Here is a 62,993-nt window from a genome sequence, read left to right as displayed (position 1 = left end):
TTATAACTTTTGGCATAATTTTAGCTATTCAGTTTCATCCAGAGCATAAGGAGTACAGCAAAACCCAAACCTTGAACTTTTATTAGTGGCTGTGCCTTGGGGGTGAAGGGAAAGTTAGACCAGCCGACAACCCACAGCAAGCAAGTGTTGCTCTAAACAAGTCAAGAGGGAATAACTTGTAGAAATGGAGACTGTGAACAAAATTATTGCTAATGCTGATATGAGTAAGTAATCAGATATCAGTAACTACTGATATTAGCAAATTCTGACAGCAGTATTTGCTAATAGCAGCAGGGCCACTGCTCATTTCTCTTTTTGCTCTCCTCTCCTGACAAGTGCCGCTCCAAGCACCACAGGGTTTGTGTCCACACGTCCTGCTTGCCATCACCTTGAGATGCCCTTTCCCATGAAGCTAATAACAGTGCTGTATCTGAAGCTATCTAGAGGTTGTGATAGTGGGAGGGTGAAAACAAGAAAGGACTTGGACAGCATCTTGTGCATGACCAGGGACTTGTGAGTACCAGGATGTAACCAGAGCAGTGACCTCATGCAGCCCCAGATGGCTGGTGCCCTGTTCTCTAGTGTTCCACAAACCTGTCCAACATCTTCATATCTCCTTTTTTTTCAGCATTCTTCCTTTGCATCATTACAACATCATCTGTGATCTCCCTTAGTTTTCTCCTCTGTCTGTATGCCCAGCATCCTGAGTGGGTTGACTGGCCTTTATGTTTGCCAAACTATTATTTCTAATACTGGAAAAATTAGTTTCCCCTACATGTATCCTATTTTCCTGTGACAAGAGAGGTGTCTGCATTTCTTAAAATCATTTTTAGTACATTTACATTTTTCACTTATAAGTTAGCCAGAGGTTATAAGGGTAAAGCCTGTGGCCAAATTCTGCAGTTACATGAGAGCGAACTCAGAATAAAGCTGAATTCAGCTACAGGAGATACAGCAAATTCTGATGAATCCAAAAAGTAAATTTAGAGGAAAAGAGTTTTCTAACTTTTGTATGTTTAAAATATACACCGAGGGGTACAGTGATAGTTATTTGCATTTTACTGATATGCTTGTTTCAAATGAAGCTTGCAAGAAAAATATCCTGCTCTAATGGGATATTGAAAAAAAAAATAACAACACCCCCCATTTTTTTTAATTTATGTAGCTGTTGCTGTATTCCTGTGGGCAAACACCTCTTCAATAACTGCTGCTGGCAGGTGGGTTCTGTACCATTAGATATCCCAACTTTCTGATGAGATGCTGGAGGTGTCCTAGCCCGGCAATTCCCAGCCTTATTCCATTTGCACAGCCACACAGATTCTCTACAAGCTGTCCTCTGAGATACTGCAGCTTACTGCCCCCGCATCCAGCAGAAGAAATTTATCCTTCAGCATTTATAGAAGCATATTGTTTAATAGGATTACGGTTAGGTTTTTATAAAGGCTGTCAATCCAACGCTTATGACTCAGAATGGAAACTTCCTCTCAGAGAGGCTTCACTTAACCACTGACTCGTAGATGCAGAGTGTGAGCAGAACACTGTAAAGAGAGGCTAGAAACTTTTTTTTTGTTTTAAGCTAACCAGGCTTCGATTCTGGCTGCAACACTTTTGTTACTTTTTATGAAATGGGGTAGAGACTACCTGTTACTGGAAAGTGCTAAATAGACTGAAACAACTTTCCGACAGGACCTGTTAGACGTATTTTATCGTGTATTTTCTATTCAGAGCAATTTCTCCACTGCAGACTAAACAAGACTTAAATCAAGATTTGACAGACTTGTTTAGAAGCTCCTGCTCTCCACCAGACCCCAAATCATTATTTTTATACATTTTAAGACCGAGGATTCTGAATTCCTTCTGTAATAGTGACTGGTTTTATATTACTTTTTAGATGCATGAAAAAGAAATACAAACAGAAAACATAAAGGGAATTTCTGAATCATTGACTGCTGTCCTTTGGTGTTAAAAGCAACACTTTATAGAATCCCTTTAATAAATATATCAAGCTCCTGCTTAAAAGCAGTTTGATTTTTATTGCCCCTACTTAATCCTGCTGGAGAAATGTTACAGACTACCCTCATGATTAGGAGTTTGTGAATTTCTGTCTAAATGTGTTTATTATTAATTTTTAAACATTTTTCTTGAACCAATGCTGTCCTTTTCTTTAAAGAGTTTATATTGTATCATGTATAACATGATGTATTTCTCATAAATTCTATTATCATCTGATATACCAGGGTGCAGACATTGTGGATTGTTTAGAAATTACATGTAGCCCCAGAAATTATGTGTCTTCAACAGAAATTATATATATTCAATGATCAGGAAGTACGCTATGATTAAACAGCTCTATCTTTTCTCAGGCCTTTTGTTTTCTGTTTTGCCATGATACCTCATCTTCTCTTCCCTTTTCTCCCAAGCATCTTTCTTTTGAACTGGTTCCAATCCAAATTCACCTGCTTGAAAACAGGCAGGCAGAATCACACACATTATTTCCAATTTAATTATTAATTCCATACATAATATCTCCAGGTGCATTAGGCCATTATAATGACACCAACAGCTTCCTGGCTTTAGCAGGAATCTCTCTCCCTGAAGCCCCAGGACTTGCATTCAACTTCCCAAGCCTACATTGCCATGGCAGCTCCCCACCACGCTCAGTTGTTCTCAGCTGAGACACTTAACCACGGCACTTTTTCCTACTGAATTTCGTCTTGCTCCTGTGACTCATCCTCAAAGCCACCGTGTTCCTTCTGTCTGATGTTCTGATCCTCCTCATATTCAAAGACAATAAATAATGGATAAAGACAGCTCATGTTGCAAAATTAAGCAGGCTGCAGGTTATGGATTGCAGCACTTCTGAAGTAAAACACACATGATTATAGAGACTTCGGCAAACATTCTGTATATTCAAGAACAAGATTAAAAACAGAGTGGGTTATTATTCTGTCAAAAACACTTTACAGTGTAAATATGAATTGATTCTGTCTTTTGCTTTTAAAGTTTAGTGTTCATGCATTTATTCCAGTCAATCTGCTTTATACCATACCTTAGCCACGCTGCTAACAAGGGATTAGTTCAGCAGAAAGGAAGTCTCCATATGACAGAGATCTGTGTAATGCTCTCTTTCAGTCTTGACCTTGGACATGGAGTTGGCCGAAGAAAGAAATACGGACATAGTGCAGCAGCTGAATGCACCTACATCTGCTTCAGACGTTTGAAGTGCAGTTCAGTTACACCTGGTTAGACATTGTGGGTGACAGAGCACCATAAAACTGACCCATCTGAGTTATGCTGCAGTTGTAACCATGCACCTAGAAAATAAAATGTATTTATTTCTTATGATTACATGCTGGCAATCGAGATGGCATTTGCAAGCAGGAGAATGCAGTGACTAAAGGCGGTACCTTCTCACGCTAAGGGTAACATTTCTCACATTTTCTAGTTTTGAGACATTTTAGAAATGATCACTGTAGCTAATAGAAACCAAAACATTTCCCTAACCAAAATAATCGTCATAATGTATCATTATGGGAATGATCCCATACTGCCTATAAATATTGAAATATCCTACCTCATCCTACCGCAACATGATGTTATTAAAAGCCATACTGCTCCTTCTTTCATCTGATTTGAACAAATGACTTTCTGCCACAGCTTAAAACAACTTAGCTGCTAGGGACTTTAGTGAAAAATTAAACCCCTCTTAAGCAAACACCGTGCAGGCTATGCTTATGGAAAATTATTCTCACAGTAATCAGCTGTACATGCTGACAAACTTGTTCTTTTCCTGGTTGCCTAGCCGTCTACCAACCTCCCCTGGCTCCACGCCATGACCTCTGTGAAAGAGCTGCTCCAGCAGTAGCAAGTATTTTCCCAGAAAGCCTTAATAACTGTGCTGTAGGTTTTGAGTCTTCAAACAGCTACTTGTCTTATTGAAATTATTGTGAAAGTATTTTAAATGAAGATATTTGGTTTCATTTTTAAATAGATATGAGAAAATTCAAGGCCAAAAAAACCTAACTGGACAAAGCTGGCCAGCACTGCATGTATGCAGTTACAGCAAACGCTGAAAACCAAGTCTATAGTTATGAGTTCAAATAAACTCAATTCTAGCCCTCTTAAAATGCACAAAAAAAAATATCCTATCAGCTGAGAAAATAGTAGGTCTGAAGCTGAGACACATATTTTTCATCAAATTTCATGGTGGGCTTGCAGTACTCTGGTACCTTCCAAAAAAAGTGGTACACGCACATCCTCCAATATTTATTTGTTGCAAACAAGTATTGAAAGAAAATGGATCAAAGGAACTTAAATAAATGTCTCTACTTCAGGTTGTAATCTACAGAGTCAATATTTATGCAATGATGATTGGTTTTAAGAGGCAGGATGCGGATGTGCTGCTCCACGTTTAATGTCTCCTCCCTGGGCAGGAGCTGCTGGGTTCTTGTACATACTTACAAGGCACTGAGGCACCAAACGAGGGTAGGGCTTCAGGCACTACTGTGCTGGCAGAATTTTAACTAAATACTAACAAAAAGAAAAAAAAAAGATTAGTTCTCATAGAAGAAATTAGAAACTCCTGCTTCTTTGCGAGGAGCGTGACTTTGTTGACAAGCATGAATAAAGTGGTAGATATCCTCATGACGCGCTGATACCATTTATTTGTGCCACCTTAACATACCATGGGAAGAGTCCTTAATTGAATGTAATAATAGGGTAGCCAGGAAAATACCAATTAGAATAACTTGGCGGTCTGTGCTAAATTCTAGATATTCCTCAGGTCTTACAGAAATTTGATTATCTTTACTTACTAGGATGATTCAAAAATTAAGATTTATTTTTAGACTTGTCTCTGAGGTGAAACAACTAGACAGGCTGCAGGTTGTCTTGTTGATGCATCACCTACACAAGCAGTAGTCAATTGCATATGTAGTTTTGAAAAACAATCTGATGGTTTTCATCCGTCTTCTCACGACAGTTCGCCATGTGTTCCATTTCATTTTGCTTATCGGTTTGTTAGGGTTCTGTATTTGTTAAGCATATTCTCATTTTCCTGTAAAAACAATATAGGTCACCACGCCAGTGGCTCTAGTTGGCCTGAAGCAGATATAAATAATCCTGACGACAAAAATCAGGCCGATCAAGATACGCATGTTCTCAATCTTGCTTTATGAGGTGGAGCAACAAGCCTTCAGGAATGCTGATGCATGAAGACTACCCCCCTCCCCTTTTTTTTTTTAATATAAACTAGCAAAACCACACAGAAGCAAGACAATTAAAGAAGCACTAATGCCAGAGACAGTTTGAAGCAGCAGTGAAGCCCTGGGTCTGAAAACATCTGCCAGATGAAGGCTGACCTTTGATGGGATGTGGCTCTTTGACCCTACAGGAGGGCAGCAGCAGAGCAAGTGGCACGCCCCGGAGCTGCAGCAAGGATCTGGTCGAGCGAGTCCCAGCACAACCCCAACAGGAACCAAAGTGCAGTCGTGCCTATTCCTTCAGGCTGTTCAGTGCTGGATGGGAGGGCAGGGGAGACAGAGGAAGAGAGAAAGAAAAACTACAGGGAAGTTATTACGCCAGCCACCAGGATCCAAGCTGCAATTGTTGCTGAGCTGCATTACGTATCTGACAGTTGCTCACTGGGAGTTGCTCATCTCCTGCTATTGGGAGCAGATGACGGATCTCAGGCTAGCTCAGAGTGCAGACATGATCATCATCCTTAGCTCTGCCAGTAAAAAGGGTGGATTTCGCATGCACTTGCCTTGCACTACCCTCAGCTCAGCAAGGCCGCAAGCTCGCTGATCAGGGTGGGGGACAGTCGCTGCAAACAAGAGCTGATGTCTCAAAGCCAGAGACTTCTGTTAAGGAAAAGTGCTATAACAATGTATTAGCAGATCACAGTAAAGGATGCTTTTCTTTTTTTTTTTTAACCGGTGAAGTTCTTGAGCTTTATGGTGGCTGATTAATGGCTGGAGGGAGATTTCATTATACTGAATTTAAAAGCTGTCAGGAAACTTGGAGGAAGGAGTGAAAGTTCCTTTTAATACCTGCAGGTAAATCAAAATCAACTCATATACTCTGCTCATATTTATTGCTGGGTGTAAAACTCAGGAATCACACTAAGGTATGAGCCAAGCAAGAAGAATAAAATGAGTGTTTCAACAAACCCTGTGGTACACAATTTTGAAGATGAGCTATGATGACAGCTAGACTGGGGAAATATACCATTTTCTTCTAATTTGCAGGGCAGCTACAGAATTGTTCCACTGTTACTGCATACAATGATCACTATACTTGCATAATAAAGAAGTATTAAGAGGAGAGAGAAGATGCCTCACGTTCCAGTTTGGTCTGTTTTTTGCACAGTCCTGGAAAGGAGAGTAATACAGTCCAACGCTTCAGGCCTTTAAAGAATTGTAGAGGAGCCGTAAAGGGAGTCCTGTAACTGATTTCAAAATTAAAAACAAAACAAAAAACACATCAGTATCTTACATCAATATATTCAAAATGCATTTCTACATCCAAAGCAAAATCAATGTTATCCTCTGCTGAGCAAAACAGAAGGGCGCAAATTGCATTCCTTCATTCTCAAGTAAACAGTCTGAGGTTGAAAACAAGGGCTAGAGAAGATACAGCAAACAAAGACGAGTAACAGGCACTACAGGGAAAGAAAAAGTTCTAGCTGGCACCCAAGACAGCATTCGTGCAAGAAATGAAAGAACTTATTGTCCTGCTGCATTGGTTCTCAGGCTTCAGTCTGCTCACTGTAGCAGCGAGGACACGCTTCTGCCAGCCAGCCCACAAAGGGAGAGGATTCTTCCCACTGACACTACAGTTCCATATTCATAAGGAGTCAGCAGAGGCTTTACTAATTAATTGTCTACTTTGCAACATCTGTGCCTACTTCATGTCCTTCTGTGTCTGAAAATTATAGGATATAAATACAATATAGAGAAGAAAAAAAAAAACACGACAGATTCCAGATCCTCTTTATTCCAGCCTATTACCTGCCTGAAACAGATCATACAAAATCTCTGTGAGAAGGGAAATACAGCGACTGAACCTGAACTGAGCTCTAAGTTAACAGATGATTCAGTTACCTCCACAAAAGGCTGCAGTCCCTAGACTTTTAAAGGTTTGGTGCACGGGGCGTAGAAGTGAATGAACTTGTGAGTAAGATTGTTAATATGCTATTTGTCGTCGGTTCAGCAACGATTTATACCCAATTCTCTTAGATGAGGTCTATGCAGAGAAAAGCAATGCGGTTTACTTAAAAAAGAGAACTTGTATCTTCACAGCTCAAAAATCATTTCCAACCACAATGAGAGTTCCTCTTTTTTGGCTACCACAAGTGGTTTTGTAGTAAATGGACTGGTGTTTTCTACAGGCCCAACCAGAAAGAGTGTTGAGGGAAACGAGCCTTTCCTTTTTTTTGTCCATTCTTCTGCTACCCTGTTGACATACCCCTTCAGTGTGGTGACACTAATCATACGTTCACAACTTTGATCTCCCCCAGCCATGCTTTTGTGGTTGCTGTAGCAATGTTTGCATTTGTACCGTGCTGCTCCTCTTCCCATTGATTATGAGATCGAAGAGAGAAGGCTGGAGATGTTTTCTGTTGAAATCTACATTCACCTTTACGCCTGCTTGTTCTTTGGTGTAATGAGCTGTCTCTTGATGGGACAATAAGACAACTGCACTGTATGACTTAAATTCAGTACTGGGACAAAAATCAAGATTTGAGAAACGCAGTGTCACTATTTAATAAATAAATAAATAAATAAATAAAAACTCCTTGGAAAACTAACTTCTTGCACTGAGAAAATTTAGAACTTCAAAAAAACTTTGAAATATACTCTGATTCGTAGCTCTAGAAAAATCAACTTTAAGTAGAAAGTCTTGCTCAGCTTTTTATTCCACTTTCAATTGCAAAATGCTGTTTTTGAAATCCGGTGAATATTTAAACTCTGAATCTCACAGTGTGTAACTTCAGCCTAGTTATGGAATTCAATTTGCAGCTGGCAAAAAAATTACTGGGAAAAATAGAGGTCCCCATTTAAAGATGAACTTCAGAGACACATAATTTCTGTCAAAGGTAAGCCTGACAAGGAAAATAAAATCTGTTTATTAAATACATATTTATAATATAACACTTTAAAATCATTACAGGTGCTTATACTGACATAAGAATGTCACTTTTGATACACTCCAGTTCCTTGGCCTTATGAGCTGGTATCTTAAATAGAATAAATGCAAATGAAGAGCAGTTTCCCACAAAGTTTATTGGCATCAGGAGTGGGCAACACAGCTCGAAGCTTCTTACTGCAGTACATTCAGAGGAAAGCTTAGGATAAAAAATGACAGCACCTTCCCTAAGAGAGGTCAGAAAGAACACTGCAATTTCTTCAAAATATAGACAGGTAGTTCTGGTTGGTGGCTTTGCTTAGCAGAATTTTGTTGAAACTGGATGTTTTATGCAGGAATAGCAGCTCTTTGCTGATATTACTTCAATTGTAAATACCAAAGGCAAAAATCTATTTTTCTTTGGGTACCTTGTACTCATCAGCAGATACTGATATTTCCATTTCACTTCAGGACTCACTGCTTTGCCATGACACAAAAACAGAAACAGCTTTTGCATAATTAATGAAACACAAGATCTGAAAATAGCCCTTTTTTCTTCCCTTTCCTGTCTACCCCTATTAAAAAAGCATACAAAATCCTAACAATAGAGCCTGAAGGTTAAAAGGCCCTTAAGAATAGCTACCAGCCAGCTGGTCTGAGAGGAACAGTGTGAAGCAAAAAGTATCACCCAGAACTCTGAATGGAAGGATCTACACAGTAAGGAACAAACAGTAAAAGTTAACAGAAATGAGTGAGGAAAAAAAAGCAATGAACATAACATGTCAGAGAGGTGAGGAAAGTACCAGCATTTACCTGTGAAAGATGCATTATATTTTTAGCTATTTACACTATGACCACCAAGACACATACAAGGTTTCCTTGAAACAGGTTCTGGCTGTAAAATAATTGTGAAAAAAAGAAAAGAAAAAAAGAAGTGCCTTGCAAAGTGCTTCCATGTGTTTTATCTCTTTACATACGTTTTCAACAAACGGAATGCTGCCAATTCTTTAGCTAAAATATTTCCCCTTCCACTAAAATATGCACATACTTACACAAGAAAGGAATGAAAGCTGAAGTACCTATGACTGCTGAAAAATACTTTGAAAGAACTGGTTCCTACTGTTTGCTGTTCCTTTATAGCAAAGACCCAAGCCACTTCTGTGAGATCTGCACACTGAGGAGTCCTGCGTGCATGTATTTTAAACTCTTTTTATGCTAAAAGCTCAGGATTTTGCACTATGTCCTGTCTTCCTTATATTTTCGGACACAGCTACAGGCTCTTTTAAGCATGGTGAACAGGGCCTGTAAGCAGAGCAGAAGGGGTTGCCATCTGTTCCTGCCCAATCTTTTGGGAGGATAGGAAAAGAACTCAGCACAGCTTCACATAAGATTTGTGTTCACATGTTTTCTTCCTGTGCTCTTCTAGCTCCTTTCTTCCTGTGCTTCATCGGCTCTTCCCTTTAATACAAAGTCAAACATGACGGTGGAATTGCTTTAGCATCTTCCAGATGGGCAATTAATTGATCAGAGGAGGTGAAGCTGCCATACACACCACTCAAAAACACCGAGAAGACTAGGAAGGTGCTCACCTAGCCACCTCTTTTTCACTTTTGTCTTCACCTAGCCTTCACAAGCATTTCTTCTGGGCAGCTGGAAGCTGGACGGGGCACACGGCAGCTGTGCCAAGGATCCTGAAGCTTCCAAAGGCCTTCAGCCTCCATCTCCGCTACTGTCAAGAGGAGAGAAGTGGGGGGGATGAGAAAACCGTCTGACAACGCTGCCTGCATACAGTAGGTCTCCTCGGCAGCTGGCCCCTCAGGGAGCCCGAAATACCTGCTAACACCTTTAGTTATTTCAGCTCCAGCTGCAGAAGGCAGCGCCAGGCGGGGTTCAGGGCTCGGAGCCCCGCTGCTCCCTGCCTGTGTGACCGCGCAGAGGGACCCGCTGCCGCACCGCGCACACCGCCCACCCTGCGCCATCCACCCGGTAATGTGCACGGTGGAACTATTCACGGAAACCTGCTTCTTTCAAAGAGAAAAGGTCAATAAATAAATAAATAAATAAAATAAAAGGTTCTGGAGTTACTCGTTGAACGGCTTCTGACTTAAAAACCCTGACAGGAGCCCGGTGCCGGGCTCCAGCCGCGCTCCGCCTAGCCCCCATCCCGGCAGCGGCGTCGCTAAGCCCCGCTCCTTCCTCTTCCCCTCGCCCTTCCTCCTCCTCTCCTCCTCCTCCTCCCGGCAGGTATTTAGGGGGAGGCCGGCGGGGAGAGGCCCTGGGCGAGGCGAGGCCGCGACGGGGCGGGAGCGGAAGGGAAAGGGAGGGAAGGAAGAAGGGGAAAAGGCGGCGGCGCTCTCGCTCCGTCTCTCGCCGGCCTCCCCTCCGCCCGCCGTGGTCTCGCCCGCCCCCGCTGCCATGTTGGATCGTGCGGCCGCCGGAGCCGGGCCGAAGTTGGAAGTTTAGCCCGGCGCCCGGGGCGGGCGGCCAGCCAGCCATCGGCCGGGCTGCCCGCCGCCCTCCGTGTCCCCGGCCCCCAGCGGCAGGCTCCGCCATGCGGCTGCCGTGAGGCGGCGGCCGGACGAGGACGACGACGAGGAGGAGGAGGAGGAGGAAGAAGAGGAGGAAGAAGAAGGGGCCGAGAGCGCCAGCGGTTGCAGGGCGGCGAGGGAGGGCAGCGCCGCCGGGCCGGCCCCGGCCATGAGCGGCGCCCCGCAGCAGCAGCCCCCGCAGCCGCGGCGGGTCACCAACGTGGGCTCCCTGCTGCTCACCCCGCAGGAGAACGACAGCCTCTTCGGCTTCCTCGGCAAGAAATGCGTGGTGAGCCCCGCGCCCGGCTCAGGGGGCGTGGGGGGGGGCTGCGGCCGGCGGCTCCCCCTGCCCGCTGCCCACCGGAGCTCCGGGGAGGGAGGGACCGGGCCGGGGGGGCTCGGCCGGCGGCCCCGGGAGGGGAGCGGGCACAGCCGGCTGGGGAAGTTTGGCCGCCCCGCCAGGCCGGGAGGAGCCGCGGCAAGGCCCGGGCCGGTGCTAGGCCTGCCTCGGCCGGGCCGGGCTGCGCTGGGGGGGCCCCGGGGCGGCATCCTCGGGAGGCTGCTCGGGGAGGGCACGGCGCTGCCGGGGGACCAGCCGCGGAGCCAGCTCTGCGTCTCCAGAGAGCCTCCGTGTGCGCTACGGTGAGGCTGTACCCGCCTGTGTTCGTAACAGACAGCTTCCGAAGTCAGCTTTTGAGTTCTTCACCCGCAGAATATCTTCTCGCGTGTTGGTGTAAAGCTGCTCAGCTGTATTTAACAAACAGCCGCTTGACAGCTTCAAAAGTCAGTTTTTCAGTTCTTCATCTTCAGAATGCCTTCTTGTGTGCTAATGCAAAACTCTACTCATCCCTATTTTTAAAAAAACAACCACTGAACAGCTTCAGAAGTCAGTCTCCTTTTGAAAAAAATATAATTATTTCAGGAAACCAAATCACTGTATTTCTGAAAAAATGAAACGAAACCTGCTCCTCTTGTGGAAATGACCATTTGGGAGCCATTTCCGATGGGTACCCGGCGCCCTGGGATGCTCCGTGCCCAGCACGGAAGCGCTGCGGTGCCGTGGGGATGTTTTATGGGCTGGAAGTTGTGGCTCGGAGCAGGACGTCGGTGATCACGGTGCTCCCACATAGCTCTGGACTTTGAAATGGTGCTGTCGGTCAGGTCAGCCCCGTCTCCCTCAAGGGAAGCGAGAGGTGTAGTGCCCGAACAGGAAGCAGGTGATGTTTACGCTGGGGTGAGCTAAATCTGAGATGCTGTCACAGCAATTAGGTTAAAACTGGTCGGAAGGTGTGATCGCAAAGCACGCAAAGAGGAGACTTTTTTTTTGTGTGTGTATGAAGTAATGCATATGTAAGAAATTTTTCATTGAAATATTTTCAGGCACACATTTCACATGTTTAGCTCTTTAGCAAAAAAAAAAAAAAAAAAGTAAGACACCTCCAAATTAAAAAATAGTGGAGGAACTTGTGTGTTTAAATTTGTTTTCCTTCAATTCAGATTTTTCTTGCCAAGTGAACACTTTGTTACGCTCGGCTGTAACACTCACCTACTCAAGTTCTCAACTCTTCTGCATAAATAACGTTTAAGGCAGGCTTTGGAGGTAAATATCTCTGTAGTATCTGGGTGATGTGATCTGTGGCAGGTTGATAGCTTTGTAGACATGACTCGCTTCATGTTTTTTTGTAGTTAAGCATTCTTGTGGCTTATGCTGAATTTTGGATGACTTTCCAGTTGAGGCTTCCCCAGCTGTGGCCTGTTCCTTCCCCTGTTCCCCCTGCCCTACATGATTTCCAGGCTAGGTACAGGCTCATCTTACTGTAGTGGAGGGTCTCTGCCATATACCTGAGGGCTCAAGTCCAGAAGGCCATCAGAGTTCCAGAGACACTAAATCAGATGTTTTAGGCAGAGCCAAACACAGTGGCAGTTTGGAAACTGATTCCTGAACAGCTTAAACATCTCTGTCTCCGGGTTGGAGCGGGCACCTGGGGATGGATGGTAACTGCCTCAGCTGTCCGGTTTGAGTCCAAAATGCCCATCAGAGCCTGATGGTGTGCTCAATACTATTGACCTTTTGGCTTGACTGTAACTCAGTGGCAGCATGCTGTGCTGGTGAATGCCCTTTTTCTGTAATACTTGTGATATTTGATCTCTCAATATGCACATTTGAATTATTCATACTTCAGGCAAATAAATGATGCTTTTTAGGAAAGGAAAACCTTGCAAGTTTCACAGGATGCTGCGAGCTGGCTTTCCTACACGTTGAGCTGACTGCTACAGGTGGCTTTTCTGCCAGGCTAGGGCATGGGTTCGCTGCTTGATGTGATGCATGCCTGCCATGTCAACATCACTTCAGGTTAGGTTTTACCTAACCTTTTTATGTGACTAGGGAAGCGAATGCAACAGGAACAGATGAGATGTTCAACTGCAATCCTAGGTACTCTTTTTGCACTACTAACTTGTAGCCCTCTTGTGGAGGGCACAGTGCTCACATCAGTCCTGAGGGTCCTGGTTAAGAAGGCGCCTGGCACCGCAGGGCTGATTTATTTCAGCAGCCTTTCCTGTGACTGTGTTTGTTTACAAGGCAGCTACATTGAAATAACACTGAGGATTCCACCAGCCAATTTCTGTTCTATGGAAATTAAGTAGCTGAATATTGATCGAGCACTCGCAACCTCTGATCTTCAACATTGACATAATTTTGATGGCATCTTAAGTCATTATGACTGATAAACACAAATTACCTGGGAGTGATGGAAGTGGTGAAGAGCCATAATTGTGTTTGTGTTGCTGGGGTGATACCATTTTATGGAGGACTACTGATACTTTGGGGATCTCATTGCCTAGTAGACAACTGTACTGATTTTTGACTCCTGTTTTTTTAACTTGCTGAGCTGTAAAATGCTGGTTTGAGTCTATAAGCGATCAAAATATCTTTGAAAGTTTAATCTGTAAGGAGCAAAAACAAGTCATTGGCTCATAGCTAAAGCTTTAGCTACAGCTAATTGAGTTAAAACTTGGATCCAGATGTAGAACTACTTACAGTAGGTATCCAGCACGTAGCCCTTCAGGACTTTCCAAGTTACATAGATATATGTAAAGCACTTAACTAGCTTTCATTCAGATGTGACATTTGGTACCTGTCAGGTATAAAACCTACCATCCGTAGAAGTCTAACTTCTTTTTATTATAAATAAGTGTATTTAAACTTACCTTAACATGAGCTAGTAGATTACTTTTTTTTATATATTACTGAAATATTTTCATGGTTGTGTTGAACTTCGAAGTTTTTCCTTAAATCCCTGTATGTCATTCACTTCAATTTCATCATAAGGAACGAGTTTAAGAAAAAATGTGAGGTGTCCAATTAATCCATTCTAATAAAGATACTTCATTAATTTGCATGATTTATAGTGCTCAATAACGTCAGTGATAAAGAATGAGCTAATTTCTGTAGAAATAGCTTTATATATATGGGAGACCTCAGGAAAGCAAACATGAGAACTGTGTAACACTTGATAACATTGGAAGTAGGTAATGGAGCATGGATATTGTATACTGCTTAGAAGTGGGACTCGTCACTCGGACAAGGGAGTAAGGCAAGGATTAGCTTGTTTGTGAGATCTCTCTGTAGTGATGTGGTAAACAGGAACTGGTAAAGAATGCAAGAAGAGAAGTGACACAGCAGTAAACTAAGAAAACTATTTTGGCTGCTTTTAAAACTGCATGTGACCAGAGTAAAGTTGTCAGAGCCAAAGGAGAAGTTGCAGTAATAGTTGAGATAAAACAGAGTGAAAATCTAAGTGTGTGTGTGTGGGGGGGGGTTAGATGTTGATTGATAAGAATTAAAGATTTTGTCCATCTCATAAGATTACTTGTGCCTGTGAAAATAGCATCAACTAGGACTCGATGGCTGACCACAGGCCTGAGAAATGGGCAGCATCATGTGGCAGGGAGGTGTTGGGGCTCTGCCCCTTGGAGTTTGTGCTGCAGGCTGCGCATCCACAAAGGTATCAGAGAAGCTGAGATTGTCTCTTGAAAAGGAGTTATCCCTTGGAAAGATAGGAAGAACGTAGTCATCTGTTTAGACAGTGGTTGTGATTTCATCTTCCCTTATCATCTTAACTGAGATGTGGGGGAGAAGGCAAAGGGCACCGTGTAGCGCACTGAAGCGCAAGGATGTTGAGTTGTGCCTAGATGTCTTTTCTGTATGTCTGTCCTGTTTTCTCAAAAGCCATGTAACATCTTCAGATGCCTCATTAGGGAAACGACACCACTGGATACTAAATGACGTGTCAGCAGTAACCTTCCATTCTAGAGAGAATGCCACTGGTTTTTGACAGCTCCTCTGAACTAAATCTGTGCCTACAAATTGATTTTCACAGGAACAGGTCAGACTGGAGCCTTCAGAGCAAGCCATCGTCCCCACACTGCCTCCATGTGTTTCTTGTTCTTACTTTCCTTACAGCCTACTATTACACTAAGGTAGTGAACTATGCAGCAAACAAATAATTTACTCATGGATGAGAAATGTTGAGACTACACGTGAATACTCTAGGCTTTGTCTCATTACTGAAATGTGTTTGAGAGAAAGTCATAAAGTGGGATTTAGTTCCAGATTGAGACAAATTCAGATGTTGGAGTTCCACTGAAGTCAGTAGGTAACTCTGGCTCTTACCTAAATCTCCTATTCAATTTATCTTAAGATAGAAATTCAGCCTGTACTTGTAAATTTTTATATCTGCCTGAGTGACCGTAGAGGTCGCATGTCTCCTGACTATGTCAGCTCATGTGCTGCACACCTGGATGTGCAAGGTGAGTCCTGCTACCCAGCTCAGTCGCTGTGTATCTTTGTGAGGAAGCGTTATGTGCTTCTAAGCATAGAGGTGATCTAGTAATATCTGGCTGGAACGAGTGCCTCGGTTCATTAAGGCTTCAGAGCTCTTGCAGTCTCTTCTGAGCTACTTTGCAGACCTTTCCCCTGTTTTGCAGGTAGTTGAGTGCTGAAAGTCTCTGTGGTTAATGAGCCGGTCCTGAATACCACTCATGCTCCTGATAATGCGCTCTGGAATCTTGCAGCGCACAGGCCCAACAGGATGAAAGCAATTTGTAGTCACAAGCTGCTGTGTTGCAACTCGGCAGCTCTCCACAGCTAAGAACCAGGTGGAGGAATTCAGAGGAGCCCAAAGATGGAGCACACGTTTTAGTGTAGAATTCAGGTGAACGTTCATAAGATGCTTCGACTACGGGATTTCCACCAAGATGTCCAGGTACTGCGTGTTAAGGAGAACACATAAGGACGAGGTAGTTTCTTGTGAGAAGATGAAGACCTAGTTCGCTCTTTCATGTGAATATGTGAAGGGAAAAACTACTTTGTTGCTCCTTTGATATAGAATTTGTGATTTTCTCTGCTTTATCTGATCATAAATATTGACTTGGATCTTGTTGCTAGAATGTTTGCTCTGGGGCTATTTCTTCTGGAGTTTTCAAGGGTCTGGTATAAGCCTGATCTGTAGTAAGCAGAGCATGGAAGTGATGCTAACCACCACCTCTTCTACCACCTCCTTTCAGAGTAGAAAAGGTAATCCTGGAGATTACTGAGAGCTTAGATCTCAAATCTCCTTTAGTGGAGTTATGATGCGTCTGTCCAAAGAAACGTCACGGCCTTTTCTGTAGGGCTCCTGGCCTTTATTGCTCTGTTCTTGGTGTCTCTAGTAGGGCAGGAATTCAGAACTTGTTTACCACTGCCGTCGGGTAGTAGCAGCTGCAGGTACAGCAACAGCAGCATTATCCACCAGCAGCTCCTGTCTCAGCACTGGAACGTACTGAAGAGTTGAAGTGATCTGCATGCGATGATTGTCATGAAGAAACATCGTAGTAGTTCATTAACCAGCATGACAAAAGGCTTTTTTATTATTTTTTTTTCTCTTGACCTTCTATAGGCAGAGCTGTCTGCACTGGAGATGGTTTTGGTGAGCTTTTCCATGTCCTTTTAGGATGCTTGCTGTTCAGTTAAAGCACTGTGGTAAGATTCACGGTGTCCTCGCTTCCACTGAGCGTGTTTCGTAGGCTTGTCTCTTGAGCAATCCTAGTAGTACAGAAATAAAACTGAGTGTAGTGCAGAACACAAGGTTTCATGACCTAATACCTTGATACTAAAATACAGGAAGCAGCGAAACTGTGTCATGGGCACTAGGCAGAGTTGCTTCTTGGTAGGTTAGGGTATGATTTCCTCAAGAACAGTTGGCATTATGTGTTGCTTGGGCAGAGAGGCATTATTTTAATTGCCAGCTTTTCCTTGTAACAGTAAATCATGCAAAGTGGGTTTAGCAGAATTTGGAGTGCATCTTCATGGGTGGTTTTAAACAGCCCCCTCACGCTACCAGGACGTGACTTGGTCAGACGCTGTAGATGTAGTCTTGTTTCTCAACATATTTGCTTGGGTACACTGCCATACTAAATTCTGTGGCTCCCAGACATGTTGTTTATGCCTGGGTAACCACTAAAATGGGCAGAGTAGCTATGCAATTACATTCCTGGAGTTTTCCAGCTACACTCTAAAATTGTAGTGTGCTATGATCTTTGTGCAGCAGGAGCAGTGTGCTAGGAGGGCCAAACGGAAAGAGATGTAACACAAACAGTTACAGGGACACTCTGGCAGAAAACTGCTCACTTGCTAAATGCCTTACTGAATTTGAAGAATTTTCAACCACCCTTGGGTTAAGGGTAGATAATTCTCGTGACACCTCTTCGTGTTTATGCAGTGCAGGACATCTTAGGCATCTCAAATCAGTGTTCTGACATTGAAAACTTACAGTTCTGGTAGAAGTTCATTAAAGCATCTTACAAATTACTCAGTTCCTGTAGACTTAATGTTCTGAGGAAGAGCTCGTTGCTGGCAAGGGAAGTGTTGCAGCAGAGCTCCCCAGTACACTGGCAGATTGCATCTCACCTTCGTTAGGCACGTGCCTTCATACGTGCATCCACAGCGTGGTGAGGCCATTTCCCTATAACGTTTAATCAGCTGCCCTTAAAATCCTTACTCCAGGCAGCTTTTTTTTTTTTTTTTTTTTTTTTTTTTTTTAAGTTTTCTGAGGAACGGTGTTAATGGATTTTCCAGTTTTCCAGTGTGTCTAGCTTAGAGCTGAAAGATCACATTAAGGCTTGCTAATCAAGGTTGTAAGTGTTTCCATTTCTCTAAGATGATTTCGCACACTGTTTTGCCCGTCAGAACTTCATGTGCAATTCAGAATTCCCCCACGTTCATCTCATTTCCCTTCAAAGTGAATGTGTTGCCTTGCCTTTATCTCCCCTTGTTAATTAGCCACCGTGCAGCATAAGAGCAGTAGAGCTAGACAGGAACCTATTTGTGCTCTATAAGCATATTTTATATGCTGGGGTACTGAGTCTGCAGTATGAGTAACGCCAACCTACTGAAAGAAAATAGCGTTTTCTCCTGTTAAAAGCTAAGAAAACTGTATTCCATTACTTGAACTCTTAGCTATGGAAAGATAACTCTTTGCTTCTGAGTTTGCAAACACTTCAAAAACACATTTGCTCTTATTATCGTTGATGATTGCTTCCTCAAGGTTAGCCAAGACACTTGGGAATACCTTACAAGAAAGGTTAAGTTAGAATATGGATTCCTAAATGACATCTCTGAGCGCTAAGTAGCAAAACCTAATAGTTGCCTTGCTGTTCTGCAGGCTATAAAGAAAGATTTGAATATTGGAATTTGGCACTAAATAGTAAATGGTTTCTCCCTCCTTGAAGTGACAACCAAAGACTTATTTACACATACGTGACATGTCGATAAGGAAAGAAATGAATAGCAATTTTTGTGTTAATATCTTTCTAAGCTAGGGGTGAAGACAAGTATAAAACGTTCTACCACTTAAACTGCTTCTGTTGTAAAATATACCATTAATATTCTACATAGAAAATGTGTTCTTTTTAAGGAAACAGAACTCTTTTAAGATTGTTGTACAGCAGATTACTGTGAAGTTGGTAATGATATTTTAGGAATCAATTTAGCTTTTATTTCTTCTGTAAGTCCCATTCAGCTGGTGTAGTTCAAAGCCCTGCACTATGACCTCTGTCCCCTGAATTTTGCATCTCGGTTTCTATTAGGGCTTCTTCCACTCCCTCATTGCATTTTTTTTTTCTTTACAGAGGTTTCTGCCCTTCTGTACCAGCAAAATGATTTCTTCCCCTTATTTCCTCTTTTCCCTTTGTCCCTCAGCTGCCTCCAAAACTTCCTTTTTTCCTTCCAGCCCCTGCATCCACAATCTGGAGGTAGGAAAGTCTCTCTTCCTCACTGTTCTTCCCTCCGTTCCCTTATCTCCCTGTTTCTTGGTTCCCCAACATTGTTCTCGCTGATGAAGCTGGTGTTTCACCTGGCACATTGCTCTAACCAAGCACACTTTACGTTCTCTTAACTCATCAAAGCATCACAGGAGGAGAGGCAGTCTGTGCCAGCCAGCTGTTGGCTGCTGCTTTACCGTGTGCTTCAGCCTGAGGTATGCCCGTCAGACATCTCTCCCTAGTTCATCTTCGCTGGCCCAAGGTCACTGCCAGCGTTGCTATAGAAAAGAGAACTGGCTGAGAGAGGGGGAAGCACAACCCCAGTGGGATATTCCTCAGGCTTCTCGCGCTGCTCCACCCTCTGCTGCGCTTTCTCCAGGGAGGACCAGGCTCTCCAGTTTGGAAGCGGCTATATTAAGAAGCTGTATACGGGAAGATACAGCTTCAGCAAGTCCGCAGGCTGAGATTTGAAACCACAGAATTGCTTAGTGCTGCTTTGAGTGAACTGTAAGTTATTTCCTGCTCCCCTAGCCATGTGATGGCTCTCCCTGAGCACAGCTAAGATGTGGCCGTTCTCTGTAAGGAGACTTTTTTTTTTTTTTTTCTTACTCCCCCTCAGTCAGCCAAAGTAAATAGAAACATCACTTGGCTGGTGGCACTAAATATACACAAAGGCATCCAAATAGGCTCCTCTCTTTAAAACTGTACTTGATTTTTGTGGTTAACTGAAAAGAGGAAGAAAGCTATGAACATCCTGTAGTGGTATGTGTTCTGTGCAGTACCGCAGGCAAAAGCTTCCCCTTGGTTCGCAAACAAGGAAGCAGTAGTTTCTAATAAATAAAACACACGGCTGTTTTTTCTTTCTTTCTTTAGTCTGTACCTGATAGTATCTCAGGTGTGAAACTTGTTTTGTAACTGGGCACGCAGGATTATTAGCTCTAGACTTTGTTGAAACAGTTAACTGCCAGGTTACTGAGAAGTGTAGGTTTGGTGCTTAATTTTACACAGCTTTTTATCAACAAGTATTTTTTAGCCTTATAATACATATTATAACTTCTACCTTACTTAACCAGCAGTGCTGGCCTCTGTTTTCCTGATAGTACTGTTTTCAGCTTGTATAGCTGGAAATTTTCATTTAAATCTATGTAAGGTCTTATAGTGTCACTGCAACAGAAAATGCTGATTGCTCTTGATTTCTGGAGCTCAGTAGTGATTCAACAAACATTTATCTATTCTTGGAGGAAGTAAGTGTTCTGAGACATTGGTTACATTCAGGTGCCAATATCTGCCTTCTGGAGAGACTTAATACCTTTGTATCTCTGCACAGCTCCTGCCCTCCTTGCCTTAGTTCAAGGTCATAAAAGGTGCAGCACGCCTAGAGGTGTTTCAGTTTTGTTTGATAAGACGGATTGCAATGGATTTTAGTGCCAAATCCTTCTCTAAAATACGCCACTCTTCCATCATGGTTTTCATTTCGTCTTTATGTCATGTAGGAGGTATCACAGTGCTATGTTTCTTCATTTAGACTTTTCCTGTATGGTCTGTGGCAACATCTCTGGCCTTTGCTGCCTGTAAACAAGAAGTCTGGTCTGTTCCTCTGCCCTGTGTTTGCATTACTTAGCTGAGGGTTGCTTAGAGAGCAGGTAGGTGTTCCTGCTGCTGCTTCAGGCAGCCCTGGGTAACCAAGGGGTCTGTCCCTCACACTGACCACACCTTTCTGTCCCTGTAACCAGAATTGGTGTGTTCAGAACACAAGATACCCACGTAGGGTGCGTAGAAGCCTTGTGCCAGAGGGACATATCCTGTCTTTTCCCTTGCCTCTGGTACTACAGCTGTGCTACTTCTGCTGATGCTAACAAACTGAGGCAGGGCAGCAGCATGAGCTCAGGCACTGTCCTGTGGTTTTCCATGGTGTTAAGTTTGCTGGCATGCTTCCTGGCATGGGTTTGGGTAATGCTAGCTAGTAGTCACCTACTCATCCCAATTTAATGAGCATGGGTTTCAGACTAGAATGGTGTAAGCACCATTCCTAATGGGTGGTGTGGGCAGGGCTGACCTTACCCATTTGTGTTGTGTTGGAGAACAGTGAGATCCTCTGTGTTGATGCAAATTCTCCCATACCATTTGCCATCAGGTCCAGAAAGTGGGCAGAGTCCTAGTTTGTGCAACCTGTAAAATAAATAAATAAATACCAGCAGACAAAAGCAACTGTAGTAGTGGGGTTTGGTAGATCCAAGGGAGCCATTTGTTCCAAAATCTCTATTCACATGTGCATTGGAGAGCAAGGGGCAGCTCCACTGCTCTCTTAACTGTCCTCTTTGACATCAAGTCAGAGTCCTGCCAGCAGCAAAATTCAATCTTGTCTCTCTGCTCTCTGAAACGGCTTTTGGAAACCTGAGAAAATTCGGGCGACTGGAAGTTTCCAGCAGGGGAGAGCGTGCCTTTGCATGTAGCAACCTACTGCAGCAGGCAGGCTATCAGGTGCATCTGACATGCTGTGAACACAAGCTCATAAGGCTCCTGATAGTCTTCTCTGATTTCAGGGGGGGAAAAAAAAATAAATATTTTGCCTTGTGGTAAGGAGATCAGGGTAACTTGGAGCCATTCTGCAGACACTAGGTGCAGCAGGGATGACCTGAAGGGCTGCTGCATTTCACTTACTGCACTTCTTGATTACAGAGCACAGGCCTACCAAGCAAACGAACTCCTGGCCAAAGGACCAAAAACTACTCTTCTGGTGGGTAGTTTGTAAGTAATTCAAGAACAGTCCTGTGTGTCTTCAGAGACTCCAAAGGTCTGTGCTGAGGGCTCTTCAAGTCTCCACTGCAGCTGCATTTTGGAGAGGTCCAGCAGATTTCTGCCAGTTCAGACCCAATGTTTTCCCACTTGAGGTCCGGAGGTGGTGCTAGGGAGCGAGGTAGCATAATGAATGACAGTAGTTTAATCATCCTGTGCTCTGTCTGTTTTGGTGTTCCAACCTGATCGTTTGGTTCTGTCAGAGATGTAAATGTGTGTGGCTTTTGCATGCACTGGGTCTCAGATAATGGCTGCAGAGCTGAAGCATCTAAACGTTTGAAGCTTTCCACTTCTTTTCTACTGTCCTGTGATCTCTTCTTCCAAAACGCCTGCCTTGTACAACGCAGCACTGTCAGGACTGGCCTCCAGTGGATGCTTGATGCAGTACCAGCAGCTCTCCCAGAGCAGGCCATTTCTCTTTCAGAGTGGAAGGGAGGTAATAATCCAGCATGGATTTAGAAGCTGAGTGCTTTTAGCCTTAATCTTGGGGTGGTGGCTTGCACGGCAGCTCTGGCTGCAGTAATTCTAGAGATGAAGTGGTGCAATGCCAATGTCTGCGTGTTGATGTATTGCCTTGGAACCAACTTCTCCAAGGTCACCACATGCAGACAATCTCTGCGATGTGTCTCAGAAGTAGCAAGAGGCCTTATGTGGTTGGTTTGTGCTGCATACACAACCAGCTGTCAGCGAGGGTGCCTGCTCTGTGTCATCGAGGCTGTTGCTTATGCCAGATGCACTGGGCACTTTGTTGAAGTGCAACACGGAGGCCTGTTATGGTCGAGTAACCTGGTCCAAAAGTGGAGTAACCGGCATCACTTTGGAGTTCCTCAGAGGACCGTGGTGTCTTCTGCAGAGCTGAGGCTCGTACCAGGGGACCAGCAGAGGTGGTGATCCATGTCCCAGGTCAGCTCATGGAAAGCTCTGAAGTTCTGCACCATGCTGCATGTCTCATGAGGGGTGGCAGAGGCCTTCTGAAGGATGCTCCTTCGAGTAGCTATAGTACTCTGCAGGCTGCATTCATTGGTCAAGTTGGCTGGCTTTTCAGTTTACTCTTTAAATCTGTCTTCTTGCTAGCCTAGATTCCACTCTTGGACACATGGACTATTTATAGAAGTGTTTTTTCCTCCCACCTGGTCAAGCTTTAACTTGTGTCACTAATACAGTCCCATTGCCATCTTCCTGCAGGAAGATCACTGGTATCTGTACCACAGCATTGAAGTTTCTGGCAAATTAATTTCTGGGCCTTTTTTAGGACCCAGTTACACAGACTTCAATCTGATGTTCATAATGCTGAATATCCAGCAATTGATATTGCGTAGGTCCCACTCCTGTAATTACTTCTTCCAGCAGACTGGAAGAGAGATCCTTTTTCTATACCCATATTAAGTGTTTTGGGTAGGGTGTCATTTTTCTGGAGCTCTGTCTTAATCGGATAATCAACTTGTTTTCTCTAAACTGCATACACCTGGGACTGATATTATCTTTCATACACTCAACATCGAGAGCAGTCCATTGCTGTGCTAACAGACTGAGGCTGTGCAAGTGCTCAGAGCAGTGGGTGCAGTTAGCTGGACACGAGGAAAGGAATATTGCAAAAACTGGCAGCCTGGTGTCTGCTTTGGCACAGGGGAGCTTCCTTCAGTCACCACAGCTTAAGTTGCATAAGTGCGATTATGGAAGATTATCTCACTTCCAAATGTGTTACACTGCTGGAAAAATGCACCACTGTCATTAGTAACCTTTTTTTTTTCCGCTTGATAGTTACAATCACTATTAAATTAGCATTTTTATTGTTAGCAAGTGTGTCATTGCACTATGCTGTCTCTGCACCGTCACAAAACCACCGTAACCTAGTGCACAAATGGAGGCTTACAGAAAAGTGACAAAAAAAGTGTGTTCACCTTGCTGTCAGAAGTTCCAGTCCAGGTGAAAAGGCCTCTGGAAAGTAGTTCAGGAACTGAGGTACGTGTAACACTTCCAGTCTGCGGCCTGGTTAAGTTCATGGCACTGGCTGATGGGACTGCCAATTCGGTACGGACTGATTATCTTCACTATTTCATTTTCACTAGGATCAAAAGCAAAGCTTTGTAAAGATCTTTTTCATCAAAGATACTCGTTTGGTTCAACAGGTTATATTTCATTAATTCAGGCAATACTCACCAAAAGAGTATAGGTCAGATTCAGTCCTACTAATGATTCTTCTAAATGTTCTTCAAAGCAAATATTTTCTATCCTAAGTGTTTAAAATACCTTAGACTACTGTATTCATCTTAATTATATTGATGGCTATAGATTCTAAGCTCTTGCATTATCTAGCCTAATATTGATTTTCTTTGCCATAAGCTTTGCTTCTCACACGAGATGCAGTGTTGAAGGTAGAGTAAAAGCACTTGTGTATTATCTGTAAACTCAGACTGGTGCGTGCTTGCAGCACCTTGCACAGCATGTTTGTTATTGCTGCTGAACAGCGTTTACAAGTTATACTTGTGAATAGGGACACAGTGATACTGAAGGGAGAAGTAACTTCAGCTCTTGCAGGGATGCTGTTCTGGCCCATTCAAGCATAAATATTTAAGAATAAAAGGTTGAGAGAGAACAGTATTGCTGCCTCTGTTCTTAAGTTCTGTCTATGGTTGCACATTATAGCTGCTGTGTAAAGGTGTATGACCAGTGCTGTACTGAAGAGAAGTGTCCTGTGATTAAACTGGAAACTGGTAGGTTTTCTTCATGGACAGTATTTAAATACAGACACTGAAGTGCAGAGGAGAAATGCATCCTGCTGCCCTTTCTACAAAGCTCGTGCTGTATAAAGAAATGCTGCATCTCATTAATGGTAAATGAGCAGATTCTTTACAGTTTTTGCTGTTCTAGTTTTGCCTAGCAGAGCAGGCAGCCCCGTGATAAGTGAGTCTGGCACCCTAAGGAGTTGCAGAGGAAGAATTGAGGCTTCTGGGAAGGAGCTTTCCCGTTCAGCAATCCTCTGTGCATTTATTTTTGGGTAGCAGGCAGTAAGTTTAGAAAGGAAACTGTCAACTCCATTGTTAGCAAATTTTGACTTGCAACTGTTCTTGAAGTCCTGACTTGACATAGGGCTTTTATCCTGTTCTTTCCCGCCCCTGAAAATTGAGTATTGTAAACCCAGGGGTTTGTCTTCATTTTTTTTTTTCTTTTTTCCAATGAATAAACTACACCCAAATGTTACCTTTATACTGTTCATTTGGATGGTCCAAAGGGAGCATGTACCAAAAGCACAAATGGCACAGGGGAGCCTTTTTATGTGGTAGAAATTTACCATTTATAGTACTTGATGTGAGAATTGTAACAAAAATCTTTGAGCTACAGAGCCTGTGCCATAGCAGATGGCTGAGGGTAAGCTCTTAATGCAGTTTCTAAGAGGCATAAATAGTAATACCAAAATCCAGCCTAAAATATCCCTAGTATGTTTCATGCAGCTTTCTTTAGAGGAAGAACCTAGATGTAGGGAGGAAAATTTGTTTTATTGAATGGGTCTGTTGAAATTAGGCTGCAGTGCCTAGTTCTTGAAACTACTTCTGTCAGATGAGTGGTTCCTCTGGTACTGACATCACAATTTTTCTATGCGTGCTTGATCTCACGATTTTCTCAGTCTCTTTCATAAGACTTCAGGGGTTCTTGTTGCTCAGACACACATCTTCTTCCTGGAAGATACCCCTAAAAATGCTGAGAAGGTGAGAAATGACTTTTGCTTTATTTAATAAAAAATAATTCCTTTTACTATCAAGTTTTGGGACTCTTGCTTTGTGCTCTTTGTTTTTCCATCTTAAAAAGGAAGTGTTTAATATACTGAGTAAAAAGTGCTTACAAAAGCATCAGTATGTTTTGTTATTCACAAAGCTTAGGGCTGTGGTTCGTCTAAAATGGAAATAGGTGGCCTACATTCAGGCCAGGGTTTGTGTAGTGTTGGTCACATAAGACCACTATTCTGTGACACTGATTCCAAATTACTAAAATTTGTTTACAAATATTTAAGTTAATATTTCACTCCATGGTATGTTAGCAAATTCATTGCTTTGGACCTACAAAGAAGGAATGACCGGTGACATTTGTAAGTGTTAGCTGTAATAAATGTCACTTTAATCAAGGCTCATCCCTTGTGGTGAAAGGATATCTGTTTCCTTATCTTCATGGCTGTAGCAGATCTGAGACTGAAACAGTCAACAGGCTATGAAATAGTAATTGATGTTCACACATTGTGGAGAAAACACAAACTGCATGGAACTGCCTCAGCCCTTGCTGTTAGCAGATGAGGTAAGGTGGCCATCACTCCCCAGCCCCCAAACTCCAAGGAGTGGGTTCCTGCCTGTGGCAGCCTAATGCTGTTTTCTTCATCAGCAGTTCTTAAAGCACTGTACAGAGGTAGAGGTCACTCCTCTCTGTAGCACAGATAAGGAAAACAAGGCACGGGCGAGAGATGAAGACAAGAGTCATGCAACAGGCTGCTGGCAAGGCTGTATTTAAAATAGTGTTCTCCCAGACATTTATTTAATGCTTTCACTATTCGGTATGTCTTGTGCTCTCAAGGAGCTTTTAGCATTGGATCCCCTGACTGGGCTTTGAATTTGGCCAGGTATCAGGTAACTACTAAATCTTCGTGCTCTTTTTTTTTTTTTCTCTCCTAGTAGCATACCTACTTTTGAGGACTTATAATTGGGAATAACTTTTTTCATAGCGGACTCAGTTATTGGAGTAAAATATAATCTTATGCATAACTATGAGTTTCTTTATCTGACTTGAATTCTCATAATGTTTTTGTTTTTTTTTTTTTTCAACCAGGGGCTGCTGCAGGATGAATTAAAACATGTTTCTGTGGTGCAGGGAAAGTGGAAGGGGAGCTGCTTCTCTAAGTACCCTTACATAAGTGGATTGAGGCTGCTTTATAGGGCAGGCCCCCAGTTATATACACAATTGTGAGACCAATTGCTGGCTATTATTCAAAGAGGTTTTACTTCTAATAGCCTTTTCTCAAATTTGTTCATATTTTGAAGGGAGCTCTTTGTTTTGTGTTGGCATGAAGTTAATGTTTGCTTATAAAAGAGCCTTTCTTTTACATTAGTTTAAGCTGGTTTATTTCAGTGTTCTAGAAGTATTTGAAGTCAAATTCCTTACGTTATGCCCTCAGTTGGAAAGATCATACAAAAAGTTCACCTGAATCTTACCTCTTTAAAGCAAATATATTTATTTTAAATCTGGACAGGGGATTACAAGATGCTGCATAACACTTTCAAGGGCTCATTGATGATTATTCCAGAGCTAGAAAAATTCCTGAGGCTTATGGTTTGCATCCTTTCTTTAATCAATGTAACTGTTGGTTTGAAGACTTTCATTGTTAAAATGGTGATGCATATGCCACTGAGCAGGTTTCTAAAGAGTCTCTAAAGAACTCCAGTGGGTCCAGCACTTCTTTAAATTGTCTGTTTTCCTTTTATGAACAAGGGTCTAATTCTGACTCATTTTCTTGAAGGCATTCTCATATTTTCAAAGTAAATGTGAAGATCTGTTTATAAGAGTCTGCATTAAATACAGAACTAAGCACCTGCAAAAAGGTTGTGTAGGAAATGAAATGGCTGGTGAATGCTGGAGAAAGAGGACCTTGGTGCATGAAAGCAATGGGTAGATGGTAGAGGAGAAGGGAACATTGAGTCAGAAGAACAAGTTTCCCTTACAGCCGAGTTAGTGGTAGAAGGCAAAACAAGTTTGAGCTCCAATTGTATCCCGTAAGTCGCTTGAAACTCTTGATTCTTGCCTTGAATCTCTGTGGCTCAACGCCAATCAGGGATATCTGTGCAAGGCTATGAAATGTTGTTTTGGGAAGCAAGTAATGTACAGATCTGTACATTATTTTTTGTGTGTGTGTGTGAGTATCATCCTAGTCTTTAAAGTCCTGTTTAATTTACAGTGGCTCACAAGGTAGATTTAAAAATTTAATCTAAAAATTCCCTTAAGCTTTGAAAAAGAACAGTCCTATAAATAGCTTGTTTTTTGTAGGAAAAACTGCAAGATATTGTGTCCTCTGCAGTGAGACTTCTTGCCCTGAAGGCAGTAGGGCTGTGAGAAACTTGTGGCAGGTCTGCCCACAGCATGCTTGTTTTTTTTCTCAAAGTAACTAAATGTGTAACTTCAACAACAGCACAAATAATTGTATTTTGTCATGTGCCTGCTGCTTGCTGGCCAGCCAGGATTTCAGCAGAGCTAAGAGGTGTGACAAAGCTGAGTGAGCTGGTAACACTGCAGGAAAGCAGGAAGCATCCGTGTTTAGTTTCTTCATAGATGGAAGCTCCAGGTTGAATGTCATCTATGTTAGCTGCTAACCCAGGATGGGCCAGCTCGGGGTGCTGTAATGCTGTAATCGCCAGCCTGCTTGGGGCAGTGGCTACGTGACAGCTTTGGAGGGCTGAGGTCTTGAAATGAGGTTGTAGGCTTTAAGAGTATCTTCCATAAAAACATTTTTTTCCCTCTGTTAGATTAAGATCCTTGTGTGTCCAAAATAATAAGGAATGCCTGAAGTGGCTTTGTGCTGTTCCATAAACTTCCTCTCTTCCTTCTCCCTTCAAATAAGCAAAAAGCAGTGTCCTTTATGCTATGGCTTTATTTTTAATATGGCCCAACTTTGCGTGTAGGTGGGAAAAAGATATTTGCTTCTATGCATAATACACTTCTAAATCTGCAGGTGATTGTGGGAAATTAAGCAATGAAAAGAAAACTTTAAGCTTAAAACTGGACATAGTTGGTGATTGCAATAAATAATTCCACAGGCAGTGGAACTGATGAGGCCTCCATGTCTGGCAACTGAGGAACTTTCCAATTTGCACCAAATAAAGCTTTTCTCGTGTGCCTGGGTATTTACAAAAGGCTCTCATGTGAGTTCTGTCAAACAAGGTGAAATCTCTCTTCAGTTTTCTTGTCTGTGGAGCAATCGGTCTGTCTCCTGAAAATAATGTCCTGCAAATTGTATTAAAATTAGAAGATTGTTTCCAGCTGCTTAACTTGTTGAAATCTGCCAGCAATCTCCGCAAGTTCTCTGTTTCTTGTTTCTGTGGGAAATGGCTATACAACCATGTCTGTAGCATCTGAAGTTGACTTTTTGCAATAAACAATTGTTTTCAGAGATAAGTTTATAAGTAATTATTTCAATGTATCTTTAGTAGCTAAAATAGCTGGGAAAGTTGAAGTAATTGCCATTTACCCAAATCGCAAATAAAGAAGTATCCAAATCAACGCTCGTGTGAAGGACTCATCTGTGAAGGTTTAGGAGACAATCTAGTGCTAAGATGTAAGCCAGATTACACAACTCCCAGCCTGGCAATTTACCAAATTTCAATTGCATAGCCAAGGTATGGAATACCTCGAAAGGTATTTCTATCTACCCAAAAGTCTCCATGGGTGGACTATCAAGCCAAGGGCATCACATGCTGTACAAGAAGCAGGAACCTTAAATAATGTGACCCACATCTCTTAAGGGAAAAAGACTAAAATGGTGGCTGAACACATCTACTTTACCTATTGTGTTTCTTCTATCATCATTACTGAGTGGGGCCCCAGTCCTTGTGTTCTTCAGATAAAGGTGTCAACAGGAACCTGAACAAGTCTCTTCTCTCTCCTGTTCTGTTCCTTTGCGTCTCCATCCCTTCCCTTTCTAAAACTGCAAAAGCAGGTGGCACTTACTTGCTATGTAAGCACACCTGTGAATATTTGAGACCTCTAAAATTTGATGAAGGCTTTGATATTTCTTTATATTTCTTGCTATGGGCCCTAAAGTGGACCTAAACCTTCACAGCAGGCATATATGCTTGAGAGGTGGATCCCCTACTGCCCAGGGCTGAGAAACATTGTAGGCTCCTGAACTTAGCCAAGCTCAAGTTTTCCAAGTTTCTGTGAAAGCACTAGGAAAATTTTGTCTACTGTAGGAAATGCCTCTGCTACTTCCAATGTAAAAATTGCACACTTGCATGTTGTTTAAGTGGTCTAATTAGTGTAGGGCTCATCTGAACAGAGACAGGCTCATTTGGTTCCTTTAGAAGCACATTTGGAGGAGACTGCAGTGTGCCGTCTGTAGGATTGCTCAGAGCTGAGAACACCCAGCCCGGAGGTGGGTTATCAGCCCTTCTGAGCAGGATGGGAACGCACTGTTCCTGCATGGCAGGAGACAGCCTCAGCGCCAAGAAAACAGCAGCGTTTCTCTTCAAAATGGACCACTGTGCAGAAGGGAAATCAAACCACCAGGGCATGGAGCTGTGATGTGCGTGCCACCACCAACAGCCTTCCCATGAGAAGGGGAGGAGGTTCCAGCCTCTGGTCCATGCAGCAGCTTCTATTGATGCTCTCTGTGTTAAGAGTGATGAGTTGCAATGCACAGGCTGTGCTGAGCACTGCAGAAGTGTTTTTGGAAGCTCCATCTATTTACGACAGTAAAGATAAGCTGATCAGCACAAAGGTATTACCACTGTCTGACTCTGGTTTAGTTCACTTTGAATAACATGAGCTTATTAAGGTGTTGACATGTAAATGTGTAATTATTTCAAGAATAGGTTTTTTGAGGTAAACTAAGACTTCAAGCAATGCTTCTGCTCGATTGACCAGTGTGATTTTTTTTCTGTGAAATACTTGTATTCTAGAGAAAAATGTCAGCCACAGTTCTGTCTAATTGGCTAATTTTCTGTAGACTAATCTGATTTCTTACAGTTAGCTACCCAGCATTCTGGCTGCTGCTGCTGCTTTCCCTTTCATCACTCTTAGTGAGTTTCCATCTCCTTTTTCATGGCTTAAATAATGCTTGGCTAGTAGAGATTTCCTCCGTAGCAAAGCTTCCTGTCCTTGCCGTGGTCAGGATTAGAGTTATGCCTCAGTAAGTGTTTTCCACAGCGAAGTGGTGCTTGACTTCACACCTCTGTTCTGGAGCCCGGCCATCAGAGGCTGCCTGTGACTTCCCCCTGGTTTGATGACACTCAGTGGCAACAGCCCTTTATTCGTGAACCCTTGTAGAAGCAAACTGCAAGCTGTCCTCCTGGGCTTGTATCAAAGAAGAACCGAGTGGCATGGGAGCATCCAGCATCGTCACCTGGTCAGGCTTCAGGGTGTTGGCTTAGGATAATGAGGATTGCAGCAGATATTACAATGCCGTCCTCCAGTACCTGCTCACCAGTAGTAGTATTGGTCGGGACAGCTTTTTCCAGATATCTACTTTAAGGAAATAAATAGAAATACTGGTGTGTATCCTGGTAGGATTGGGATTGCACACAGCTAGCCAGTTCTGAATTGCAAAGTAGCATCGTAGCATTTTTCGTAGAAATATTGAAGTAGCTAATTGTGTGCCCCGAGACTTTCAAGCTGAAAGTCTTCTGACAGACTTCCTGAAGAAGCTATGGGCATTATATCAATATCAGCATGCTTCTTCAAGAAGTTGCTGTGCCTGGAAACAAACCGCAGCTAGCTGTGGTCTTGGGTTGTAGGGCAAGGTTGTCCTTCAGTTTTCTTTGTAAGATACTTCCTGGGGCTGGGAGGGGTAACTAGGAGAAGAAATCTGCCACATGGGATTTAATTGCCTTTGTATACATGAGTCTGCACCTCTCTTGGAAAAAATCTGGAGCTTTAAAATTGGAAAAAAGACTGAAAGTCACTGTTTTCAGAAGTGTTGTCAACGTGCAACACAGCAATACCGAACCATTCGAAGAATACATTATACTCAGTTGTATTTTTATGAGCACTAAAATGGGAGTGATTAAGCACTGGAACAGTCTTCCCAGAGGTAATTTGGGGCCTTTAAACTTAACTGGGCAAGACCTTGAGCAACCTGACCTCAGGGCTTTGCAATTACCCTTGCTGTAAGCCAGAGGTTGGAGTGGATGCCTTAGGGAGGTCACAGCCAACACCAGGTATCTGAGGCTCTTTGATCGTGGCATTGCAAGCAGCTGGCAGCTGTACTGGAGACCTGTATGCTGGCAAGGATTCTGCTGAGCTGTCCGGTGTGATGGCTCGCTCTTGCAGTCAGGCGTGCTGCTGTCTGTGCTGGCTTGCTTTACTGTTTCTGAGACATGCTGAGTTACTCTAAGGAATTAATTAGGTGTCTGCAGCAAGCATTTGTACCAGAAGCTGATCAAAGTACTCAGGTACTTATTGCCCAGCTGGAAGCTATCGGCACGGGTGTGAGCCACCCCACAAACAGGTGGTGACTCGTTGTGGCCACCTTTTGCAGGCAGAGGGTGTTTCACGAGCCCGGTGCTGATAGCACATATCCTGCAGCCTGCGTGTCCAAGGACGAGACCAGCTCTGCTAGTGAGCTGACACCAGGTTTACTGCTTCACAGCTCATTAGTGTGGGGGCGTGACGAGTCCCTGGAATCAGTGGCATGTCCTCCTGCAGGATGCTGGCTGTGGGAACGAGAAAGGGAACCGAGGGGATTGACTCCTCTCATTCTCTGATGGTTGGGCTGGCTTCTTTCTTTTTCCTGTGCACCTTATCCAGATACAAAAGTAAGTAAAAAGGACAAAGACCTCAACAGAAAAATTAAGCACAGCAGTAGGATCAACTTCAGAATCTTTCTGCTGAAAACACAGCAATAACTATTAAGTATTAAGTAACACAGAAGCTTACTGAAACTCAGAAAAAACACCCTAATTACTTGGAGGATTTAATGGCACTCCTCTCCAATTCTGTCTGTGAAGTCAGGGGTAGGACTTCATGTGAAGACACATTTACGTACATCTTTAAAGGAATACTTCTAAAAGGAAAATTAGTTTCAAGAATGGTGTGAGAAACTGAGCAGTGTATATTAATTGGCTTCAAAAGACAAATTGAATGCAAATTCAAAAAAATACCATTGAATGTGTAAGTTACAATATTTGTGTAAATGTTCCCAAATGCTGCAGTTCTGCAATTGAAGTTGAAAAATGTCAATTAGCATGGCTGAGATTGGTAATGAATAGCAGTGCATGAAGTTTACGGGTCATAAGTTCAAACACTTTTACAAGCTGTGTGTGTACATTTCCAAAGGTTGTGGATGATTAAATATTATTGTCAACTGTCTTCTAGAAGCTGAGCAACATAAAGTGTTGTAAAACATCAGCCTCCATTCATTTTCATCATACACAAGAATGAAGTAGAAGGAGCTGGATGTTATTGTCCTCCTCCTGCTGAAATACAGCTTGTTTTCTTTTTTTTTTTACTGTGTTGTCCCTTTATTTTTTTTTTTTAAGTGGTGTAATAGTGGAACTCATAATTATGTTTTAACATGTGAGAACCTCATTGTAGTCTGTCAACACTAGGAATTTGCACAATGCTAATTAGTAAGTTAAAATGTAATTGAACTCTGGGCTTGGTAGGTCTCAGAACAACACCTGCTTTAACAACACCTACTTTAGATGCAGCGAAATTGTTCTCTAACTTGCAAATTGAGCTCTGTGCTCAGAGTATCCACGTGTAAATTAAACCTAGTGTGATTACACAGAATGAGGACACTGTTTTTGTGTAATGCTCTGTCTGCTCATGGGGTAGGTTTTTTATGCAATCATCATGGAGTTATGACAACTAGGGTTTGCCTGGATAATCCAGTTGGTGTTTTTGCTGCTAGATACAATAGGAAGCAATTGGTAGTACACCATTTCTCAATGCAAATAGTTCTTCTGGACCTTGAATGTAAGGTGCATAAATTGCTGCCAAAGCCACCTTTTTCTGTGGGTAGGCCTGCTGGGAGGAGGCTGGTTCAGTTGGACTTGTTTCAGGGGGTTGAGAAGGCTTCTTGTATGGACAGTGGTTGAATGAAATGTCTTCTTGGTTATAACTGTACGGTGGCACACCTCTCCTCCTTTTTGTTGTGGTGCCTACAAGATTATCAGTTTAAAAAGGAGATGAAATGGCAGAAATGAGAGAAAAGGCTGTTAGCAGTTGAATGAAATATGGGCAGTCATACCCCAAATCAAGTCTTTGCCTATTGCAGCATAAGGGAAAAGTAACATCTCTTGGACATCTCTTACACCTGCGGTGTCCACCAGCAAACTGTTCTCTTGTGGTTAATTCAAGGTTCCCTTTTCCTCACCTGACGAGTCCAGTTATGACTAAATTAGTTGCATAACTCTGTAGGTTATAGGGAGGGAAGTCTTGCTTTGCATTTAGTTGTAGAGCATCTGAGGAGCTGACTGGAAAGCTCTGAGTCAGCTCTGACTTCTTCCTGCTGGATACCTCAGTGGTGAGCAGTCGGTCTTACTACCTCTGAAGAAATGGTTGCAAAGAGGAACGTGTGAAAATTGCATCACAGGGCTTTGCCAAAGTTTATAAAGCTTCCCTAGGGAGTAGCTGTCAGTTCAACTAATTACTTTGCCTCTATTTTAACCAAACTGGAAGCTTTTTGATAAGAAAAACTCCAAGAAGCTCAAGTGATTCTTTCGGTCATTGTAAAGCCATTGAAAAGTGTGATGTCAGTGATGGTGATACTTAGTAATCATCATCATAGATACTTAGTACACCACTAGATGTTGATGTAATGCACCAAGGTGTGCATTCTGGATAAGCCAGCTGTTCGGCGAGCAGTGCTGACGAAGGTGCAATAATGCTGGTAGAGTGGCTGGGGAAACCTAGTATGGAGCCTGTTGCTCAGACCACGTGTCTTTTGAGAAAGTTCTTGGAAATGTAACAGATCTATGAAAAGATCAATGTATTGTCCCTTAATGGAAAAGAAAGCACTTAAAAATACAGGGAAATAGACAACAAACTAGAAAGCAATATTGTTGTTGCTCTTAAGTTCAAAATGCTAACAAAATGGGTTCATGCACCATAAGTCTCATCCCCAGTCTAAGAAGGATGTGGTAGGACTGGGTAATATGCGTTTGAAAGTTACAAGGGTAATGAAAGCATAGATGTGTTATTTCTATTCCTTTTTTTCTTTTTTTTTTTTTTTTTTTGGTGCAAGGATGACTTAAAACTAGTATTGCTTCTTTAAACAGTAGTAAAACTGTGGGTAAGGAGCTATAACAGAATATCTATAACAGCATGTGCAGCATGGAGAAGCAACCAAGGATTCCTACTGTCTCCTAGCATAAGAACTAGCAGGGATGATGAACTGAGACTACCAGGTGGTACATTTTTCAATCAGAGGAGTTCTTGACACAGTGTGTAAGTGAATAGTGACACAGTCCTGTATGCTGGTGTGATGCTCAGAAGTTCACGTGGAGTCAAGGAGAGATGAGATAAACTCACAGAGGAAAAAATACATGCAGTAAAACACATGTGCTGGCTTAGGAAGGCTTTGAGCTCCAGCCTGCCCATGCTGGGGGTCTGTTCCCATGGCAGAGAGGTGTCCTGCTGTGTTCTCTGCACACCTGCCACTGTTACAGCACAGACCCTGGGCTGGATAGCCTCTGGTCTGTGCTGTGACAGAGGCTTTAAGCTGTATATCCTTGTGACTTGGCTACAAGATGAAAATTGGAGCCTTTGAAGAGTGTTTATTCCCTCATAGGACTTTTACAGTAGAACACAAATTATGTATATATTAGAAAATATGTTCAGGTATGTTTCCAGGCACGGAAGCAATCTGGTGTAGAATAATATTTTAATAAAATATCTCAATTTGAAAACAGGACAATTTCACATTGCCAGCTGGGAGCAATCCTTCATGTGAATTCCCAAACCATGCCAAAGAATTCTAGGGGTTTGCTAGTTGGCATAGGTTAAAATCGTGCCAGAGATCATTTTTAACAATTAAGCAATATAGGCAGTTGCATTCCAATACCCAGGAGTGTTTCCAGGCCCTGTAATTTACAGCCTGCATATTGCATTTCTATTCAGTTTGAAGTAATGAACAGAAAAATGTAGTAGCACAGTAGGGCTTCTCTGTGTGACTGCCATAGTTACTGGTCTGCCTCTTACAGGCAAAGTCTTCTTGCTGATTTTATGGCCAAGAACAAAATGTTCTATTAGGTTCTTAAGCAATTTAAATCTTGCACACAAAAAAAGGGTATGGAAGCAATGTGGGGTCATTTGAACTTGCCTGTGTTACCACCTGGAAAATAGTCTAAAGTTGCTGTTTAGAATAAAGATCATTAAGAGTTGCTCTGCTAAAATGTAAAATTTATTGGTTTTACCTTAAAAGTAATCACTACTTTTCCTTTCTAGACGATGTCTTCAGCAGTTGTTCAAATATATGCAGCAGATCGCAATGCCATGTGGTCAAAGAAATGCTGTGGTGTAGCTTGCCTTGTAAAGGACAATCCGCAGAGGTCATATTTTATCAGAATATATGACATTAAGGTAAGTGTCTTTTCTCTTGCAGACTGACTTTGTTATATTCATTCTCCATTTTGAATTGAATGAGTTTGTGTGATTGTAGTTACACCCATACGCAGATATTCTGAAGTAAATAGTTGTACACTGAGCAGTTCATTGACAGTACATATTAATAGGCATGGGCAACTTTCTTGGGTGTTCTAAATTTAAATTATTTCATAGATGTCAGCTCTTACAGATGAAATAAAGATATGATTTTCCTGCGGCTCACAGAAGCTGTCCTCCACTAATCAGATTAGTGGAACCAGTGAAAGCCAGTGTAGTGTCACTGATACGGGTAGCTGCCAGAACTCTAGCAGGTGTTAGTACCTTGGCTGGTACTAATAAAATACATGCTGCGTTCTTTAGGGATGAAAACCAGAATCTTCATTTTCATGATCAGTGTGTTCATGCACAGAAAAACTGCAGGATAAACATTTGCTTTTCCCACAGTATTTGTATTCATACTGAAGATCTCTGTCCGATTCTAATATTTCACTCAGGGCAGTGTGAACTAATGCATTCCAAGATGTTTTTACAGCAAAAAAAAATGATACCTAGAGGTATAAGTTGTATTGACTTTCGCTGAGACTTTGGAAAGCTTCCCATTCCCTCTACAGCTAGGAGTAGCTCCCTGTCTGTCAACATTAATTACTTGAAGTCTCTCAGATTGACTCAGAAATGCTAGTTGGCATTTACACTTGTCATTTGGTCACTTCATTATTAGGCTTAGAAACTGTTCCTTGGGTGTTGAATCATAATGCCATTTAAATATATAAAACTTGCTTAAAAAGGTGAAATTTTTGTTCCCTTGAAGTTAAGTGTTTTCAGGTAAACCCTGAGCTGGTAACATGCTGGTGTAAGCCTCCCTTATTTTTATTACTATTACCTTCGTATCATTGCTATCACTGCTGACTATTAGTGCTACCAGCATAACTATTGCAGGATTATAGAAATTGAGACATGTTTTTTAAAACATCCAGGAATCTGAACAGAAGGTAGAATGAGGGAATTAGTCTGGTTTCATCTGTTTTCTCCACGTGTTCTGGTATACTTGGATTGAGCTCATTCTTTGGGTGGATGACAGATGCGTAGCAATATGCAGCTTCAAACTCTTGATTGGTTATATTATGAAAGATAACCTGCAATTTGTCTTCAAGTGTTTTCAAATCTTTTTTCTTTTTTTTTTTTTTCTCAGGATGGGAAATTATTGTGGGAGCAGGAGCTGTACAATAACTTTGTATATAATAGTCCTAGAGGATATTTTCATACCTTTGCTGGAGATGTGAGTCTCAACATCTTTGAATACCTGTTTTAGAATGTCTTTTAATACAACGGTAACTTCTTCTAATATAACTGAGGTTTTCATTTCACTCTGTAAATTATTTATGAAAGTACAATATTACTTGTTTTCCTTGAAGTTTTTTATGCTTATTTATTGAAATAACTTTGGCTTTCAACTAGAAAACTTAAGCCATAGAACAGAACATGAAATGCACTTCGGTATGAAACACATTCTGACTCCTGTTAATACTGAAATTCTTTTGACTTACCGATGATGCTTGTGAGGTATCATCTATTTCTTCTAATAAAATTTTCTTCACCCAACTTTGATTTCAGGCCCCAAGATTTTGCTCAAACTTGTTAGTATGAGCTCAAGATACTTGATTAGTAGAGAGACATTCCTGTTAGATTATGTTTCACTGAGATTTGTTTCCAAATTTACAGTGGTGTTTTTTTTTTTTTTTTAACTGATTATACCTTCAGAAGGTATAAGAACTTACAAGTCTTTGAAACATTTTCTTAGTCATGGGTGGGGGGATATTAATGTTTTTCAGACATGTCAAGTTGGTCTTAATTTTGCTAATGAAGAAGAAGCTAAACTATTCCGCAAAACAGTAACAGAGTTACTTGGACGACGGCAGAGAAAATCTGGTAAATATTTAAATTAATCTTAAATTCAGGCTTGTTTATGTTGTTCTAGGGGGAGGCAGGAAATTAATTATATGTCTGAAAGCAACTGGAGGCTTTGCTGCTATATTTATATTTAGAAGTCATTGTGTTATGAAAGTGCTTCATCTCTCTATTTTACAAAAATATTTTTTTTCTGAAATAACGTGGTGCTCCATTCCTATAAAGTCTCAGCTTGTAGACTCCAAGATTGTGGTGTTTGAAAATATAGACCAGAAAGAAGCAAAAAGGGTAAGCTGTCAGTGGGAAAAAGGAGAAATCTTCCCGTAAGCTGTTTTCACGTTTGATTAAAACCCTATTTTAGCTCTGGGCTGTTTATAACGAATTTGTTTAAATTCAGCCCAAGTGGGTTGTAACAAAGATTTTACCATCTGGTATGTTCAGTAGTTCATGTGAATGAATTATTGGCATTGGTCCAGTGTTTAGTAGAGAAACATCTTCTATTCAAAACTCGTAATCTTGGCAGGGGCCGAGAACAGGAGACATAATGTGCCTATACTGTCCTTAGCAGCACAGGACGGTCTGAAGCACAGCATGCATTTTGTCAGCTGCAGGATGCCTAAGGAACATGGTCAGTGTTTTAAAGGGAGCTTAGGCTTTCTCCAGATCTTGTCTTGGTCCTTTTTGTCATAAACATCTCATAAATGACTTGCCTGTCTGACAGCCATGTGACCATGAAGAGTAAGGTGAGAGAAAACATAGGTTGGATACGCATGGATGTGCTTAGGCTTGCTGTAAGCTGTAGTGTGGACTTGTGTCTAAGCTATGAGTTTCTGTAGTCTGTCTTGGAATTGAATTGCACTAGCAATGAATGCAGGTAAGGCTGATGTAAAGGGAGGATGCCCTTGGAGAAGCATGGGCTTGCAAGTGTTCTCAGGAAGCTGCAGGATCCATGTGGGTTTCATTTAGGGATGGTGGCTTAGTCACAGAGCATTAGTTACTAAGCTCAGTTGGCTTCTTGAAGATGGTCTCTGCTTGAAACCAGAATATGTGCATTCTTGTGTGTCATTCTTCATTACCGTGTGTCTAAAACACTGTGCTGCCATGCACGGATGTGACTTGGAAGAAAGGAAATATCTATCTGCATGGCTGGCCATAGCAAACTTTGGCTAAAAATAGTGGTTCATCCTATGGTTCACAGGATGTTCACCATAGTATTTCTTGTTTAATCTTTGAGTAAATGTATTGGCTCGAGTGCTCAAACCCATGCTGTAGGATGAGCTTATTCCATACATTCTGAAATGTCTTAAAAGACAAACGACTCTGCCCCAAAATGCTTACAATTTGAAGAAAACTTTAGTTAAAAGAAGGAAATCTTAAAATACTCCACGTTTTTTCTTATTAAGAACTGGAAAACAAGAATTAAAAACAGATTTTTTTTTTTAGTCAAGCCACCAGGTGGAATTTCCTTTTTGTCATTGATAGGGACTGGTTGTAATTGTTCTCATATAATAACAGTCAAAGGTAAAACTGATTTGCTGTAGGTGCATGTACATAGATTTATATAAAAATGCTTTATAAAAACATTATATGTGTAGGCTAAATTATGCTGTACGCATAAGTTTATATCTAATATAAATTATATTAAAGCTTCATGTATTATTTATATTAGATAATAAATCGTGTGTATTCTAACACATCTTAACTTCTAAAGCTACAGTAATGGTTTGGCTTTCTTAATACTTTTTCTGTTTAATGGGACCTTTACTCCTATGCCTTCCAAAACATATTTCATTTCCTAGCAGTGCCACCTGATGTGCTTTTACAGAAATGAGTACTCTCTGTGATCACTTAGCAGCCTGCTATGCCATTCAGGGCTTGCTAGGAGACTTTTCCAGGGGTCTTATTGAAAGTTCAGGTTACAGGAAGGCAGCAAGAACAGCAGTTCTGGCTCAAAAAATTGTGTCTTGGTGCTGAGACTAGTATACAAAATGTCATACAGCTGCAAAAAGAGGCAACGGTGTTCTGCTCTTCCTCACTTGGCATGAAGTGTGTTCCAGTCAGTGTTCAGACAACTCCTGAGTAAGTGCATCTGGAGTTCAGCAGAGGTGAAGGTAGGGTTCCAAACAGAGAATGTGTGAGAGTTTACAAATGTACAAAATACTCAGTGGAGAATGGAATGATAGAGAAAGGCTTTAATATCAGGCTGTTTTTTCATCTAGTTAAATTTTGATTTTAAAAAACTCATTAAATCCTTAACCACAGGTTAGGAAGAAATTACCATACGTAGTTAATTTCTCTGGTAGACTCACTTAAATAATCTCTCCACTTACTTCTTAAGCGGACCCCAAATAGTTTCCTCAGTAGGCAGAGTGAACACAGCCTTTCTCCTCTGGGCCTGTCAGTATAGTCCATTCACATTTTGGGTATACTTGCATGTAGGTACCATTTGTTCGTATTTTTTTTATCATCTTGCCTCAGAAATGTTAGTGTGTGCTCCACGCTCTGAGAGAATTTAGCTTTATTTTTAACTGCCTTTCAGACGTAGGAGGTTTCAGTTTTTGTCTAATTTTTTGGCACCTTGTAGCTCAGGGGTTGGAGCTCTTTTAGCCCTCCCTGAAGCTCCCTGCTTCCTCCACAAGCTTTTAGCTCCTGCTGCCCTTCCTAATGCATCTCAAGCAAGTACATATTGAATATGTACTAAATGGTGCTATTACTGCCTGGGAGGCAGGGACATCTCTGCTGAGACTGGAATCCGATGCAAGCTGAGCACTTCAGAGATCTCTTTCCAGGAATACATGTTGATGGGAACACGGTTTCTCAGACACGGGCAGCTGAAGTTGATCTTTTGGATCAGCAGGCTTCTCCATCTTCTGTCAGACCTCTGGTGAGGTCATCGGCACTTCAGAACAGGAGTTCTTGTTTCCTAGTCTGCAGTGGAAACCACAGAAAAACAGATCTAGTATCTTTTGGCCACAAATCGTTATTCTTATCTAGACCCAGCAAAAATTGTGGGAAGTGTTCAAAGTGTCCTGCTTTATTCTCCACTATTTTATCTCTGAAACTCTTTCTCCTAACGAAAATTCTAACAGGTTGCCATGATTTGGCACAAGGCCACTTACCATTTTCCATGAATGCCTACTGCTTTTGCCAGCTTCCCCTCCTGTGCCAAACGGTTTGCCCTAAGTCCTGCACTTTCCTTTTCAGTTTCAGGGCTGATGCTTCCTAGATAGGACTGCAATTACACTCCAGAAGTTGAGCAGGTTCTTTTGGAGTCCAGCGTGAGCGGATTCTTAACCTAAATATTCTAGGAAGAGTATTTGGCCAAAAAGCCCCTTCTTTATCCCCCAGCCTTTCACCTCTAACACTAATTTTCTTTGAACTGATGGACAGGTGTCTTCTGAAGGCTTGCTCAGCCAAAGAAGATTCTTGAAGGATTTTGGTCACCTTCTTTTGGAGGTTCTCTATTCCCAACTGAAGGTTATCAGCATGTGAGGCTGACTCATCTTACCCACGTATAATTTTAGATTTTGTTTTTTAAATATTGACAGGACAAGGTCAAGGATATCTCTGTAAGCACAGTCTCCCTTCCCCTTATGCTTGTGTCTGAAAAGCACAACGGGTTAGCAGTTTTTCCAGGACTTGCTGAAGATGAAAATGTCTGTTTAAAAATTCTTCTTAAGCTCTTAGGAGGAGGCCCAGTTACATCTCAGATACGCCAATATCTATATAGAGCCATGTTTTTTGGTGTGGTGAGGTGATAGACCATGCTTGCATGTATGGTACTGCAAAATCCAGAAGCTTTCTGAATGTCTGTGTAGGTACACAAGTGGTGTAAGTATAACTGGACTGGTTTTTGTTCAAAAAGTTGAGTTGTATAGGAACAAATACTAAGTGGGAAGTCTCCTTCAAAGGAGAATAAACCATTACAGGCTGAGATTAATGAGGTATGAAATGCTTACAACTGCATTTTAAGCTGTCAAACCAAATTCTTCATTATCTGTGAAACAATTTGGCTTTGTGAATAAAATATAAGGAGGAGGTCTGAGTTCTGTGCAATATTGTTCAGCTAGCTGCTGGTTAACAGGTGAAGTGTCTTGCCCTTCTGTGTCCTAGTTTCTTCACATAAAACCAAAAATAATTATAAAGTACATCTGGCTTTGTGGGAGAACATTGCTGTATCAAAGTGCTCATTGTATTTCCAATTAAACTGAAGGAACAATCTCAGTTAGTGGAAATCAGAAACCGTAATACTCTGAAAATCTTGCTTTGATAGGTTGTACCAAAACAGCTGCTTTTTGAATATTTCACCTTATATTGGAGTCAAAATGTCTGAAATCAACTCACTAGCTATTTCCTTATGCTCCAAGTTGGCTCACTTCAATCAGTGCTAATGATCTAAAATATGTTTTCATAATTCTGTAATGCTTAACTTCTTTCAGATGGTCAACAAGTAGGTTTTAAAACCAGGTTGTTAGGTCTCAGCTCAAGGTCATTGAAAGTGTCACTAGAAACTAAAGTTTAGAATGAATTTGTTCTGTGATACCTATGAATAAATACTTTCTTTTTTCTTTTTCAACAGAAAAAAGAAGAGACCCACCAAATGGTAAGCTTTTTGCATGAGCACTGCGTTTTATTTTTTCCTATTGCTGTCTTTTATGGTTTCTGTATAGCTTTTGTTTTGGGCTTGTTCAGGATAGTCCTGTGGTAGCAAAGGCAGTAAACTCATACTCTGGAGGTTAGTATGTTTGTTTTGTTTCTGTTCTTTGGTATTTGTTTACTTGTAGCTTGGAAGATTTGTGGCTTCTTAGCTGGCATTTGTAAAGGATGTTTTTGGAGAGGGGCATGTTTTCCTGTAAATAGGACAGAGGCCCTTCAGCTTAAGCTGTGAAGAAGGCTTTGTACCTTTCATTTGGTGTTTGGTCTTCAGAATATGCCTATGAAGAGTTGCTCTGCAAAACATTGCTGAAATTCAAAGCTAATATATTTGTCTGAAGGTGGGCATAATCATAATTGATTTCATAAAATATGCATGACATTTTAATTTCTTTATCTGACTAACCCTGTAACATAGCCTTTTAGTAATATGTCATACGTTTATAAGAGTAAACTTCTTTTTTTTCCACGAGAGAGTATCTGAATTTAGTTGTCTCGGGAATACATCTCACTGACATGAATATCTTTATGGTTTTAAACTAAAAGGTGGTTTGAAACTAAAAGAGGGGATATTTAGATTAGAGGTTAGGAGGAAATTCTTCTCTCTGAGGGTGGTGAGGCACTGGCACAGGCTGCACAGAGAAGCTGTGGATGCCCCATCCCTGGAGGTGTTCAAGGCCAGGCTGGATGATGCCCTGGGCAACCTGATCTAGTGGTCAACATCCCTACCCATGGCAGGGGGGTTGGAACTGGGTGATCTTTAAAGTCTCTTTCAACCCAAGCTGTTCTGTGATTTCTCAGAAGATCATTGTTAAATTCATGGAAGAAGTCCAAACTATGCATCAATTCTATCCAAAAATTTACCATGTATTCCTAGGTCAAGTGAGAAATGCACATCAGTGAATATCAAGTTTGGAGTCTTTAATCTAATTATGACTCCACACTGAAACTAAAAAGGGAGTTCTCTGGTGATATTTCTGTTGATGCCAGTTCACTGCTTGAGCAGGGATATCACCATCTGATCATCTAGGGGTCTCTGAACCCATATTGTTCAAGGAGGTAGTCTTAAGTTTATTCTAACTAAGACATCCAAGCATCTCATCTCACCAAACTATGTAGTCCTTAACTAATCCCAAATTATGGAAACTACAGATGTCCTTTCTTCATGCAGAATACTTCTCAAAATAACAATAGTAAAAAAAAAAAAAAAAAAAAAAAGCCTTTTTCACACACATTAAATTTTGAGGAAGCTCAGGCAATCATCAGCTTAGCCCAGGCATTTTTAGTATCCTTTCATTCAACAGTGACTGGGTTGCTTAGTTTTGAAACAATCATATTAATATATCAGTCTGGTCTTATCTACTAGATTTTCTGAGCTTTGGGAGGGTTTTAATTGTTGACTGTCTTGAGCAATGTTTGCTTTCCATCACCTAGAAGTTCATTCCTGGTAGCGATGTCTGCAGAGCAAAAAGAAAAATGTTGGTGACCACGTAGTGCCACCAACCACAGCAAATTTAGCATTTGTCTCTGTTCTGAAAGTTGACCAACAGTAATGCAAGCGATTCATTTGTCTAGCTTTCTAGTTGTGACAGGAATAAAATTGAAGAAAACTATCCTGTAAAAATTTAATGCTTAAAATAGTCTCCAGAGTTTATCCAGTCAGACCTGAGGCAACAAAATGGTTTTGAGAAAAATAATGAAGTACTAAAACTTGCATTAATTGATCCCATCCACTTAGGCTGAATATTCTGTGGAAAACACAGGCTTATGCTCAGTGTTTCAGGTTTATAATCACTAGTCAAAACTCTGGTGTTTAGTAAACTGTTCTGCTGGGACATCTGTGGCTCTTCTATGATCTGTATACCTTCCTTTTCTGATTCTGTGAAATGCTATAATGCCTACCTTCTCTGCTGACAGGTGTGCTTATGCCTGCTGTAGTCTTAGGTTAGAGCCTCAGTTGGCTGTGACCTCCAGGCTGCAGCATTTGGAGTTCAGTCTAGAGCTGATCCATACTATACACACCATCAGTGTGTAACAGGAGAGGAGTGACAAAGAAAAACAACAGTCGTAGGGTCATCTGGCTTTTGTTATGCTCCCTTTATGCAGTAAAATTGTCTTTTTGGGGAGAAAAGGAACACCTTTTTTTTTTGTATGTACTATGTATCAGTACACAATTATCTTCAAATCTGAAAAACAAGAACAGGAACGCTTCCATACACGTATAATCTGTGTTTTGAGGTATTGTGGGGAACTTTGTTTTAGTGGTGCTTGATTGTCTGGATTTTCTGCATGCATTGAAATAAATGGGGAGTTGCACAGAAAAAGCGCTCCTATTTTTTGTATGACGTTTACCATGGTACAGATTTAAGATTTTTTTGTTGTTGTTAGAATTGCAGGATTAAAATAAATTGGCATTAAGAGTTATGTAAAATGTATTAGCCTGTGATTTCCTGGGATTTGTGTTCTACTCGCTTGTTATAGCTAGGTCTTTGTGCAAATCGAGGAGTTACTGTGGTCGAATTCATCTCTTAGTGAAGTTCTGGATGAAATAAGGATTTGTCAGAATTAGGTTCTGAGGGAATCTTTAAGAACCATGTGACAGAATTGTTTCATCTGTTAACAAGAACAGTTTGCATTTATTGTAGGGCTGTCAGTAGTCAGGGACAGATGTCTACAGTGGCTCTAAAATACAGAGAATGTCATAGAGTTTATATTTCAACATGTTCTGTACTACATTTTCTGGACCCCCTTCTGAAGATGCTGATATCAGTGGGTGCCTACGGCCACTGTATTGTCAAGTGCTGCCTAATGATGAGCTCTATATGCCTCTCTCATCTTCACTTATTGAGCTGTCTATACCTGATGGGGAAGGTGCTTGTGTTTTGATGGGAAAAATTTTACTGGATATAAACATGGCAGTTCTGGAAGAATACAATTCTTTCCAAGGTGCTTTTATCCCTCGTGGACATCTAAGGTGTAAACCTGATGGTAAGAATAACTTTCATAGTGAAGAGTTTGCTGTGATCTCTGGTGTGAATATTATTAGACTCAAGGAATTAGGCAATCAGCCCTTAATTTGAGCTCAGCTCAAATTAAAAAACTTCATTTTGCAAATGGCTGCTGCTTTGTACTTGTTAAAACCAGTTACAGTCAGTTTAAGACTACATATTTATTCCTGAATGTCAGTATAGGTTTTGAAACTACAAATATCACTGTAATGGTGAGAAGGTATAATATTGGTGACCGAAGTGAGAGTCAACTCCTACAGTATTTTTTCTGTTTGAATCGAATGAAATTTAGACTGTAGTTTTCAATTCATCCTGAAGGTTGGTTTAACTCCACATTGTTATGTTCTGGGTTGATTAAATTCACCAACTGTTGAATATTATGTGAACTTGAAGTGCATCTTTAACAATACAAATTGTGCGTAGTTGTGTGGTCAGTCTGTGCTTTGTATTCTCAAATACAAAGCTGTCTAGATCATAGCACCTCTAGATCAAAGCATTTCTTTGTAGTAGAAAAAACTTCAGAAATTCTTGATCTTGCAGTTTACCTTCAGTTTTAGAAACTTGTCCTCTAAGACTGTCACAGGAATGTAGGAGTTGTCGTGTTTTTAGATGAGTTTTGACTAGCCCTCTGTCTTGTTTCTGTTCATGTTTCTTGTTCTGGTCGGTACTAGATGCTTCCCACCGAGGTGTTATGCTGCAAATGTCAGATAATGTATTTGTCATTGTCTGCTTCTCCTTTTAGATTCAGAGCTTGGACTGTGAAAACAGTTTGTTGGTGCTTTCAGCATGTGTAGGATAATTCTGAATAATCGATATAAAAAATTAAAAAATATCAGTTATGAAAAAATAAAAATAAGGTCCTGATTCACTTAACTTAGTCAACATTTTTATCGTACACCCAGTAAAGTTGGATGCAAGAATCTTATTTTAGTTGACTTGCTAACCATTAAATAGTAACTCAGAGTATGCTTTTCAAACTATTTCTGGCCAAACTGGTCTTAAGTAGACCTGCTTAATTTCAGTTTTGGAAGAATGAGATTGCTTTTTCTTTTAGCAGGATTCTTTAAAAATACACACATACATATGTGTGTGTGTGCATATACCCACATGAAAAATGTGTAAATTGCCTCATAGTATTTAATCATAGTATTTAAGTAACACCATCACTTTCAAGAGTTACCTGCCATCAAAACTAAAAAACCTGAGTGGAAAATAATCTAGGTATGTTTGCTATAATATTACAAAGGCAACCTAATACTAAAATGCTGAAATGGGCAGGAGTGTAATTCAGATACATTTTCAATAACTGGATTACTAATTCAGAGTTCTTTTATAACAAAGAACATGCTCGAGAACATAATTCACAGAGTGTTTACTTTGTTTCTAGTATTGCTTTTACTGTCACAAGCTCTGTTTTTCATCTGGGACTTGGATTGTTTTCCAAACCTGTCAAAGAAAAAGAAATAACTTCCAAATAGCTCTATAAATGCTGTCGTATCTTTGAAGATGACAGTATTCCCACCTGATTCTTATTAAGCAAAGGTTCCCTCTCCTTTAAGATGTGTTTACTGTGCTGCCAAGGTAGTGGTGTGCTGGGTGTTGCTGTTCATGGCACTCAATTTTAAGTCTGTCTAGGATGGTAGTTATACTGGTATTGTGTACAGGTGCATGTATTACTGTCTCATTTCGCTCAAAACCTAATTCTGACAAATCCATATGTATTGTATGCACATGAAAACCCTTTAATTTAGAATTAATTTCTTTGCCAATTTTGCAGAAACAAAATTCTAGCTTGTATTTTTTTTTTCCACCATTATTCTGCTCTAGCAATGCCTCTTTTTCTTCAGCAAATAACTTATAATTATGCATCTGACATCCAGGACCTAGTCAGATGCATGTGGTACATAAAGCTGTGGCTACAGTATAAGCATTTTGCCACATGCATGTGCACACAAAAAGTTGTTGGTTAAATATAGTTTAAATACAGCTTTGTTGAAACACGCTATTAAAAATCCTGTTCTTTTATCTTCACAGGCCCAAACCTACCAATGGCAACTGTTGATATCAAAAACCCAGAAATTACAACTAACAGATTTTATACTCCACAAGTCAACAATATTTCATATACCAAAGAAAAGAAGAAAGGAAAAACTAAAAAGAGAAGATTGACAAAGGCAGATATTGGAACACCATCCAACTTCCAGTAAGATCTTTGAGTTTTGTCAATTATGCATGGGATTTAAATGTGTTACCATTGTGTGTAAACTGACTTTCTATGAATGCTAGTTGGCATGTTGCAGGGTTTAAAAGTTTAGATGCAGATGAGAGTTTACTGAATCTGTACATAAAAAGTAACCTGCTATCCTAAAGTAAATTAATTCAACCATATAAAGATGCCTTGCTGAAGTTGTCAGCTCAGTGTAGACTCTTCTTAAATTCACCCTCAATGGTAAACTCTTAAACTCCGTTATTCTTACAGCTATGCGTGCTTAACTGTGTATTGTTAAACAGGCCCTGACTTGTCATAACAGTAGCAATGACATAGCCATATCATCTCTGACTTAATTATTCTGGTACGTGGGCTAGTACCTGTACTGTGTGATGAAAGTACAACATGCATATATACACCTTTTAGGAACAGGTTGTTTTTCTGCTATTTGTTAGATGTCTTTGTTCTTTTAGTTATCTGTAATTTTAAGCTTCACTTTGATGAAAGTTGGTTTTGGTCAGCTTACTGAAAACCGTTTTTTTCTTAAATTATAATTTGACAGCTTAATTTTCTGCCTTTTAAAATCAGTGTACTTTATTTGCTAAATCAACAGCAATTTAAAGAGTTAGCTACAGGAAAAATCAGCTTCTGTGAAGTGCTGGAAAACCAGCATGAGATTTACATGCTAAATGAAAGTCATGTTCTTTCAAACCACTATTTTGCATCACTTCCACTGGCGTGCTTTCCCAGAATAAAATTCCATAAAAGTAATGCCAGTATTACCAGTTAGGATAATGTTGTTGCAGTGTTTTGGGAGTCTTCTGTACAGAGTGCACAGGGAGCAAAAGGAGAGAGAGGTTAAAATGCATCCCTGTTCAGACCTCAGCTATATTTCTTCTGACATAAGTATTGGTGAAGGGACATCTATTAATGTCACTTAATACCGAATAATGGAGAAAAGGATGAAAAGAGACATAAGGAAACTTGAATACTGATTTGTAGCTGCTGTAGCTCTACTGATGCAGATGTCAGCCTAGGTGGACAGTACTACAAATAAAGATCTGCGTTCGTATAACTTACACCCTTCCACAAATTCTGATCAGAGGTGCAGTGGTGCAGATATAAACATAATTTGTTGCTCTTGTCTTTTGGGTTCTGATAATTGTGGGACACTTTATGCGCATTCACAGGACATTAGAATAGTCCTAGAAAAACTGAAAATAAGATAAAGTAATAAATGAAGTTCAAACAAAAGATACATTCTAGTCTATGCCAAGATTTGTACATAGACTAGCTTTAAATGTAATTTCAAATCGTAAATGGTAAACCTTTGGAAAAGAAGCTTGAAAGTCTCTTTGGGTCCATTTAAGGTCTAGTTAAGTTTCCTGTAGAGTACAGCAGAGTATCGTCTTACTATATAAAATAGTTGTAGTTGCTCTTTTTGTATAAACATATGGAAATTACTGTTCAGTGATGTTTAGCAAACATGCCATTAGGAAAAGCTGTGCAGCTTGAGCTCTGATACTGGTGAAGACCAACATTTGCTACTACTTATGCCAGACCAGAGTTGCAATCGGGAAGTAGAATTACTGAATTGCTTCTGCTAGTCAGATGTTGACTTGTAGTGTTTTCAGGAAAAAATAAATAAAAAATAAATAGAAATCAAACTATACTTAATGTAACATTGCATACGTTCTTTAATATAAATTAAGTGCAATAATCTTTGAATCACATGCTCACAATCTCTTAAAAGAGCATTGTGAAATTAATACAGGTATGCAGAGATGTATATGTGAGATTGTATTTGCTGTTAAATTTCTATTAACATGTGAAAACCAGTTAAACCATTGCAACTGAATGTCTAATTTATGTGAAGCAAGCTTAGCATCCAGAATAATCCATTAATTGACAAATCATCCCATATTTTGATAATAAAAAGCATTTAAATATTTAGGGAAAACAGAGGGCTTTCCTTTTTCCTTTTTTCTGTAGCAGACCTTTTACTTGTGTTCTTAACCTTTGAACTGAGTAATCAACTAACTGCAGTTATAGCAAGACCAAAAACTGAAATGGGGCCCCAGCATCCTCAGTAAGAAAAACCCTAGTGCTTAGTGTTGGTACTAACAGTAGCTTCAGGTCTGCCTATGAAGATGAAACTCCATCTTTGTACAGTCCTTCCATCTCCGTAAGTATGTACCACAGGGTGGCACAGAGCCTTGATGTTTTGCCACAGGCTATATATAACCTAACAGAGGAAACTACTTCACCGCTTGGTCTTCTTGATATAAGGTAGAATATGGGAATAATTGGAGGCATTGTTATTCCTTTCTCAAGTGGAGCACTGAGGAGTAAGAATTGCTTAGTGTCTTAGGGGGCTGAAGGTAGGATCTGGTAATAATCCAGCTAGCTGGGTATCTGATTATTTTAGTTAACAAAGTCATTTTTACTCTGATTAAATGGACTTTTCTGCTTTTTTAGACACATTGGACATGTTGGCTGGGATCCAAACACAGGTTTTGATGTAAGTAATTTGATGTTTTTCAAGATACCACATGATTAAAGCTTTAGCAGCTTTTTAATGTAAGTTTTGAAAATTGGAATCGAATAAGTTAACTGCACATCAAACTGGTTACAAATTGAATCCCTGTTACAGGATTCAAACAGACATTGGAGTCGAAGTGAATAAGAGGGATTTGGGATTGAGGGGAAAATATTCAAAACTTAAGTTGATATGCAAGGTACTTTCCTTTCTTAAAACAGACCTTGCTGACTGCAAAGTCAACTCAGAGACATGTAGTTGTTTTAGCTGTCCCACTAAACTGTATCATTTTTTCCCTATTACAAATTATATTTTAAAAACGTCTGTCAAGCTACTTAAAACTAATGTGTCTGACTTGCAGGTGAATAACTTGGACCCAGAACTGAAAAACCTGTTTGATTTGTGTGGAATTTCAGAGGCTCAACTAAAAGACAAAGAAACTTCAAAGGTCATATATGATTTCATTGAAAAAACAGGAGGTGTGGAAGCAGTTAAAAACGAACTGCGCAGACAAGGTAAGCTTCCTTTTATTTCCACACCAGATTTTGAAAGGTGTTTTTTGTCTTAAGGATCGGAATAGAAGCTGTTGATGAGCAATTCTTGATATATATTCTTCTTAATCTGGACTTCATACCATCACAGAGGCATTATATTTCATGTTTCTGTACACCATACACCTTGCAAAAATGTCCATGCATGAGTACTTTCTCATTAAAGATAGGGTTGGACCCATGTCAGATAAATAATTGCCAGTAACACTTAGACTAACTGCAAAGCCATGCATGTGTTCCATACAGATTTTTCAGACTGTGAACATTGCATATTTATTTATAATCTTGGTTTTATAAATTAGAAGCAATATTGCTGTTGTTAGATAGGGTAGTAGTATGTGGCTGACAGGTATGTGTGGTGTCTCTCTATCCTGCCAACACTGTAATGTGAGCTTTGAAAAAGCTAGAAAAATGCAGATTTTATGTAAACATTAAAAAAAAAAAAAAAAAAAAAACACTTTTCTAGCTTAAAGTAAAAAGTACTAGTTTTGATCAGGAAGATCTGATTTAGGTTTCTGCTGCAAGATAATTCTCAAATAAGCTATTTCCTGCCTAACCTTTGAATGTGATCTCAGCTGATGCATTAGATGCATTTGCTGCAATATCACTGGTCAACCTGAAAATTAGGCTGCCGATAAAGTTCTAAAAATTTACTTCTTGTTTCTCTAGAGAGGTGGTCTAGGTAAATTGTGTTGGAATTATAACAGTTTGAAACTGGTAAATAAATAGTTTGAGAGGCTGAATAGATGTGCATTCAGGGTACAATGACTTGTTAAATTTATTCCTAGGTCCCCCACGTTGGAGTGGTATGTATTTGAGCTGTCATTTGAGCATATGCTGCTGTGTGATTTTCTTCCTAGACAAAAAACCTTAGCTGACATCTCTTTGACTGCAATACTAAAAATTATAGTCAAATTTCATAGATAAATTGAAAGCAAAATTTCAATTGCTTTTTTCTCAGCAACAAGTCTGTCAATTTTTTTTATATAACCTTAACTCTGTTAAAATGTGTACAGAGTTGTTGATCTAAAACTGTTGATTTTTAAGTTAGACTACGATTTGCCTTGGAGTCTTAATATTGTCTTAAAAAACTTTTAAAATGCCATTTTTCTGCTATGTACATATTAACTTCAAGTTGTGTCCACTTGCATGTATACAACTGAAAGAAAAGCTGCCTCGTCTTTCGTGTGCATGGTAATAATCTACCTCTATGCTTTTTGGTAGAGGTAGACACAAATATTAACAGTATTTCAGTGGTTTTGTCCGCAGTTCTGTGATTTGTAGGTTTGACTGCTGTTTGAAGTGTGTTTTTTCAACTGAAACACATTTTCCTGTTTTATTGCAAGAATTTCTGTGCCTCAGTGTTCACACTGCTAGGATGCTGAATAGAGTTACAGACACTTTGGTCTGTTGAGATAAAACTTTTTTTTCCCTGCCCTTTCCCTAGCTTTGGTACTGTTGGCTGTTTTTTACTGACAATACCATCAACAGAAGATTTTACAGACTTCGTATTAGTAGCTGTGCAGCACTTATAAAAACTAATTTATTTTCTTGTTTTGCTTCTTTTCTGTTTGGGGGGAAGGGAGAGAGGATGAGGTAATGGTTCTCCGTCCTTGCTGCTCCTCCTTTTCACTTCAGTCCAGATAAGTGTGTAAAAAAAGAAAAAAAAAAAAATCATCCAACTTCCTGAACTGTATTTCCACAGTTTGGAGATGCCTTATTGCTCTAGATGAGATGTATATGAAAATCCTTCCCCCCAGGAAAGCTTAAGCCTTCTGTTCGAAATCTACGGGCACCACAAACTCTGGAGTATGATCACATTGCATCTTTTCAGTAATGCAGGAAAACTCTAGTGCTTGCAGAGTAAGACTTGAAAATGCTGGCCTCCAATGGCCGGAAAGGAAATAACACCCTTATCAACCAATAAGGGGAGGTAGATTTTTTCTGGCTGTTCTTGATTTTTTTTAAATCAAGAATGTTTGCAGTATTTCTCTTGTAAAATATATGAAGTTCGAGAGGAGATTATTCCCTTGGTTTTCTTTTGAGGGAACAGAAAAAGTAGGGAAGTTGGAGGAACTGAGGATGTGACACACAACTTCAGAAAGAGTATGTCTCAGATGAGCAGGGAAAGAGGTACTGAGGCACCAGTACCTCTCCTTCTGCCTCTAAATGCCTCTTCTAGGGCTTTCTGGTACAGACAGACTGCTTTCTCAGCTTGTAACAGGATAAAAACAGTAAAGAAGCATCATCTTAAGGGTAATACCCTGTTTGTTATCAAAGCACATGGAATCAAATGTGAACTTTCTTAATAGGTGCTGTCAGATAACTGAGTAGTAATGGGCAGCAACCACACAACTTACATTACCACAAGCCATTAGATGCTTGATGGCAGAGGAAATGAAACTGTGTTATTTAAAATGCCATTAGCAAAGCAAGTACATTTCAAGGCCAAATCATATGGAAGTGATCCTGTGTGTTGAATAGAGGAAGTTGTTCTCTTCCTATAGCCCTTCCCATAAATGTTGTTGGAACTAATTTTCAGTAAATTCTGTGATTCTGACTTCCAGATTTTATTCTACTGGGTGGGACAGAATTTTGTATATATCTTCATTCAGATTTTTCAAGCCTATCTCAGAGCAGCTTCTGTTGGCAAATAAACATTGAGCAAAGGTATGTTTGCTAATGACTGCCACTTTTTTCAAGCTCAGTTTGTCTGTATACCTAGAATTAGATAAGTAACTATAAGACCATCCTCATATAATAGATTTATGGCATAAAACATAAAACAGGCTTTTATGACAGGTTTGGAAACACCATGATGAGTTGTTTTACTGCAACAAGCTAAAAGAAACATTCACATTGTTTAGAAAGACAGTATTCCTAAATGAGTATTAGATCATGTTTGTTTTGCTCTTAAAAACAGGCTTATTTGCCAACCCACAAAGGAAGTCAGTTCTGCTATACTGAAGCGATAGTTGATGGAGAGAGACAAGGTTTTGCTTCTCTTTTGTGTTGCATGTGGAGGAAACTGCTTCATTAGATTGAAGTTTTTCCCTGGTCTGGCACCATTAACTTGAAACGCTGTTACCAACACTGCCACCTCATTGTTTGGCTTTGCAGTTGCTGCTAGGCTGTTTTAAGGATGCAAAGGCATACAGTTAAACACAGTGATAGAGTATGTTCAGCGTTGTATCCCACCTATTCCTAATTGTAATGCATTAGTGGTTTTTTTTTTTTTTTTTTTTTTAAGCATCATCTTCAAGTAACAAACCAAGCAAAAAATACCTTACCTTTATTCCCTAATCAAATAATAGATGGCCTGCAAAGTGCAAATTCTGTATTTCATTTTAAGGGAGTTTTTAAAGCCTCTTTCCCTTTTCTTCTGGCCTAGTTCAGCAAAATTTTAGTGTTTTGAATTTTTTGCTGCATTTTGTCATGGGAAATTGAAATGCTGCCTTGGATTATGAAGGACATTAACCACACTAAAACTAATGACCCAGCTAGTGTTGTGACTTCAGTTGTCTTACGTACTGCACTTGCTTCCTGCAGTGTTGCAGCTTTTATGAGAGTTTACAAAATACATTACACATATAAGGGCTATATTCAGTTTACTTTGTATTCATGCAAGCATAGCTTATGTTCAGCTATTTTCAGCTTAATTCAGAGTTGGTAAAATTTGTACATGCACAGAGATCCTTGCAAAAGTCAATGCAGACCCTTTTTTCTTCTGACAGACTCTGAAAGACTTGTGAGTACTGAGCATCGTGTAACTGTACATTATTTTGCTTTGTTTCAGCTCCACCTCCACCACCACCATGCAGAGGAGGACCCCCGCCACCTCCACCACCACCTCCCCATAGCTCAGGCCCCCCTCCTCCCCCTGCTAGGGGCCGAGGGGCGCCACCTCCGCCTCCCTCGAGAGCTCCGACAGCAGCACCTCCACCCCCACCTCCATCTAGACCAGGTGCAGCGGTGCCCCCACCTCCTCCCAACAGGATGTATCCTCCTCCACCACCAGTGCATTCATCATCTGCGCCATCCGGGCCTCCTCCACCGCCGCCACCACCAAGTGGGTCATCTGCTCCCCCGCCGCCGCCGCCTCCTCCACCTCCTCCCGGTCCTCCCCCGCCACCTGGCCTTCCTTCAGAGGTCGATCACCCGCTTCCAGTTCCTGCAGGAAACAAAGCAGCGCTCTTAGATCAAATCAGAGAAGGAGCTCAGTTAAAGAAAGTAGAACAGAACAGTCGACCAGTGTCCTGCTCAGGAAGAGATGCGTTGTTAGACCAGATACGACAGGGTATACAGCTGAAATCTGTGAGTAAAACGTTCTCATCTAAGTCCCTTGGGACTTTCAAATGGCTGCAGGACTCCAAAATCAGTAGTAACTTGTGGCTTTGTTTTGGGCTCTGTCATAATTCACTGAGTCTTTGAAATCATACTCTAAACAATACTATTGGAAAAATGCTTAGTATATGTACTAAGTAGTGATGAGTATTGATGCACAAAATTATTCTTGTTTCAAAATCACTTCTCACTTTTTGGTAAGGCTTTAAGCATAAACCCTACAGTAATGATACCACAATATCACAGCTGAGAAGAACTTTTGCAAGAACTACTGTGAAAGATTGCTGATGTCACAAATGCTTCAGTAAAATCTTCTAAACAACTGCAGGGGATTAGTTCAGCAATAATAGTACTTGAAGACAAACTCTAGAATTACTTGCTTCTTAAAAAGTTAATCTTGAGTATGGACTAACTAAAGTTGTATTATGTGGCAAAAGAGAATAGTTCAGCTTTTTTAGACGTAAAAGCTTAGCTTGGGCTAAAGAAACTGTAGTTTCACTGTTCCTTTTGGCTAAACATAAACTACATAAACTTAGCAATTTTATGGGGTTTTTCTAGAAATACACATTCTATTTTTCTAATTGCGTCATCCTAACAACTGTTTCTTTTCCAAGGTATCTGATGGCCAGGAGAGTGCACCACCTACACCTGCACCCACCTCAGGAATTGTGGGTGCATTAATGGAAGTTATGCAGAAAAGGAGCAAAGCCATTCATTCTTCAGGTAAGCCCGATGGAATTTTTCTGATCACTAGGCGTCAGATTTTCAAGTGTTAACACTTCTGTTGACGCAGAATGTTGGGGGAAAAAGCATGGATTTCAGCATATAGTCAGATACAGAATGCTCTAGGCAGATCTCTAGTGATGATTCAAGTGGGTGCTTTGTGCCACTTTGAATTACAGATGTATAGTAGTTTGCAGTGATAATGAATTTAAAATTACAAATCAAGGTTCGTATCATTTATAAAATGTTTTTACAACTTATTTTGTCCATGAGATGTGATGATTTTTTTTTCCTCTAAATACTTTGAAAAGAAGGGTTTTAATGGTCTGTTTCTAGAAGCCAGGACTCCTGTATAGGCTCATGCACTTAGAACTGTGGCTTCCAAATGTGCTTTGGATGCCACCTGCTGGATAATAAACAGATAACTAGTGTTATTTGACAAGTCCTATGCTAGTACTGAGCTGCTTCAGTCTTCAGTGTTTGGGAAAAATAAGAATGGAAGATTTTCATCTCTCCTTCTAATACCAGCTTAAAAAAAAACACAGTGCAGTAGCCCCAGTGCAGCTGTTGAGTTACACCTCTTCTGCTTTGTAAGCTCTGGAAAAAAAATAATCTATCAATAGTATCAGACCTGCATTTGCAGTCTGCAGTCCATTTGACCATTGAACACAGTTTGATTTGTGTCCTTTTGTGGTAATCTCCAGTTTTGGTGCTTTACACAAATTAAACATTGGAAGCATGCTAAATACACCATATTCTGAAGGGGGAGTGCTCTTCCCTAACAAATCAGTAGTTTATACGCATTGTAATTTAAAAATCGTAGCATGCTAAAATTAAAAACAGTGGAAGGCTGGATAAAATTAGGCTGGATAAAATTAACAAAACTGATGTTGAAGTTGATGTGGTTACTAGAATATTCTAAACTGCACAGTGCACAACAGTCTTCAGCTCACAAAAATATTTTTATCTGCTTGTGCAGTAAACAGAAATCCTGTTAGAGAATAAACCTGGGGAGAAACGGTTCTTATGCTTTAGAAATTAATCTAAAGTTTAAAATTCAATGTGGAACAAGCTGACCTTTCTGACATTTCATGTTCTCTAGAAAAAAAAAAAAAAGAGTAATAGTAAAAGTATGACATGAGAATTTGATTATTTCTCTCAGCAGAAAACAAGATAAAAATTTCCTACCTGGGGAAGGGAATAAGAAAGGAAACATGTAATTTTCAACCAGTATCAATCTAAACTGAGCATCATGCCTAGCAATCTTAAAATATAATATTACCAGGTGTCTTGTCCTGACCTCCTTCAACTGATTGTTCTTTTTCAGAATGTTGTGGGTGAAATCGGTAGCGCTTTTGTCATATTAATTTGGTGCATGCAATGACTTGCTTTTCCTGTTTTTTAGATGAAGATGAGGATGAAGATGATGAAGAAGACTTTGAAGATGACGACGAATGGGATGATTGATCATATATTATATTATATATATATATTTTTTAAGGTGAATGATATACTAAACACTACTTTCTGTCTATGGATTCTGTAAAATTATCATGTAAATGTTCTACCAATTTGCTGTATATTTTTGTTGCCTTTTGCTTTTTTATTAATCTGTGCAATACCTCATTTAATCTGTAAAGGTTTGTCATAATCCTCTACAAAGCTACTCCCTGTTAATGTGTGCAAGTTTACACCTGGATGATCATGTACATGTGAATACTTTCCATTCCATCAATAAGGGAGTTTAAATGTAATATGTGAGACTGACGAAAACCTTAATGTAATTTAGTTATAATGCAAGAAGGAAAACACTATTTTCATACCCTACTTTTTCTGTATCTAAATTTTCTTATTAAAACCTAGTATAGCACTATGTTCTTTAAGTGATGCAGCTCTTAGTTTATTTAGCCCCTTCATTTCAAATGCAGTGCTACATGAATGTTGAGGCTGGTTTATACTATTGCATGGTTTCAGATACACCACAACATGGCAGTTCAAGTCTTAGCAGTATGCTTTACATAAAACAAAATCACTACAGAGATGCACAGCTAGTTGTGAAGATTACCTTGCCCTAACTGTAGCAATACTGACTGCTATCAAACAGCAGTAGTAATTGAATACTATAATTAGGGAACTCTCTATCTGAGGTTAAACAGGGTGGCTTTACGTTGTAAGTGATAAAGACATATTTGATGCAGACCAGTGCAGTCCTTTTTTTTTTTTTTTTTCCAACTCTTGTATTTCAGAATGAAGAAATGTAAATTTCTGGGGGCTATACTGGAGACTGGCAATTGCTACAGTTTGATTTATTTTTTAAATCATTTTTTATGTGGTTTTCAGGCTGAAGGGCTGCGTTTATTGCTTGCTTCAATAATGTTTAATTACTTTTTTAAAATTTGTAGGGCATTGGTGTACTAATAAAGTAAACATAAGTGGGATTACTTTGCAGTCTTTGCGTTATGGTACATAACAAATGCTAAAGCACCAATCCTACATCCAAAAAGTCGGAAAGCCATTAACTCACAATGTACAGTTTGACTATGTACTGAACTTTATGGCAATATTCTGTTTTCATACGTTGGCTTTAAGACCAAGGGTTGTGATGAAGATCAAGAACCCTATTCACAAGAGTACTATTTGAATAAGTGGACAGAAAATGGGATTCTCATTTCACAGCTCACATGTTCATGTTGTACTTTATAGTGCAGTAAACCTTGGCGTATCTGCCTATTACAGAATACTAATCTGTGCTGTGCAGGTATTCAATATCTGCAGCATAAATTACTGTACTTACTGTAATTTTCAGGTAGAAAATCTTACTAAAAACACTATCTGACACAGAATGTTTAGTTAAGTCAGTCATATTTGGAGCGTAGTTAATGCATAGCGTCCTGGGACTGTAATCAAGGTATCAAACTCAATTTAAGTTATCGGAATTGTGTCGACTGAAACCCAGCGATGACCTGATCTTGACAGGCTGGACCTGCATGATATGGCTTGGATTTCTAACCCAGTTATAACCTAGTCTTTAGCAAATTAATTTAGTTACATGAGAAGAAAGGAAAGTCGCTGACAAGTAGTGGGAGGGGTAAGGTTGTAGTTAAATTTTTCAGAGGATGCTAACTTCCTTCCGAGAGTAATTTAAGCACATAACACTAGGAAAAACTATTTCCAAGTGATGTAATTTCCTTGCAGTAACTCTCTTATTGCACTCTGCTGCTGGAAACACTTCCTACGAGCTTTGCTGCTGTAATGGCTTGAGCATTGGATCAAGTGCAAGTGCAGCCAGGGGTAGCTAACAGCAGCGGGGTTAACTCGTGTAGAAGGAAAATATTTGTATGGCTTTCATAAGCTCTGGTACTGCTCCCTCTTTGTTATTGCATATAGGGCATTTTAAAATTAAGCAGATGAGGCCTAGAGGTTTTCCTAACATGCTACTTACTAGATATGTTTAGCTGTTATGTTCCCAGAGTTGGAGTTTCTGTAATATAGTTAATTATTAAGTATCACAGTTCATTAATCAAATTTCTGTTCCAGGTTTTGGGAGCTCTGAAGTTACGTTATTGAGTAAAACTTTAATTTGTAGATACTGGCCAAAGACAGCTTCTGTTTTTTCATTTCCTTTTTCTTCATGCAGAGAGTACACTCATATTCTGTGGTGTCCAGGTTAATATTTACTTTAAAATAGTGTATGTACATGATAAATTTCGGGCATAAAGACTGCAACAGCAGTTAAGTTAGTCATAACTGCATGCTTCAGCACTCCGCCACTTGCACTACGAGCAGAAGATAGCATTTCATGATACTGGTGCATTGTTGCTAAACATTGTAATGAAGGCCTCTCGTATACTCTGGTTAAATGACTGTCCAGATAGCCTTAGCAATTAACAAACTAGCATGAGGCTTTTGTATTTCAACACTCTATGTGCATAGACAATATCAGCTAGCCACTTGTACGTATGAAATCCGTAAGAACTTCTCAATCATTCAGTTTTCCATTTATCAAACTGAAATTTTTAGTATGTGAATTTTTGAAATGTACAGTGAATAGGATGTTGCACTGGTGGCAATTCATCATGGAGCATAATAAAATTAATTTGACCCAACTAGCGTAAAACTGTGTGGTTTTTAAGTGCTAATTGTGGCGCAGCGTTTAAAATAGATGTACATCTTGCTTACACGCTTCAAAAGCCATTTTGGTTGCCTAGCCAAGTTCACGAAGCAGTAAATAGTGGCTGTCAAATCACAGTGGTTTTGATGTCTGGAAAGTTGGATTGTGCTAGTGAATAAACACAATGAGTAAGAATGTGACACCCCGTGCTCCTGGCACATCTGACAGCTGCTCAGCAGCTTCTCTGGAAACAGCTACTGCTGCAGGCAAGTGCAATAATACGGCAACATTTCAAGGTCAAACAAACAGGGCTCCGTTAATCTAGAGTGAATACTAACTAGTTAGCTCTTCGCAATGAATGCTGCGACTTAGGAGGTTTTTTGAGATGTGAATCCTCGTCTTGTATGCTGCAGTGTTTGGGCTTAGGACGCTTCAGCCTGGTTTCCTCTAAACCACCTGAAGAGTCTAGCATTTTGAGTTTTCATCTTGTGTGTGCTTTCTTCTGAAGCTTATTGCTTCTCTGGTGTTTAGGCTGTAAGTGGAAGACAAAGTTGAAATTGTTGTGTAGAGGGTGTGCTGATTAAGTATATAAAGTTCTCTCTGCTCCATGACATGAAGCTTAAAAAATGTGTTTGCAGAACTTTTGTTCTTATTTTTCTTCTTTGACAGTGGTTATTTTCCCAAGTAAGATGTATGTAAAGAGGAAAAAGGAGATGTTCTTTTGTTTATAAGACTTACTGATCCATTGCAACAGCCTCTATCTAATCATTAGAGGAATTCCTGGTCTAATTAAAGCTCCTGAAGCTCAAGTACAGCGATAAGCAGCTTTATTTATAGAAAAGTGTAAATGGGTTAGGGAAGCTTAGAAGATACTAAACCTCTCTCAAGGGCCAGAGCTATCCTCTAGCACAGCAGTAGGGATGCCTGTTGCTCTGTATTTGTTTGTTGCCTAAAGTTTTCTTGCAAGCAAAAAAGGCACAGGGCAATGTAAAGTGGAACAGAAGCTGTGGAGGTTTAGTGTGCAGATTTGAGATCGGTTCTGGGTGACACCAGCCCCATGCTGTTCTCTAAGGTGGTGGTAAAAGCATGAGGATATCTGCACAGTTACAGGGGAGACTTGATTGTATCAACTAACTACTATAACACATCTATTTTTTGTTTGAGGAGATAAACCATTAGTTGGAAATCACTGGTTTCAAAAGGGTGAACACGTTGAGAAGAGAAATAGCATTGTTGCATCAATACTGAAATATAAATAGATGTTTTTGACAAATTTTATTTTGTGCTGAATTTTACAGTATTTGCAGAGCAACCTGCTCAGATGAGCCAGAATAGTGATATATCAGTTCTTCAAGTTTTTATTTTAATGGGGTTTAGGGTAATGCCTGCAGGACTTGCCCATCTTTAAACAGCTTAATACGTGCTTGCAGTGGAGGATCTTGGTATTTTACATTTATTGTATTCTATTGGTTAGTGCTGACAAACACAGTCTGTTTTACTAGTGCTCTGAAAAGTTCTTAGAGTCTTTTTGGAGTGAACTTAAGCCATTATTTTGTGCTTTTCCCTCCCTGAACGTTAATCGTCTCTTCTGAGTTTTGTTTTTCCAGCAGTGTGAATTTTATACTTGCTACTTCAGGACTGGTGGTGTGCAAGGTTTTCTGAGAAAAAGCTTCAGAACTTATAAAAATACAGAGGAAGTTCTAAAAGAGCAATAACCAATGTTATGTTTTTGTATGCCCCAGCTGGGGGACACAATAGTATCTGGAGTTTAAGGCTTGGGAATAAGAAATATAATGCTTGTATCATATATCAGACACAAAGTATTTGCTTAAATGCCATCGGCAGGCACACAGAATCGCAGTTGGCTCTTATGAATGTTGATGCCAAAAACCAGGCAACTACCAGAGCAGCTGAGCTGGATTTGGAGCCCTCTGTTGTGAGGTGGAGCTATCCTGTATGCTCAGGGTTCAGACTGCTCAGAAGCTTGTGCCTTTTTCTCAGCCCCCACCTCATTTTTACTGGATGCTACCATACAATTAACACCCTAATCCGTACAGAATAGATTACTGAAATTTACCTTCTGTCCCCAAGGTGTGTAGGAATGAGAGTACTTCAGGAGAGCAAGCAAACCACTCTGGTATCTGTTATGTTAAACAGTGGTCAGGCCTGTAATTGGTATTTTTTATTATGCTAATAGTGGATTATCTGGTATAAAATCAAATAGCAAGGTCATTGTATCAAAATTGGTGTCCAGATCACATAAAAGAGAAACTATAGACGGTGATACTGCTGTTGGGTATGCTTTTGAAATGGGCATGCTATCGATTAGTACCCAGGATTGCACCCAAGCCCTATCTATGCAACACGTTGCCCTTTTCATATGTGAAATCAATATAATTCTTGGGTGAAAAGTGTAGCAAATGGTACTTGAACCTTTTTATTTCTCCACCATGCCTACATTTTGCCAAACAAATAATACATTTTTAGACATATTTCTAGATGACCTTTCCAACGCTTGTGTCTGAAAGGCAGGCATACTGTGGTTTAGAGAGGGAACTACTGATTTTCTTGGCAGGAGGTCTCCCTGCAGACTCCGTGTTCTTAGAAAAGTATTTGAATATAGCACATTACGTTGGTGATGTGTTCCTCAGCCAGACGACCTGTCATATGTGGGTTACTGCTTATGGAGAGAATAGTTCTTATGATTTTATTAATAATAATTTGCCATAGCTCTTTATGAATTACCCCAATTCTAATGCAAGCTATCACATAAAGCAGAATTCTTACCAGGCTAGGAAAAAAGGAAAGTTACCAACAGAATTAAGTCCTCAGCAAGGTGCCTGGGAAGCAGGAACATCCCTACTGGGATTAGTGGCTAAAACTGAAATAAACACATACCA

At 40.4% G+C, this 62,993-nt stretch overlaps 1 protein-coding gene across 2 annotated transcripts; it reads left to right on the top strand.

Annotated features, from left to right (window-relative positions):
- Window positions 1–10,381: 10,381 nt before the first annotated feature.
- WASL (WASP like actin nucleation promoting factor) lies at window positions 10,382–60,111 on the top strand. 2 transcript variants are annotated; one of them, XM_082751862.1, is made up of 12 exons: window positions 10,382–10,944; window positions 35,892–36,026; window positions 37,240–37,326; window positions 37,880–37,976; window positions 42,535–42,558; window positions 47,651–47,819; window positions 50,304–50,346; window positions 50,726–50,879; window positions 51,704–51,721; window positions 54,712–55,229; window positions 55,874–55,982; window positions 57,388–60,111. In XM_082751862.1, exons 1-12 carry the CDS (start codon window positions 10,825–10,827, stop codon window positions 57,447–57,449), a joined length of 1,536 nt encoding a protein of 511 aa, XP_082607988.1. In that variant the 5' UTR covers window positions 10,382–10,824; the 3' UTR covers window positions 57,450–60,111. The 2 variants fall into 2 exon arrangements, with proteins under 2 accessions (XP_082607988.1, XP_082607989.1); XM_082751863.1 differs by lacking the exon at window positions 51,704–51,721 and having other exon boundaries at window positions 10,390–10,944.
- The last annotated feature ends 2,882 nt before the right edge of the window (window positions 60,112–62,993 follow it).

The sequence above is a fragment of the Aythya marila genome (genome assembly GCF_965140915.1).
Source record: "Aythya marila genome assembly, chromosome: 1".
Classification (NCBI taxonomy): Eukaryota; Metazoa; Chordata; class Aves; order Anseriformes; family Anatidae; genus Aythya; species Aythya marila.
The sequence above is the reverse complement of the archived record's forward strand: the minus strand, read 5'-3'. Positions and strand labels throughout refer to the sequence as shown.

What these genes read in the sequence shown, in the direction of transcription:
- WASL (XM_082751862.1), top strand. Translation starts at nt 10,825, where the DNA reads ATGAGCGGCGCCCCGCAGCAGCAGCCCCCGCAGCCGCGGCGGGTCACC. An exon ending in AAGAAGAGACCCACCAAATG is followed by an intron (nt 42,559 to 47,650) that starts GTAAGCTTTTTG and finishes TTATCTTCACAG; the next exon opens with GCCCAAACCTACCAATGGCA. An exon ending in GGAACACCATCCAACTTCCA is followed by an intron (nt 47,820 to 50,303) that starts GTAAGATCTTTG and finishes CTGCTTTTTTAG; the next exon opens with ACACATTGGACATGTTGGCT.